The 72089-nt window shown below is 35.8% G+C and overlaps 2 pseudogenes; one reads left to right on the top strand and one right to left on the bottom strand.

Annotated features, from left to right (window-relative positions):
• The first annotated feature begins 39285 nt into the window (after positions 1 to 39285).
• Positions 39286 to 40729, top strand: LOC101703130 (E3 ubiquitin-protein ligase makorin-1 pseudogene; annotated as a pseudogene).
• Positions 40730 to 60618: 19889 nt separating this feature from the next.
• Positions 60619 to 69113, bottom strand: LOC101703476 (nibrin pseudogene; annotated as a pseudogene).
• Positions 69114 to 72089: the final 2976 nt, after the last annotated feature.

The raw sequence follows: 72089 nt of genomic DNA, 5'->3' as shown, positions 1-72089 counted from the left end.
TCTTTTCCCAGAGGCTTTCAATTTACATGGCCTAGATTCATTTAAGGAACCACTATCTATAGACACTATATCTTACAATTTATTTTGTTTGCACTGAAGATTGAACATGGATCCTTCACACTGCTACATTCCTACTCCATTCCTATTTTATATTTTGAGATAGGCTCTCGCTAAATTGTTAAATGGCTAAGATGGGCACAAAATTCCAATCCTCTTGCCTCAGCTTCCCAGAGTACTGGGATTATAAGCATCTGTCCTGATGCTCAGCTCAAGATGAGCTTTTTAAATAATATGACTAGAAAGTCAAAACTGTTCCTTGGTCTATGAGTTGCAGAACAGATGTTATGAAAACATCAAAACTAAGCTCTTAAGTGGTTTTCTTTTATACTTGTTGTCACTGAAAGGTAACATGATATTCCTTAAGCAGTGGATCTCAACAGTGGTCTTAAAATATTCATTAAGCTGTTTTAAGCAGATGTTTTGTAAGTCAGATTTGCTATTCCATTTATAGAATACAGGCAGAGTAGAATTAGCAGAACTTTTAAGATCCCTAGAAATTTTCAAATGGGACATGAGCATTGTCTTCAAGTCGCCAGCTAACAAGAGTGACACCCTGTCGCTTGGAGTTCTGAAACCAGACACTGAATTGTCCTCTCTTGCTAGGAAAATCCAGGTGGCATCTTCCTCCAGTAAAAAAACAGCTTCAGCTACATTGAAAATCCTGTTTATTGTAGTCACTTTCTACAATTACCTTAGTTAGATCTTGTGGACAACTTGCTGCAGCTTCTACATCACCACTTGTTGGTTCATTTTGCATTTCTTTTGACATGGCTTTTTCTCTAATGCCTCATTAACCACCTTTGCCAGGTTTCAACTTTTCTCCCGCAGATTTTTCAGTTCTTTCAGAATGAAAATATTCAATTTGTGAAACATACAATAACTGCGAACAAAAAGGAAAGTGAAGTGAAATAAAATGAGATGTATATCAATTCAGCCTTTTACATCTGCAGATTCCTTGTCTGTCAGTTCAGTGAACCATGGATTGAAAATATTCAGAAAAAATTGGGTCTGTCCTGAACATGTACAGATTCTTTCCCTTTTTCCCTGTTTACAGTGCAGAATAACAACTATTTACATAATATTTACTTTGCATTTTGAATTATAAATAATCTAGAGATGATTTAAGCTATATGGGGGGATGTTCATAGATTATATGAAAATATTATGACATTTTTATATAAGAGGCACGAAATTCCATAAAATCTCATGGGTGAAAGTGTCCAGGAACCAATGACACCCACACCATGGGTAGAAGTTTGGATGGAAGTGTCCAGGAACCAATTTCCATGGACAATGAAGAATGACTAATATAAATATAAATTTACATTATTTCTCCATAATAATATATATTTAAAAACCACAAAACCTAACATTTGTGTCACTGTGGGGGTAAACTTTCCTAAATACATAAACAGTTGAGAAGTATAAAGTATTGTACAAACTTTAGCTTAATTTGCGATCCTGCTACTTTTGTGTAGCCTTGAACATTATTCTATTTGACATACATTTTCACCCTACAGAATATTATTAATTTTGTTATAACATTAAAATATTTATTCATAGATTTATCTTTTGCAGGAACCTTCATTCTTTTCCAAATGTTCTTACTCCTGTCTTTCTGCCAATTGCAGTAGTTGACTTACAACAATCATTTTCTTATGCTCGTGTTTTGCATGTCAACTTGATTGTGACCTGGATCAGCTGATGACCACACTCTCTCATATTTTTGTTGTATACTGATTGCAGCATTATCTGAAATACCCTGATTCACATACTAGGTAGCTGGCAGACTCATCAGTCTAGGTAATATTTCATTTAGGAAGGCTCAGATGAGACATTTTTCCCATGTAGTATTTCATCCTCCACTATTTATCCTGCTGTTTTTCTAATGTTGATTTTGAGAATCTAAAGAATGACAAATAAACAATTACCACTGTGTAAGCCTTTTATCAAGCTTCTCACTGTGTCGTGTTTGACAATTTTACTGGTCCAAAGTAATACACCTGTGCATTAGTTTGCTAGGTCCGCTATAAAAAGTACCACAGACTGGGTAGCTTATGCAACAGAAATGTATTTTCTTTACAGGAGGCTAGATGTCAAAAACCATGGTATTTTTAGGACTTATTCTTTCTGGAATGTGTGAGAAAAGAATCTATTTCCTTGCTATCTTCTTAGTTTGTGGATAACAATCTTCTCTGATGTCTCATTACATCACCTTCACTCTGTGCACCTATCTTTGTGTCTGAATTTCTCTTTTTAAGGATACTAGTCATATTACATTACCACCTAATGATCTCAATTTAACTTGGTGACATATATAAAAACCCTATCCACAAAAAAGGTCACATTCTGAGATATTATGGATAGGACTTCAACATATAAATTTTGTGGTACACAGTTCCCTGTATAGTAAGCTGGCAAACAGACTCAGCTGGTGGCAACATTGACTTGACTGCAAACTAATGGGAAAATCTGCAACAATACATTCCAAGGAGGTGAATGAAGGGAGGGCTACTTTTAGCTACTTCTATAATGCGCAGCAATCTAGTTTCATCTTTTTCTAAAAAATTTTTTCTATTGTGACATTTTTAATAACAATTTTTTTCTGAAAATATCTTTATTTCATTTCACTTTGAAGCTTATGTTCAAGTATAGAATTCTAGCTTTCCTGTTCTTTTAGCACCTAAAAGATGGCACTGTGGAGTGAAGCTTGGCCAGTCCCAGCACCCGGAAGGAAGCTCCCTGCCTCCATTCCAGGCTCCTAGGGCAGTGAATCTCAGCTGGTCCCAGCACCTGGAAGGAAGTTCCCTGCCTCCATCCCAGGCTCCTAGGGCAGAGAAGCTGAGCCAGTCCCAGCACATGGAAGGAAGCTCGCCGCTTCCATCCCAGGCTCATAGGGCAAAGAACGTGAGCCGGTCCCAGAACCCGGAAGGAAGCTCCCCTGCTGCCATCCCAAGCTCCTAGGGCAGAGAAGGTGAGCTGCGTGGGCACAAGAAGCACCCCCACACACACCCTGTGGAAATGAGAAGACACATAAACAAGCCTCAAAAATAGACGTCCAGATCACCTACAGCAACCCCAAAGGGAAATGAGATGGAACAATCTGATACTCAACCACCTGGACTCTCTGAACTGGCAACAAGAGAGGATCTGGGAAAAATGAAATCAGGAATAATTACTCAGATAACAGCAAAGATTTTGCTCATGGTGCAAGACATGATTAATAAATCTAGAGAGGACACAGATAAAAAAAATAGAGGATCTGAGGAACATGATGGAATCCCAACAGAGGAAACAAATGGAATCCATAAAACAGATACAAACAGATTTCCAAGAGATTAAAAACTCCATTGAAAGTCTGCACAGCAGAATGAACCAGTGCGAGGATAGAATTTCACATATAGAAGATAAGATTGCAATTAGTGAGGAGGAAAAGAAAAATTGCTTTAAAATTGTAAGGGAACATGAGAAATCAATCCAGCAGCTGCTAGACAATGCAAAGAATAACCTAAGACTGATTGGAGTCAATGAAGAAACAGGAGAGAGTGCAGATGACATAAAAAAACTGTTCACAGAAGTGATGGCAGAAAACTTCCCAAGCAGAGGAAAAGAACTTGACATACAGATATGTGAGGCATATAGGACTCCAGCTAACCTTAATAAAAAAAAATCTACACATAGGCATATAATAATTAGGATTCCAGAAATCCAACAAAAGAATAAAATTCTACAAGCAGTGAGAGAAAAGAAACAAATCACATACAAAGGAAAGCCCATCAGAATCACAGCAGACTTCTCAATGCAAACCCTCAAGGCAAGAAGAGCTTGGAGTGATGTATTTCAAGCCCTGAAGGAAAACAGCCTCCAACCCAGATTGATGTACCCTGCAAAACTCTTTCAAAATTGATGGAGAAATAAGATGCTTTCATGATAAAGAGCACCTCAGGAGCTTCATGAATACCAAACCGGCACTCCAAAAAATTTTAGACAATACCCTAGAAAAAGGCAATGAGGATCACAACCCCAGGAAACCCAGCAGAATGAATCCACTGGCCATGGCAAATTAAACACATAGGGGGAGAATCCAACAAAAAGAAAAAGTCATGACAAGGCTTTTAAAACTTTTGACTTCATCTTCCTAATGAGTGTATAATTCAATCTTATTATTGTGCTGATTATTATTTTTTTGATTCTAGAATTACACACCATTCCTTGTGCTATACTGGCTATTTATCATCTTCTTATGTCTACATTTTAATTGGGTTGTCTATTAATGACCTCTAAGAATTCTTTATATATTCTGCTCATAAGTTATATGCATTGTAAATATAGTCTGTTTAAGGACTACTTTTCATTTTAATGATGTCATTTAAAGTTCTAAATTTTGATGGAATCTCATCAATTTTTTTCTTTTACACATCATGGTTTTTGTATCCTAGGTAGTTCTTGCCTACCCTGAATTCATAAACATTTTCCCTTATAATTTCTTCTTAAAGTTTTATACTTTTAGGCTTTCATATTTAGGTTCATAGATCCCTTCAAGTTATTTTTATGCATGGAAATAAAGGGTTGAGGTTAATTTTTATATACGGATACCAGGTGTTCTAGCACTGTTTCCTGAAAACACTATCTCTTCCCTGGATCTTGAGTGAGTTTATATTCTATAAAATGCTAATGTTAAATAATCTTTCAAAACTCAGTGGACCATATATGTGTGGTTCTATTTCTAGATTCTCTGTTTTATTCCAATGATCTATATGTCTTTTCTTACACCAACACTGCCTTGATTACTGTAGCTTTAGAAGAAGTCTTAAAATTGGGTACTAAACGTCTTCCAACACTGTTTTTTTTTTTTTTTAACTTTTCTAGGTCCTTTGTACTCATACATAACTTTTAAATTTCAATATCCAATTCTTCCTTTATAGCAAGCATACACAGACCTGAATTTTCATATTTGCCTTGTGTTTTCTAATCCTGCTAAATTCAAAAACAAGTTCTAGGGGCTCCTAGAGATTTCTTAGTATTTTCTCTGTAGATGATCATTTCATCTACATATAAAGATTTTGCTTCTGCTGTGCCAATCCTATCCTAGTTGTGTCATTTTATTGCCAGACTATTTTGGTTGAGTCTAGGTTTCAAAGTTTAATGGACAGATAAAGAGTAAGCATATCTGCCCTTGTTCCCCACCTTAAGGAGAAAGCATTATAACTTCTCCATTCATATAAGGCATTTTTGCTGGAAGTATGGAGTACATGTCTTTAATCTGTTGAGAAGGTTCTGTTCTACTTCTAGTCTCCTGATAGCTCTTACCATGAACAGCTGTAGAATTTAGTCCAATACTTTTTCTCCAACTAGTGACAGGATCATATGGCTTTTTCCTTTCCTCTGTTAAAACAAAGTCTTTTGGGGGTGGATCTTCCAATGCTGAACCAACACTGCCATCCCTATAACAAAACCACTTTCTACATACTGCCAGATTTGACTTCTAAGAGTTTGTTTTGTTAAACAAATTTGTATCTATGTTCATACTTTTTTCTTCTATTATCTTTATCCAGTTTTAGGATTAGCACAATGTTGAGTTCCTAAAATGAAGGGAGAAGTGTTCCTTCTTTTTTTCTGCTTCAATTGTTTGATATAATTTATCAGTTAAAATGTTTATGAGCCTGCTGTTGTCATATAGGTAGGTTTTCAAGCTAGGAATATACTTTCTTTAATAGGTGCTATTCAAATTTTATATTTCCTCCAGAGTTTGTTTCATTAATTTGTCTTCTAAATTACTTCTCAGAAGTTGTCAAATTTATTTCAAAAAAGATTTTTGTAATATGCTTTCTATATCCTTTTAAATTCTGTAAAATCTGTGGAAATGTCTCCTAGATCTTAATATTGTAATTTAAAAAATATATAACTGATATTGTGTAACAGGAAGAAAAGGTCTAAAAGAGCAGGGGAATTGGGAGGGGTAGGGGAAGGGAAAAAAGGGAAAGGAAAAAATATGAGAAGAGGAAAAAAATGGAAACAAGGTCTTTGCAAATAGGGAAGGGTGGAGGGGGTGAAGGGAGGGCAAAGGAAGGGGAAAAAAATAAGAACCAAGAGACTCATGTAGTGGTACAAGATCCCAATGATGAATGTAACTGTATTGTATACCTAAAATGTACCAATAAAGTTAATGGGGGAAAAAAAGAGACCAGCCTGCACTAAAAAAAAAAGAAAAAAAGAAAAAAGATGTCACTGTGCTCTCTGGATTCTATGGTTTTCCAGGAATAGTTATCCATTAATTTTTTTACTATTCTTTGAAGATGATGTGTCTTTTACCCTTGGTTGATTTCATAATTGTTCTTTGAGTTTGGTGTCTGGTAAATTCATTTCTAGGAAGTGAGTAAAATATGAACAGATCATCATGCCACATTTGCAGCTACATTTTAAAAAAATTTTTGTGTAAACTGATGTGTTTCTGGCTTTTCTTAATGTGTAGAGCAAAACCAAAAATAATCACAACTGAAAGTCTAGGATGCTTGCCAAGGATCCTACTATCTAGTGAGCCCTGACCTCCAACTTTTGTCTCTCCAGTGAAAGGAAACTTTTGCACTCTTTGATTAACTTTTATTCTCTAATTTATTACATGCTTCCTGAAATCTTGATAACTTGTCCCAGTAGTTGTCAGTTATATATCAGTAAATATCTCAAAGAGAAATTCCAATAATAATGTTAGGCTTATTTCTTGATAGTTTCCTTTTCTATGAGATTTTGACTTCTCAAATCATGGTTCTTTTGGCAGCGTTGAATCCCAAGTTTTGTCTACAAAGCCCAGAGAGACTGCCACAGGCTGTAAAAGGCTGTTTTCTGTCTTACATTTATGTCCAGTGTACAAAATGAGCAAATACCCGAAGAGGAAATGAAAAGTAGATTCCACCTCAACATGTTTCTGTTTCTACAGAAACTGTCCATCAAGAGCTAGTTGCTGTAATTGCTTTCTAAAATCTTTGAACAAATTTTTAACATAATTTTAATCCACCTTTTAGATTACTGTTGCTATTACTAGGATGATTAGTCTCATACACTCTATTTTGTCATATTCAGAAGTGGAAGAGCCTGTAACAAAATATAAAGGCCAAAAGGTATGTCACCATACAAGAAACACACAGAGAAACATACACACACTAACACAAACTATGCAAATTAATTATGGGCCCTATGATATCAAGGGATAGAATTCAAGACAAGTTTGTAGAAGTTTAAACAGACACATAAAATTTACATGGAAACTAATCCAAATGTACTAAGAACAATTAAAAATAGCACGTCAAAACTATCTATCCCTAGGTTCACATAGTTAGTTCTTCATGTATTGATTTCCAATGTATATCCTTATGTTCAGAAAAAAAGCTACTTGGTATGATTTTAGTCTTCTCAAATTTATCAATATTTGTTTGGTAGCTTTGCATATGGCTAATCCTGGAGAATGTTCTGTGTGCACCTAAGAAGAATTCAGCAGCGGTGGGTTGAATACATTTGCCTTTTAGGTCCATTTTTCCAACAATATACTTTAGATTTCTTTCTTTGTTGGCTTTTAGTCTGTATGATCTACGTATGGCTTATTGTGAAACTGTGAAGCCCCCAATACTGCATATATAGTCCATACTTCATATATATTCTCCATATAATATTCTCTATATAATATACTCCATATATATTCAAAATTGTTTTGTCATTTTGATGAGTTGGCCTCTTTATCTTTCTGTGATGACTTTCATTGTCTTTTTTGACTGAATGAGTAGTTTATCTGAAATGAATACACTGACTTTGGCTCTCTTGACCTTCTATTTGTTTGGAATCTTTTCTATCCCCTCATTTTAAATCTGGGAGCCAGTATAAACCTGGGCATTTTTTTATTGTTACTGTTCACATCATTTCTTTACGTCTCTTTTTATCTTCCCTTGTAGTGAAGTAATTTTCTCTAGTAGAATATTTTGCTTATTTGCTTCATTAATGATATTTATCATATGTTCTGGTTTGTGGTTACTATAAGGGCTAATAGAATATATCTTGTACTAAAGTACACTAATTTAGGCTGATAATTTTCATCACTAAAGTAGCTCCATACACTAACTCTACTCACAATTCCGTGCTGTCTTTTTTTCCCATTAAGTTTGTTAGTACATTTTAGGTATAAAATACAGTTACATTCATCATTGGGATCTTATATCTTTACATGAGTATCTTGGTTCTCATTTTTTTCCCCATTCCCCTTCCCTCCCTTCTCCCCCTCCACTCTTCCCTATTTACAAAGACTTTGTTTCCATTTTTTTCCTTTTCTCATATTTTTTGTTTTCCCTTTTTTCCTTTCCCCTCCCCTCCCACTTCCCCTGCTCTTTTAGAACTTTTCTTCCTATTACACAAAATCAATTATACATTTTTTAAATTACAATATCAAGATCTAGGAGACATTTCCACAGATTTTACAGAATTTTAAAGGATATAGAAAGCATATTACAAAAATCTTTTTGAAATAAATTTGACAATTTCTAAGAAGTACCTTGGAAGACAAATTAATGAAACAAACTCTGGAGGAAATATAAAATTTGAATAGCACCTATTAAAGAAAGTATATTCCTAGCTTGAAAACCTACCTATATGACAACAGCAGGCTCATAAACATTTTAACTGATAAATTATATCAAACAATTGAAGCAGAAAAAAAGAAGGAACACTTCTCCCTTCATTTTAGGAACTCAACATTGTGCTAATCCTAAAACTGGATAAAGATAATAGAAGAAAAAAGTATGAACATAGATACAAATTTGTTTAACAAAACAAACTCTTAGAAGTCAAATCTGGCAGTATGTAGAAAGTGGTTTTGTTATAGGGATGGCAGTGTTGGTTCAGCATTGGAAGATCCACCCCCAAAAGACTTTGTTTTAACAGAGGAAAGGAAAAAGCCATATGATCCTGTCACTAGTTGGAGAAAAAGTATTGGACTAAATTCTACAGCTGTTCATGGTAAGAGCTATCAGGAGACTAGAAGTAGAACAGAACCTTCTCAACAGATTAAAGACATGTACTCCATACTTCCAGCAAAAATGCCTTATATGAATGGAGAAGTTATAATGCTTTCTCCTTAAGGTGGGGAACAAGGGCAGATATGCTTACTCTTTATCTGTCCATTAAACTTTGAAACCTAGACTCAACCAAAATAGTCTGGCAATAAAATGACACAACTAGGATAGGATTGGCACAGCAGAAGCAAAATCTTTATATGTAGATGAAATGATCATCTACAGAGAAAATACTAAGAAATCTCTAGGAGCCCCTAGAACTTGTTTTTGAATTTAGCAGGATTAGAAAACACAAGGCAAATATGAAAATTCAGGTCTGTGTATGCTTGCTATAAAGGAAGAATTGGATATTGAAATTTAAAAGTTATGTATGAGTACAAAGGACCTAGAAAAGTTAAAAAAAAAAAAAAACAGTGTTGGAAGACGTTTAGTACCCAATTTTAAGACTTCTTCTAAAGCTACAGTAATCAAGGCAGTGTTGGTGTAAGAAAAGACATATAGATCATTGGAATAAAACAGAGAATCTAGAAATAGAACCACACATATATGGTCCACTGAGTTTTGAAAGATTATTTAACATTAGCATTTTATAGAATATAAACTCACTCAAGATCCAGGGAAGAGATAGTGTTTTCAGGAAACAGTGCTAGAACACCTGGTATCCGTATATAAAAATTAACCTCAACCCTTTATTTCCATGCATAAAAATAACTTGAAGGGATCTATGAACCTAAATATGAAAGCCTAAAAGTATAAAACTTTAAGAAGAAATTATAAGGGAAAATGTTTATGAATTCAGGGTAGGCAAGAACTACCTAGGATACAAAAACCATGATGTGTAAAAGAAAAAAATTGATGAGATTCCATCAAAATTTAGAACTTTAAATGACATCATTAAAATGAAAAGTAGTCCTTAAACAGACTATATTTACAATGCATATAACTTATGAGCAGAATATATAAAGAATTCTTAGAGGTCATTAATAGACAACCCAATTAAAATGTAGACATAAGAAGATGATAAATAGCCAGTATAGCACAAGGAATGGTGTGTAATTCTAGAATCAAAAAAATAATAATCAGCACAATAATAAGATTGAATTATACACTCATTAGGAAGATGAAGTCAAAAGTTTTAAAAGCCTTGTCATGACTTTTTCTTTTTGTTGGATTCTCCCCCATGTGTTTAATTTGCCATGGCCAGTGGATTCATTCTGCTGGGTTTCCTGGGGTTGTGATCCTCATTGCCTTTTTCTAGGGTATTGTCTAAAATTTTTTGGAGTGCCGGTTTGGTATTCATGAAGCTCCTGAGGTGCTTTTTATCATGAAAGCATCTTATTTCTCCATCAATTTTGAAAGAGTTTTGCAGGGTACATCAATCTGGGTTGGAGGCTGTTTTCCTTCAGGGCTTGAAATACATCACTCCAAGCTCTTCTTGCCTTGAGGGTTTGCATTGAGAAGTCTGCTGTGATTCTGATGGGTTTTCCTTTGTATGTGATCTGTTTCTTTTCTCTCACCACTTGTAGAATTTTGTTCTTCTGTTGGATTTCTGGAATCCTAACTATTATATGCCTATGTGTAGATTTTTTTTGATCAAGGCTGGCTGGAGTCCTATATGCCTCACATATCTGTATGTCAAGTTCTTTTCCTCTGCTTGGGAAGTTTTCTGCCATCACTTCTGTGAACAGTTTTTTTATGTCATCTGCACTCTCTCCTGTTTCTTCATTGACTCCAATCATTCTTATGTTATTCTTCTTTGCATCACCTATCAGCTGCTGGATTGATTTCTCATGTTCACTTACAAATTTAAAGCAATTTTTCTTTTCCTGGTCAATAACAGCAATCTTTTTTTTTTTCTTAAATTCTTTTATTGGTACATTTTAGGCAGAACTTGTACTTTACATGATGCATCTTGATTCTTATTTTTTCCCCATTCCAAGCCCTCCCTTCACCCCCTCCAACCGTCCCTATTTACAAAGACTTTATTTCCATTTTTTCCATTTCTCATCATTTTTCCTTTCCCTTCTTTCCTCTCCCCTGACCCTCCCACTACCCCTACCCCTTTGGAACTTTTCTTCCTATTTTGCATTGTCAATTACTCATTCTAATCCTTGGTACACTTTAGTTATACAATATAATGACATTCATCGTTGGAAATTTGCAACTTTACATAATCTCTCTTGATTCCCATCTTTCATTCTTGCCCAGCCCTCTCTTCAATCCCTCCATTCATCCCTATTTACAAAGACTTTGGTCCTAGTTTTCCATTTTCTCATATTAATTCCATTCCCTTCTTTCCTTTCCCCTAAACCTTGCACCTCCTTCACCTTTGCCCCTTGTGTTCCTATTTCACATTACCTATCATACGTTTTAGTACCCATTTACACTTTCAGTTTCTCACACCAGAGAAATTATTCGGTATTTATACATGTGTGTCCTATTTATTTCACTTAAGAGTATTGCCTCAATGTGCATCCACTTAGCTATAAATGTCTCTAATTTCTCAATTTTTATGGATGAATAAGTCTCCATATTATTAAAAAACCACATTTTCTTTATCCAGTCAACAGTTGATGGACATTTGGGCTGTTTCCAAGTTTTAGTTATCACAAGCTGTGCTGCTATGAACATGGGTGCACATATATCGCTGTGGTATGATTATTTTAATTCTTTGGGGAAGATCCCCAGCAGTGGAATAGTGGGGTCAAATGGGACTTCCAGTCCTAGGTCTTTGAGGTATCTCCATACTGATTTCCACAGTGGTTGCACCACTCTACACTCCCACCAGCAATGGAGCAGTGTTTCTCTTTCCACACAACCCCACCAGCATTTGTTATTGGTTGGTTTCATGATAGCAGCCAGTCATTCTGGAATGAGGTGGAATCTCAGCATTGTTTTCGTTTGCATCTCTCAAATGACCAGTGATGTTGAACATTTTTTTATGTATTTATTTGCTATTTCTACTTCTTTGTCTGAGAAATGTCTGTTCATTTCAGATGCCCATTTTCAGTTTGGGTCTTTAAATTTGGGAGGTTTGATCTTTTTAAATTCTTTACAGATTCAAGATAGTAGACCTTTTTTTGAGGAAAAGCAGGTGCAGATTTTTTCCCACATTGTGGATTGTCTCTTCACACTGCTGATGGTTTCTCTTGCTGTACAGAAGCTTTTTAATAAGAAGAGATACCACTTGTTGATTGTTTGTGCTAGTTCATGGGCAAATGAGGTTTTGTTCATAAAATCTTTTCCTACACCGATGGCTTCAAGAGTTCTACCTAACCTCTGTTCTAACTGGTTCAGCATTTCTATTTTAATATTTAGATTTTTAATCCATTTAGATTTTAGTTTAGTGCATGGTGAGAGATATAGGTCTAGTTTTAATCTTTGGCAAGTTGAAACCCAATTTTTCCAGCACCATTTATTAAAGAGGCTATCTTTCCTCCAGTGAGGGTGTTTGGCTCCTTTATCGAAGATAAGATGGCTGAGTGTGTCTGGCATTGTTTCTGCATCTTCTAATCTGTTCCACTGGTCCTCAGGTCTGTTTCTTTGCCAGTACCATGCTGTTTGTATCACAGTAGCTTTGTAGTAGAGTTGCAGGTTGGGGATTGTGATACCCCCTGCCATGTCTCTGTTACCTACAATTGTTTTTGCTATTCTGGGTCTCTTCTTGTTCCAAATGAATTTTTGGATTATTTTCTCAAGGTCCGTGAAATATGCTGCTGGGATCTCAATAGGAATTTCATTGAATCCATATAGCAGTTTTGGAAGTATGGCCATTTTCACTATATTAACCCTTCCTACCCAGGAGCAGGGGATGTCTGTCCATTATCTCATATCATCTTCAATCTCTCTTTTCAGAGTGCCATAGTTTTCAGAGAAGAGGTCTTTGATTTCTTTCATTAGGTTGATTCCTAGGTATTTCAGTTTTTTGGATGCTATTGTGAAAGGAATCATTTGCCTTATTTCTCTCTCAGTGAGTCTGTCATTGGTGTAGAGGAAAGCTATTGATTTTTGTGTGATGACCTTGTAACCAGCTACTTGACTGAATTTGGTTATTAAGTCTAGAAGACTTTTGGTGGAGTTCTTGGGGTCTTCTCTATAGAGTATCATGTCATCTGCAAATAATGACAATTTGACTTCTTCATTACCTATCTTTATTCCTTTTATTTCTTTCTCTTGTCTAATTGCCATGGCTAATGATGCCATAACTATATTGAAGAGGAGTGGTGATAGTGGACATCCTTGTCTTGTTTCTGATTTTAGTGTGAAGGATTTCAGTTTTTGACCATATAGTATGATATTGGCTGTTGTTTTTTCATAGATGGCTTTTATCAGTTTGAGATAGAAACCACCTATTCCAATTTTTTCTAGGGTTTTTATCATAAATGTGTGTTGGATTTTTTTCAAATGCTTTTTCTGCATCTATGGAGATAATCATATGGTTTTTGTCCTGGGCTCTATTGATATAGTGTATTACATTGATTGATTTGCATATGTTGAACCATCCCTACATCCCTGGGAGGAATGCCACTTGGTCAGGTTGTATGATCTTCTTGATGACCTTCTGCATTCTATTTGCCATTATCTTATTAAGGATTTTTGCATCTATGTTCATTAGTGAGATGGTTTATAGTTCTCCTTTTCTGTTGGGTCTTTCTCTGCTTTGGGGATCAAGGTGATGTTTGCTTCCAGGAATGAATTAGGGAGTATTGCTTCCCTTTCAATTTCATTGAAGAGTTTAAACAGTAGTGGCAGCAGTTCCTCTCTAAATGTCTTGTAGAATTCAGCAGTGAAGCCATCAGGGACCAGGCTTTTCTTAGTTGAAAAGTTTTTAATTATGTTTCCAATTTCATTGGTTGATATTCGATTGTTTAGAATTTTTAGGTCTTCTTCGTTCAACTTTGGTAATTGATAGGTATCTAGGAATCTGCCCATTTCTTCTGTGTTTTCCATCTTATTGGCATATAGTTTCTGGAAATAGGTATTGATGATCCTCTGGATTTCTGCTGGGTCTTTTGAAATTTCATCCTTTTCATTCCTAATTTCATGGATTTGGGCCTTTTCTTTCCTTTTTCTGATAAGGATGGCTAAGCGTTTGTCAATTTTGTTGATTCTTTCGAAGAACCAACTCTTGGCTTCACTGATTTTTTGTATCATTCTCTTAGTCTCCATTGCATTGATTTCTCCTCTGATCTTTATAATTTCCCCCCTTGTATGAGCTTTGGGGTTGTCCTGCTCTTCTTTTTCTAGAAGCTTGAGGTTCAGCATCAGGTTGTTTAATTGGGCTCATTCTGTTTTCCTAATATGCATATTCACTGCTATGAATTTCCCTCATAAGACTGCTTTCATTGTGTCCCATAGATTCTGATATGTTGTATTGTCATTGTCATTTAATTGAAGGAACTGTCTGATTTCTTCTTTAATTTCCTCTGTGACCCATTGGTTATTCAGAAGTGTGTTGTTCACTTTCCAAGTGTTTATGAAATTTTTTGTTTCTTTTGCTATGGATCTCCAATTTCATCCCACTATGATCTGACAATATACAGGGGATAACTTCAATTCCTTTGCACTTACTTAAACATGTTCTATGTGTGAGTATGTGGTCTATTTTGGAGAATGACCCATGTGCAGCTGAGAAGAATTTGTATTCTGATTTTGTGTTGTGGAAGACTCTGTAAACATGTTAAGTTCATTTGTTCAAGAGTTTGATTGAGTTCTAGTATTTCATTACTTATTTTTTGTGTAGTTGATCTATCTATTTGTGACAGTGGTGTATTGAGGTCCCTCACTACAATTGTATTAGTGCATACATGACTTTTCATGTCTGTTAGTATTTGTTTTAGATAGTTGGGTGCACTAGTGTTTGGGGCATAGATATTTATGATTGTCATCTCTTCCTGTTGAATTGTTCCCTTTACAAGGATGTGGTGTCTTTCTTTGTCTCTCTTAATAAGTGTTGGTTTAAAATCTACTTGATCTGCCAAGAGGATAACTACTCCTGCTTTTTTCAGGTTCCCATCACATGGAGTATTGTTTTCCACCCTTTAACTCTCAGTCTATGAGTTTCCTTTTGAATTAAGTGTGATTCTTGTATGCAGCGTATTGTGTGAATTTGGCTTCTTGACCCATTCTGCCAGTCTATTTCTTTTGATTGGTGAATTGAGACCATTAACATTGATGGTTATAACTGAAAAGTATTGACTTATCATTGCCATGACTTTTTCTTTTTGTTGGGTTCTCCCCCTTTACATTTAATTTCTTGTCATGCAAGATGGATTCATTCTGCTTTGCTTCCTGGGGTTGTGATCTTCAAAGTCTCTTCCTAGGATATTGTGTAAAATTCTTTGGAGTGCTGGTTTGATACTCACAAAGTTCCTAAAGTGCTCTTTGTCATGAAAGTATCTTATTTCTCCATCCATTTTGAAAGGTAGTTTTGCAGGGTACATCAATCTGGGTTGGAGGCTGTTTTCTTCTAGGGCTTGGAATATGTCACTCCAAGCTCTTCTTGCCTTGATGGTTTTTGTTGAGAAGTCTGCTGTGATTCTGATGGACTTTTCTTTGTATGTGATTTGTTTCTTTGCTCTAACTGCTTGTAGAACTTTGTTCTTCTGTTGAGTTTCTGGAATCTTAACAATTATATGCCTATGTGTAGGTTTTTTTTGATCAAGGCTATTTGGAGTCCTATATGCCTCACTTATCTGTATGTCAAGCTCTTTTCCCCTGCTTGGGAAGTTTTCTGCCATTACTTCTGCAAATAGTTTTTTTTTTATGTCATCTGCACCCTCTCCTGTTTCTTCATTGACTCCAATCAGCCTTATGTTATTCTTCTTTGCATCATCTAGCAGCTGCTGGATTGATTTCTCATGTTCCCTTATAATTTTGAAAGAATTTTTCTTTTCCTGGTCATTAAATATAATTTTTTCTTCTATATCTGAAATTGTCCTCACATTGACTCATTCTGCTGCATAGACTTTCAATGGAGTTTTTCATCTCCTGGAAATCTATTTGCATCTCTTTTATGGATTCTATTTGTTTCTTATGTTGGGATTCCATCATGTTCCTGAGCTCTTCTCTGGATTTATTAATCATGTCTTGCACTAGGAGCACAATTTTTCTTGTTATCTGATAAATTATTTCTGATTTCATTTTTTCCAGATCCCCTTTTGTTGCCAGTTCAGTGGGTCCAGGTGGTTGAGTATCAGAGGGTTCCATCTCATTTCCCTTTGGGGTTGCTGTAGGTGATCTGGAAGTCTGGTTTTGAGACTTATTTACTTGTTTTCTGATTTTGACTGGGGGGGGTGCTGTTTGTGCTCATGCAGCTCACCACCTCTGAGCTGGGAGAGGTGGGCCAGGCTCCAGTAGCAGTGGAAGGGATGGTGGCCCGATAGCCCCTTCCTCTGGACCAGGAGCAGTGGGAGGGTGGCTCAGAAGCCCCTACCTCTGGGCAGGAATTCTTTAAATGCTGAGAACTTGATTAGGTCCAGTACTGTGTTCTGGCGGTCCAATGTCCCCTGCATCTTTTTAGTGTGGAACCAGGTAGCTGTACAGAGAAGAGGCCAAAGGAGCGGGGGTGGGGGTGGGGAGTTCAGTGTATTGTGAACAGATTTGTTGTTTTCAGCACAACTGGTGAACTCAGGACTGTGTCCGCATACCTGCCTGTCTGTAGTGGGCTGATTCGGTGTTTTCAGCATGACTGGTGACCTCGGAACCCTGTCTGCAGACCTGCCTGTCTGCAGTGGGGTGATACTAATTGCAATTTTATCTTCTATACCTGAAATTCTATCCTCACATTGGTTCATTCCGCTGTGCAGACTTTCAGTGGAGTTTGTAATCTCCTGGAAATCTGTTTGCATCTGTTTTATGGATTCCATTTGTTTCCTATGTTGGGATTCCATCATGTTTCTCAGACCCTCTATTTTTTTATCTGTGTGTGTCCTCTCTAGATTTATTAATCATGTCTTGCACCATGAGCACAATCTTTGTTGTTAACTGAGTAATTATTTCTGATTTCATTTTTCCCAGATCCTCTTTTGTTGCCAGTTCAGAGAGTTCAAGTGGTTAAGTATCAGATTGTTCCATCTCATTTCCCTTTGGGGTTGCTGTAGGTGATCTGGAAGTCTGTTTTTGAGGCTTGTTTACATGTCTTCTCATTTCCATGATGGGGGGGGTGCTTCTGGCACCTGCATGGCTCACCTTCTCTGCACTAGGAGCATGGGATGCTGGCAGGGGAGCTTCCTTCCAGGTGCTGGGACTGGCTCACCTTCTCTGCCCTAGGAGTGTGGGATGGCTGCAGGGAAGCTTCCTTCCAGGTCCTGGGACCGACTCACCTTCTCTCCCCATGCTAAGTCTTGATGTCATGCCTTGTGTCTTCTTATATTGTATGTCCATTAAGAAATTATTATCATTGGTAGTGTTTACTTGCATCACTTAACTTTTGCACCAAAACATAATTAATTTACATGCCAGTATTCTATTTTTAGAGTATTCTTTCTTTACTTTTACCAATGAGTTTTATACTTTCAGTTATTTTTGTGCCACTCATTACCATTCTTTTATTTTAGCTTGAAGAATTCTCTCTAGCATTCCTTGTGAGATCCAGTGATGATGAGTTCCCTCTGCTTTTGTTTGTGTGAGAAAATCTTATCTTTCTTCATTTCTGAAGAACAGCTTTTCTGGGTACAATAATTTTGATGGACTCTTTTTTGTGGGTTTTTTATTTTTTTTCATAACAACTTTGAGTATATCAACCCACTGTCTCCTGTCTTGCAGGGTTTCTGCTGAGAAACTCACAGAAAGCCACATTGGGATTCCTTTGAGTGTGATTTATCTCATTTCTTGCTGCTTTCAGTATTCTCTCCTTCTCTTTGATTTTTGGTAATTTTTTTTTATATACTTTAATGAACACCCTTTTGGGTTGAATTCAGTTGGTTACCTCTGATCATTTCTAATGAGATGTTGTCATCTTGTCCCAAAGGATAAAAATCCTCTTGGAGGATTTTCATCCATTATTTCTTTAATGTGTTTTCTGGTCTTTTCCATTCTTTCCCTTTCAGAAACACTATTATGCAAAGCTCAGGTTGCTTAATAGTCTTCCACAAGTCCCACAATGTTTCTTCACTTTTTCTTTTTTTTGGTATTGGGGATCAAACTTGGGTCCTTGTGCTTGCAGGCTAGGTGGCAGTAGCACTGAGCTAAATCCCCGGGCTCACTTCACTTACTTTTGTTTGTGCCTCTGAAGCGATAATTTCACATGCCCTGTCTTCTCAATCACTCATTCTTTCATTTGCATTATTAAGACTGCTGTCGAAGCATTCTATGTCTTCACATCAATTATTGTATTCTTTATTTCAAGGGTTTCTATTGGGTTTTTGAATTTGTATTTCTAGATCAAATTTATTTTAATCCTGGATTGTCTTCCAAATTCTATTCAATTTTTATCTGTATTTACTTATAATTTCTTGAACTTCATTAAGCGCATTATTCTGAATCCCTTCTTCAGGCATTTCATAAATCTCCCCATTTTCTAGGGACATTATTAAGACTTTATTGGTTTTTTTAGGCAATGCCATATTTCCCTGATTTCTCATAACCTCTACATCTCACACTGATATCCAAGCATGTGAGGAGATAGTCAACTCAGCTTACACAGGTGTTTCTCCTGTGTAGTGGCTCCACTAGCAGGAATTTGCAACTACCAAGATCTATGTTCTGGTTGCTCCTGCTCTTTACCTCTATTTTAACTTTAGCCTTGCCAACTCTCAGGATACTTCCTATGGAATAAGATTGGGTGTTCCAAAAAGATTCCTGGTTGAATGAGGAAGAAAAATGTGTACTTTTAATTCCCTTTCCCAAATGTAAAATCCATATTTCCACATGAGTTATGTGTGTGTGTGGCATGGTGCCTGCTGGGAAAGGAAAAGGAGAGAGTGCCATAAGCAAAGAGAACTTTACCTCTTGCTATTTAATCTGTCATAGATTCCCATAGTTATATCACCCAAGGCAGTGTCTCAGCCTCTCCCAGTTTCTTGGGTTTCAGAATGTCACTCATCTTTGAATTGATGCTGGTTAGACTTCAGGGTTCAAAGTGGTTTGAAACCAAGAAACTTTTATTCCACCATCATATTTACATGAATAATCTCTATTTTCTCAAGATTATTTATAATCATCTTACCAGGGATGCCTTTCCTAAACACTCTAAAATTTTCACTCACCCTTGACAATGCACAGTGCTCTTTCTTCTTTATAAATTTATGATCTATAAACTAAATTTATATTCTTAAAATTTTGGAAGTCAGAAGTCTGATAGGGATCCAGCATGGTTGTGTTTTGATATGGATCTCTTTCTGGCTTGCAGATGACTACCTTCTCATTGTGTGCTTATTTGAACTTCCCTAGTACATGTAAGTGCTCAGAGCTCTCTTGTTTCCTACTCCTATAAAGCCACCAGTCCTGCATGATTATGTCTGCCCTTGTGACTCTATTTAACCTTGATTATTTCCTAAAACTCTTTTCTCCAAATACAGTTCCACTGGGGTTTGGGAGGATTCAACATATGAATTTGTAGAATGGGAAGTCACAGTTCAGTCCATACTAATGATATAATGTGAGTATAAATGAGTTTTATTTGTCTTAGTTATTTTTGTCTTCTGTCTGTAATGTAAGCATCACCATGTCCAACATGTGTGCATGTTAATTCATCAGTGTATGCTCATTGATAAAAATGGACATAGCACACAGAGTTCAAACATACATATACAAATGCAAACTGATACCAAATTATCAGAAGACAGTTTGGTAATGTGCATCCAAATCACAAAATGACCATATTTTCTTTTGATAATTTCAGTGTCAGGAATTGATAATATGGAAATAACCTTGTGCTTAAATCCAGGATTATTTATAAGAACCAAGATTGAAAACAGTCCTGCTAAGCAAAGTTGATGGATAAGTTAAATAAATTATAACAATATATAGTAGAATACTAAGTGTCAAAAAGATCATGGCATATACTTAAAATTTTTATATGAGAATCAAAATAGAATAAAATATTAGAATAAAATTGAATTAGGATTATTTGTACTGGGAAGAACTTAACTAAAACTAAAATCCAAAAATATTTTAGGAGTAAAAATTTAAAAATTACTTTTATGAATAAGAAAATCTAAGCATATCTTCACAGAAAACAGTTCTGGTATTCTGATAAACTGTTACATTGATCTATGTTGTTTAAAAACACTTACCAAATGTCCTTCATTTGAAAGGAGATTACAAAATCCTGCTGCATACAGAATCTGAACAAAACTGAAAAGAGCAACTGAAGAAGGATTGTATTTTGGGATAATAAAAGTTTATTCAAACATTCAAATCTACAGATGTGATAGTTTGGGTATTTTGACAAAAGCAGATTGCCAACATTTTAGGTCATCCTGACACACTCTTCACAGCATCAGTTTATGCAGATATTCCATGCTTTCTTACCTATACTTGAACTGAATACCAAATCAGCTAAAAATTTCCATGACAATATTTAACATATGAGTAAATAAAATGGATGTCATGTCCTTGGAGGAGAAGACTCAATAAAGATGCCATTTTTCCCAAATTAATATACAAATTCAAAGAAAATAGATAAATGTCTTGTTTTCTCTTTTGTAGTTGTGCTCATTTTACTACTTGATACACTGATTTTCAGAATTTCATCTCATAGATTAAATGTGTGAAATAACTAAGGAAATAGTGAAGGAAAAAGAAGAATGGAAGAAGTCTTTCTCTATAAACCTTTATTAATGGAAATCATGGTGTGGATAGAAGAAAAGGTAAATACATCAATCTAAAGAACACAGAATATCATATATGAGAGTGTACTGAGTAATAAAGGTGACATTTTAAATCAATGAAGCAGGATTTGATTATTCATGATGCAGATTTCTCTTTGGCTTCAGGAAGGGCAGCATGGAAGAGGAGCATGGCAGAGTATTGCTGCTCAAATCACGGTGGCCAGGAAGCAGAGAGAAGCAAAAAGCCAGGGTGGGTGAAAAGTCCCCAGTCTGTCACCTCTTCAGGTTGGGCTCCCCTTCTACAAGCCCCCAGGTTTGTTCATGAGGCTGTTGGTGACATTTTCAGATCTAAATCATAACAATGATATATCTATACATCCTTTATCAGTTATATGATTTTAAAATATTTTCTCCTATTGAGGCTTGTCTTTCCATATTTTGAAAAAGAATCCTTAACAGAGAAAATATGTTTAATTTGGATACACTCCAACTGTCATTTTTTTCTGTTATGAATGTCTTTTTGTTGTTGTTATTGTATGTGACAACTCAGCCTAAAATAAGATCATTCAGATATGCCACAATTTCTTTGAGAAGCTTTATAGTTTATGAACCATTTTTAATTTAAGCCTGAGACCCACCTGAAGTTTAGAAATCAAAAGGTACATTTGACTGTTTTGCTTTGCTTAAGGATACATCTTCTGTCAGGACTCATGAAACTGACAGACAAACCTATTGGCCTATGAGTAGAGTAAAATCTTAAATCCTCATCATTTTTTGGAAATAAAAAGCTTTTGTGCCTTGGGCTGACTACTGACTATCCCTCTTCTTTTGCACTGCTTTCCTTACGAGGGATTGAGCTGGTCCAATTAATTGAACTGGGTTTTAGGTTTGCTGGTGCTATGGTTAGTTTCAAAATATCACAGGCTGTAAATTCCTTTAGAGATACTTTGTTTAGTTTGGGAGTTGATTTACCAGACTTTGTTCCATCTTCTTTTCACTTTAGCTTTAGGTCTTCCTTTAGTGCTGCACCTCAGAGAGGGTCTGTTTTTTGCAAATAACTCCTCCTTTATGGGACACTTTTAACCTCGTTGTAGAGTTTCAAGCATTATATGTTGTGCTAATTAAGTTCAAATTTTAAGTGGTAGTTGTCGTCCCTGGCTCTCTGAGATATACCCCCTTTATGTTCCTCCCATTCTAGTGGTTTTGAGACTAACACTTAATTCCAGGAGTTAAGGGTTCATGGCTTACCCCTTTTTCACAGGTGCAATTGGTTTCTGACATGTCTAAAGAGAACTTGTATTTATTTCCCAAATTCTAACTTATATTCCTTAGGGTCTCCATCAGCATGCTAATCATCTTATCCAGACTATTCAGGTTACCCAGTGCTCAAGTTTTGTCTCATACATGCAGGTACCTGACTTTCCTTAGATTGGGGTCTGACGGGTTTAAAACAGGATTTCTATTGGGGACTAGGCTACATAACTCAGCTCCCAGAGTCTCAAGATCAGTGTTATTTTGCTTCAGGAACAGGTAAGTATGCAGAAGGCCACATGCTCCCTGCCTATGGGCAGAATGCTGATAATCCAGCACTCATGCAAGACAGCATTTCTGAGGACAGTTGTTGAAATACATGCATTTGGGTGTAGAGAAAATTTGGTTCCTCATTAACTAATCCTTACCATCCCATTCTCTATAGTTGTTGTTCCATAAAATGCATACACCTCCCCCTGTGCTTCTCACTGGCTAATAAAAGTGGGTCAACCACTAAATTTTTATTGGAATCTGTCCACTAGAGTTATCTCTCCCCCATACTCCCTTCTGTATCGGCAAAATTGTCTCTGTCTCTTTCTTTCTATTCCTCACCACTCCCCCGAAAAGGTAGCTGAGGGTTTGATGAGACTTCAGTAGATTTCTTGAGTGCCTTATCTATGTTGCTCTTGTGTTAAGTTTGAGAAAGACAATATTTCCAGTTCTACATACCAGGGAGCAGAAATTGAGAGTCAATTGAATTCTTTTAGAAAACTTATGTTCAAAAGCAACTAACTGAAAATTTGCAGCACTTTTTACTTTGAGAGACTCTCAACAATAATATAAACCTCCAAAATATAATAATTTTCCTTAATAATTCCATAATTATCTGTGACTCTGCAGATTCAAACACACAAGTGAATTCATGAGCCCTAACTACTTACTTGGACATCACAGCCTTGAATAAATTCCTTAATAATTCTGTGAACTATGACTGACTTAGTAAAGTAATAATAACAAATTTTATATTTTGCTCCATCAGTAAGATGAAGACTTAAGAGCTAAAAATCCCCTGATATTTTGCAAATTCATATACAATTGGTTTTACTTGCTATTAACTACATTGCCATGGAAACATGATTTAGTATAAATAATGTCATGACTGTAAACTAAACAGAAAACTTGAGGAAAAAGAAAAGCTTCTATCCAACAAGCTACATAAAATAACAGCATTTAAAAATTAAAGTTGCTGCACTTGAAAAAGTTCATTATTTCTAACCATAAAAGTACTATTTGTGTTTGAAAAAATACTAAACCTGTTCTACAATTAGAAAGAAGTAGCTCTAAATAAGAAATATAAACTATAAGCAATAAAAAATTGGGAGAGTACGTTTGTGGTATAAAATGACTATATTCTTATGGGGATTTGGTATATGTATGAAACACATCTTAATTTTTAAAAAATCCCATTTCCTACCCTTCTTCTCCCTCCCTCCATGTATCGGTTCCCTTCCCTTTTGCATAAAGCTGTCTTCTTCTTTCCTATTATTCATTTTTATTTTGCTCCTTATTTTGGGTTTTTCATATGTATTGCAAATAGGTACTAATAAAAATAAAAATTTTTAAAGGGAAAGGTATATATATACATATATATATGCATACGTATATACATATGTGTATATATATATATATGTATATATATATACCTTCCTCTCTGAGCAAGCAGGAGGTCTTAGGTTCAATTCCCCAGGTGCTTTTCCACATGATGTCATTCATTGTGGCTTCTTTAATGCTATTTTTTTTTCTTACAGAAAAGGGCACTTTCATCCCTAAATGCTAGAGTTAACTATGCCTTTTGTTTTCATTCAAACAAAATTTTTAAATTAAAATTTAAAAAGGGCATCTGCACTGGAGCAACCACTGTGGAAATCAATATGGAGAGACCTCAAAAAACTAGGATTAGTGGCCCCATTTGACCCAGCTATTCCCCTGCTGGGTATCTTCCCAAAAGAATTAAAAGAATCAAAATCCCCCTACCACAGTTAAAGACTACAAGGAACTGAGCAAAAGAGAATAAAGAAAATGCTGTGAGACAGTGGGAGACAGGGAAGAGAACCGGTGGGGAGAGCAAGCTAAGCAACAGAGAGACCTGTAAGACTCAGAACATCGTTGCTCCCACAATGACTGCACCAGAAATAGAAAAGAGCCAACCTAATAGTCCAAGAAATTAATTTTGGTAGCTGCTTGAATACATATTAAACTTTGCAAAGCCATTTTTGCCTCTGTAAATGAATAGGATTTGAACTCAGTACAGAACCAAGTTGTTTTGCTCTGGATAAAAAGTGAGTGATGCCAGAAATTGCATTATTAGTTTAATTTGGCATACATCTGGTGAACATTAACACACCTAAAGCAAATCAAAAGTCATGAGAAAATCACTAGGATAATCCAACACCTCAATATCAGAAGTCTTGATCACATTGTGTCAACGATAAGCTATGCTAATTTTAATTTAGAATATTATGCTTTTTGAAAAATTCTTCTTAAAAAGACCAGCATTTAGTGAAACAATAGTTTGATTATGACACCTACTAAGTAAACTTTTGCCAAATTCTAGGCACTCCATAAAATCCATGATACTATGAAATTAATAGAATACTCAATTTTATGTAAATGAGTAGAAAAATATTCTTGGTAAATAATTTTCTGAAATTAAAATTTGTTCTTACATTATAAGGAAAAAAAAAAAAAGAATCATACCACAGTGATATATGTGCACCCAAGTTTATAGTAGCACAGTTTGTAATAGCCAAAACAAGGAAACAGCCCAATTGCCCATCAACTGAAGACTGAATAAAGAAAATGTGGGATTTTTTTATACCTAAAATAGAGTACTACTCATCCATAAAGCATGAGAAACTGGGGCCAGGTATTTAGCTCAGTAGCTCCGTTGCCTGCCTCGCAAGCACAAGGTCCTGAGTTTGATCCTCGGTACCAAAAAAAAAAAAAAAAAAAAAAAAAAAAGAAGAATGAGAAACTAGAGACATTTATAGCTAAATGGATGCACATTGAGGCCATTCTCTTCAGTGAAATAAATAGGACACACATGTGTAAATACCAAATAGTTTCTCTAGTGTGAGAAACTGAAAGTGTAAACAAGGATCAAAATGTGTAATTGATAATGTGAAATAGGAAGAAAAGGTCTAAAAGAGTAGGGGAAGTGGGAGGGGTAGGGGAAAAGAAAGGGAAAAGAAAAAATATGAGAAAAGGAAAAAATGGAAACAAAGTCTTTGTAAATAGGGAGGGGTGGAGGGGGTGAAGGGAGGGCAGGGGAATGGGGAGAAAATAAGAACCAAGATACATCATGTAATGGTACAAGATCCCAATGATGAATGTAACTGTACTGTATACCTAAAATGTACCAATAAACTTAATGAAAATAAAGGCATCTGCAAGAATAAACAAAATTTGGAGAGGTTATGTATACCTTAAAATATGTTTGGTGGATTGTCAAAGGGAAAACACAAAAAATTTCCTTTTCTTCAACCCTTGAATATTCACTTAACAGACCCATCCTTGCCAGAACATTAGTAACAATTATAACATAAAGTAAAAAAACTTATAGTTATAAGGAAGCCAACTGAACAAAAAATTTGAAACTGCTTGCCAGCAAGGGATAAGAAGGCTTAAGTGGTCATTAGAAAGGAGACTTATGGATAAGTGGAAGGATAATAATAATTACAATTTAATCCTGGAAAATAACTCAAAGGTCAGAAGTCATCCACAGTGACTTGTAGTACATTATTTTAATGTTTTATTACTGTGAAGGAAAGGATCTGACATGAAGACTGACTGGAAATAGGTCTCTCATCAGCTCTGCAAAGTGGATAAATTTCTTTGGGCAGGGCTGGCTGCAGCTAGCCTCAGACTGACAGGTGGAAGAACTGTCCTACACCAGATGTGTTCAGTTCTGTTTACTACTGTGACCTCACAAAACATTAACTTTGAAAACAAGAATTTATATGACACAAGGAACCATTATGTTGAAATACCCAAGGCCTAGAATATTCAAACCTGTAAATAGACTTAATAAGAATTACTATAATAGAGTATGAAAACTAATGTGCTTCCCATAACTGAAGCAATATATTATTTTTATGAATTAAGGCTAATGATCTTTATTTATTTTCTAATTGTGAAGAAATTTTGTTTAGAAAACATTTAAATAGCTAAAGCTATTTTATCCTGTGGAATATTATCTCAATCCTCATGTTCCAGATGTGCAAAAACTCTGGGTCCACAGTTTCTCTATATTCAATTTCACCAGATATTCTTCAACAAAAGCCTACTGCAGATAAATCTAGATACTAGTCATTAGTCATCCTTTATGCCTTAGTTATATAAAATAGGATATGAATAAATAAATAGACTAAGAATAATAGTTTGTTTAAAATAACATGCAGCAGTTTCTGTTATAATTTGTTACCATTCAAATCAACATTAACCTAAGAACTTTGGATTGTTTCTTAGGATGTTTAGCACTAATTTATTATACAACAGCTTTGATTTTTTTATTCTAACAAGCCAGCTATTGACTGTTAATGGTTCAACTCTTAAGCACTTCAGCCTCTCTTCTCCCAATATTCCTAATATGTTAAATCAGATTTAGAAGTTAAATTATAAGTTAATATAGAAGTGTTTACTTACTGTGATAATATTGCTTACTTCTGCTAAGCTCATAATAATGAAAATTATTATTTTCATTTTCTTATTTTTATCAGTTTTGTCTCCCAACCTTTAATAAAGTTTCTAATTATCATTGTTATTATCATGACTTTGCTCTTGCCATTGTTTACAATGCTTCTGTTGTTTAATGAAAAATTATCGGTGGAGAAACTAGATATCTCAATTCTCAATATCAGAAAAGCATAAACCATTCTTTGGCTCTACTCTTCATTCAGTATTTAAAATAACTGACATTATTTATTACTTCTCTATAGTTTATTATTATTAGACAAATGAAATAATTTTTAAAAAGTAAATGGAAAATGGAGTAAACTTTTACACATGTTCAAGAAACTAAAAGGAATTTTGCATATTGGGTTTAGAAAACAGTTTAATTCCAGTGCTTCCCTATGCAGCTGTTAATGAAGAAATGAGGTGGAAGGATTCTTCATATTATGCTTTTCTACCCTGTATTATTTATTTTGGCTTTTTTAGTGCTACTAATTTTTTCTTACAGAAATGAGTACTTTCATTGCTTACTACTGGAGTTAACTATCCATTTTGTTTTCACTCAAAGACCCATTAAGTTTTCAGAGGCCAAAGTTTTTTTTTTATGAAGGGCTACATGTCAATAAAATATTCCCTTTTTAACACTAGATATGTTCCCAATGTAAAAAGTAGAATCAGTCCATATCAGATTAAATAGTGGCCTTCATATTGCCATATTTTAATTACATGCTAAAGTCGTGCAAGCAATATTATAAAGCCTATCTTAATTATATAGAGTTGGTTTGATTTGAGAGGCTTGTTATACATCTAAAATCTATGTTGGTCTCCAATAATATTGATGTTTTCATTATTTTCCATGTATCTAGATTTCACTAATTAATAGTAAATTTGTGAAAAGTAATACAGAAATGCAAATTTTCTGTATATATGTATTTTATATGTGTGTCTATTATTTCATAGGTTAAAGATGTTGAACTCTTGTAACCCAGTAGACACTAACTCATATAATAATGGCCTCACCAACCCTGTAAATGGGACTATATAATTTAATACTCATACCAGGAAAATTTGGGGAATGAAAAGAAGCACTGTTAATATTACTCTGGAAGAGCAATAGAGCAAAAAACAGTATAAAAAGTCATCACACTGTAGGGTAAAAGTCTTCTAGACTAACTAATCCCAAAATGATTTCTGGTTTCCCTAAATTACCCCAGTAAAGTGAGGAAAACAAAGTTTAGAAAAACAAATAAAATTTACCTACACCACTCATCTATCAAACATATTAGATGAAATTGAAATTTAGAAAATATAGTAAGGGAAACTATTGTCATAAGTAAACATCCACAGTTTAGAATAAAAATCAACACATATAAATGTACAAATATTTTAAATGTTTGAAATAGATATACATATATCTATATATCTACAGATACACACACATATGGATAAGCAAGCAAACTGCTCTCTGAGTTCACTGAGGGGAAAAGGTGATTGGAAGCAAGCTCTTCTATTATGTACATATTTCTCTATTGTCGATTACCACATAGTCCATCCCATTACTCCATCAATTTCTTATCCAGCCATGAGCATGGCTTGTTTTATTTAAAGAAAATATTTTATCATTCTTTGTACTTAAACTTTTTTGAAAAAAGTAAAACAAAAATAAATTACATCAATAGTATTACAGGCTAAAAATAATTTGAATATACAAATGCCCTCCTCCTTTGAAAGTATTAAGAAAGATTACATAGATTTCAAGTTTACCATAACTGGAACCAATATTTTGAATTTTAAATAAAAAACTTGAAAAAGTTTTAATTTTATAATTAAAGCATTGAAAGTGTATTCCTATATTGCCAGGGATAAAATACAGGTTACAATAAATTTTTAATGCAATTAAATAATAGATTTGCTTTCCAAACCTAATTGAGATTTTATCTATTATTTTCTTGCTTTAGTAAGCTTTTCATTTAGATAAATGACATGATTAGTTTAATAAATTATTAAGCTTATATGTTTGTAAGGAAACAAAATGTTCACAGCAATAAGAGCTTATATTACTGTAACTAAAGTGAACTAAAGTTGGTCTTGGATTTCATAAATTCTATACCTTAGAGACTCACCTAAATTATGAATAACTCCTTATTACATGTATGCTGAATAGTTTATAATACTGGAAGACAAGATTATGGGCTTAAATAAAATCTACATAAAAATTTTTATCTCCCACATTATCCTTTCCACAAAGCACAAATTCAAGATTATTGAAGCAACCACAATTTTAACTTGCATTTCCAGGCCAGGAGAAAAATGAAACCTAAGATGGAAAATTGCTTGAAAAGAACCATTTGTAACTCAACTAGAGTTATAACTACTTGTAGCTTTCTGTAGAATAAATATCAGTTAATATTTTCCTACCACTCAGTATCTTTGCAGTGAAGAGTTTATAACTGGATGCTATCGACCTGGAAGTGAGGAATTGATAGAAATTGTATGTGTGGAACAGCTGATAAAAATTTTTTCCCATATTGTGGGTTGTCTCTTCACACTGTTGGTGGTTACTCTTGCTGTGCAGAAGCTTTTTTTTTTGGTATTGGGGATCGAACTCAGGACCTTGCTCTTGTGAGGCAGGCGCCGGAACCACTGAGCTAAATCCCCAGCCCCAGAAGCTTTTTTAATAAGAAGAGATTCCTCTTGTTGATTGTTTGTGCTAGTTCATGAGCTACTGGGGTTTTGTTCATGAAATCTTTCCCGACACCAACGCCTCCAAGAGTCCTACCTAACCACTCTCCCAGATGGGTTAGTGTTTCTGTTTTAATATTTAGAGCTTTAATCCCTTTAAATTTTAGTTTAGAACTTAAAATAATCAGACCTCCTAAATTTAAAGACCCAATCCAAAAATGGGCATCTATAATGAACAGGCATTTATCAAATAAAGATGTAGAAATAGAAAATAAACATACAAAAAAATGTTCAACTTCACTGGTCATTCAAGAGATGCAGATGAAAAAAACACAGAGATTCTACCTCACCCCAGAAAGAATGGCTGCTATCAAATCAACCAAAAACAAATGCTGGAGGGGTTGTGGGGGAAAAAGGAACACTTCTCCACTGTTGGTGGGAGTGTAGACTCAAGCAACCATTGTGGAAATCTGTCAGGAGATAGCTCAGAAAACTAAGATTAGAGATCCTATTTGACCCAGCTATTCCCCTGCTGGGTATCTTCCCAAAAGAATTAAAAGAATCATACCACAACGATATATGTGTGCTCATGTTCATAGAGGCAGTTTATAAAGCTAAAAGCTGGAAACAGTCTAATTGCAACAGTCAACTGGAGACTGGATAATGAAGATTTTTTTTATATATAATAGAGTACTACTCAGCCATTAAGAATGAGAAACTAGAGACATTTATAGCTAAATGGATGCACATTGAGGCCATACTTTTTAACTGAAATAAACAGGACATACATGTGTAAATACTGAATAGTATCTCTGGTGTGAGAAACTGAAAGTGTAAATAAGGATCAAAATGTATAACTGATAAAGTAAAATAGAAATAAAAGGTCTAAAGAGTAGGGGAAGTTGGAGAGGGACGGAAAAGAAAAGAAGGTAAAGGAATAAATATAAGAAAAGGAAGAAATGGAAACAAAGTCTTTGTAAATAAGGAGGGGTGGAGGGGGTGAAGGGAGGGCAGGGGAATGGAGAAAAAATAACCAAGATATATTATGTAAAGGCACATATTCCCAATAATGAATGTCAGCATATTGTTTACCTAGAATGTTTCAATAAATTTAATGAATTACAAAAAAGGAAATTGGGGGGCCAGTGATAGAGTTCAGTGGCACCACACCTGCCTGGCGAGCACAACATCCTGAATTTGATCCCCAGTACAGGAAAATAAAATAAAATAAATGAAATTGTATCTGTGTTAGCAACTTATATGTATGGGATAGGAGAACTGTTTTGTAAAGATCATTTTGTAAAGATGACCTTTACTCTGTTCACTTGGCTCCAATTAAGACTGACGGACCAGGGAATTCACTCTTCAAGAAAGATGGATTACATTTTGCAATTGTACATTAATTCAAGGAAAACTGCAGTTTTGAATGGTAATTGAAAAATTAAAATATTGCATTAATTAATAACAATGAATAAACATTTGTAATCCTAATTTAAAAGATTTAAAGTATAATATAAAATAAATAAACAGCATAATTCTATTTTTTTTACATTGGCAAATAGCAATGTATATGCATATCATGTACAACATAATGAAAATTATCTAAATAACTGATATATGACTTTAAATAGTTACATTTTTTTGTGGCAAGAATATTTAACATCCACTCTCCTACCATTTTCCATGAACACAGCTAGCTATAGTTACCTACTGTACAAATTCCTTGAACTTACTCATGCTATCTCATTGTAAATATGTAACCTCCAACTAAAGTCTTTACAGCTCACCTGATTAACATCTCCCCAGCCTCTAGTAACCACTATTCCACCCTCTACCTTTGTCCGAACAACTGTTCTACTTTCATAGGTGACTGAAATTAGGCAGAATTTACTTTTCTATGCCTAGCTTATTTTTCTCAACATACTGTCCTCCAGTTTGATCCCTGTGATCACAGAGGGCAGAGTTTCTTTTATTTTATATGGTTGAATACTACTCACTTGCGTAATAATACATTTTTTATCCCTTCATCTATTGATGGACACTTAAGTTGTTTCCATTTCTTAGCTATTCTAAGTAATGCTGCAAAAAATACAGGGGTACAGATATTTTTTGACATATGGATGTTATTGCCTTTGGTTATATCCCCAATAGTGGAATTAGTGGATCTTATGGCACTTCTTGTTTTAATGGTCTAAGGAATCTCCATACTATTTTTTTCAACAATGGGTGCAATAATTTACATTCCCAACAACAGTGTACTAATTTACATTCTCATCAAAATTTTATTTCTTGAAATAGTTGTGCTGTGCTAAGTTGCTATCTCTTTGTCCTTTTAATATGAATTTTTCTAATGATTAGTAATGATAAGCATTTTTTTTATGTACTTGTTGACTATTTGTATGGTTTTGGGAAATGCCGATCCAGGTCTTGTGAACTTTTAAAAAAATTGTGTTGCTTCTGTTACTTAGTTGCCTGAGTTTTTCATATACATTGTATATTAAGCCCTAATCAGATATATAATTTGTAACTATGTTCTTCCAACCTATAGGTGTCTCATTCTATTTATTGTTTCTATTTCTGTGCAGAAGCTGCTAAGTTTGATGTACTTCCACTTATAATCCCATGACTAATTTTTGTTGTTGGGATTTTCAGGTGTTTTCAGACCAGCAAATAATTCCCTTATATTTTCTTCCAGTAGTTTCAGTTTCTGGACATACATTCACATCTTTAGTCCACTTTATGTTGATTTTTGTATATGGTGAAACATAAGGCTATAATTACATTCTTCAGTTTTCTCAACACCATTTGCTGAAGAAACTATTCATTCATCCAATGTGTGATCTTCCCATCTACATTAAAAAAAATAGTCGATTATATATGCGTGGAGTTATTTTGGAGCTTTCTATTATTTTTCAGTGGTCTATACTTCTATTTTTATGCGCTATCACGTTGTTTGGGTTTTCTCCAGCTTTGGAGAACACTTTGAAGACAGGTAATGTTAACTAATCAGCTTTTTCTCTGTTTTTATTTTAAGATAACTTTGTCTATGTGCGGTCTTTTTGTGATTCAATATGAAGGTTTTGGATTTTTTTCTATTTCTGGGAAGAATGTAATTGGTATTTTATGAGGAATTCCACTGAATAGGTAGATCATTTTTGGTAGTATGGATATTTCAACAATACTTATACTTATTCTTATGAGAACTTGGATATGTTCTCATTTATTTGTGTCTTCTTCAATTTTTATCAGTTTTAATTTTCACTGGAGAGATCTTTCTCCAGCTTGGTTAAATTTATACTTAGACCTTCTTTCTATTATAAAATGGATTGTTTCATTAATTTCTGTTATCTCATCATTCATTATTAGCATGTATAGTAATTGCTTTTGATTTTTATATGTTGATTTGTATCATTAAAATACTACTTTGATTATTAGTTCTAAAAGTTTACTTTTAGAGACTTTTAGTTTTTCTAATATAAGATCATGTCACCTGCAAACAGGTGCAATTTAACTTCTTTTTCCATTTGGGAGCCTTTTTCTTCTTTCTCTTACCTAATTGCTTTGGTTACTTCCAGTAATATGCTCAATATAATTGTGAAAATGCACATAATTTTTTTCCACATTACCATTGGCCTATCATTTTCTTCTCTATTGTGACATTATCTAGTTTGAGTGTCAGGGAAATAGTGTCCTCCAAGAATGATTTTGGAAGAATTCCTTCCTCTTCAATTGTTTTGGAAACAGTTCTAGAATATTAATTTAAAGAACAGTAGTTTTTTAAATGCTTTGTAGACCTCAGTAGTGAAGCCATCAGGTCCAAGAGTTTTCTTTGAAGGAAGACATATTTTATTATTTCAATGTAATTAGTTACTATTAACCTGTTCAGATTTTGCATTTCTTCATAATTAAATCTTAGTAGATTGTATATGCCCTTCAATTTATCCATTCTACAGAATTTTAAAAGTTTGAGTACATAATTAGTCATGATATTCCCTTGTGATCCTTTGTATTTACATGGTATCGGTTTTATTTCTCCTTTTTCTGATTTTAGTTATTTGGGCCTTTTCTCCTTTTGCTTAGTTAATCTAGCTAAAGATTTATTGGAGGTTTTTTTTAACCTTATAAGAAACTAATTCTGTTTCTTTGATCTTTTCATTGAGATTTTTAATTACTGTTTTGTTTTCCTCTCATCTTTATTCTTTCTTTACACTAATTTTAAGTGAAATGCCTTCATGGTTTACTGATTCCTTGATTGCAACATTAAGTTGTTTATTTGGTAATTTCCTTTTTTTATGATATATGTGTTTATTATTATACTTTCCCAATTAGAACTCCTTTTGTTTTATCCCATAGGATTTGGTGTGCAGTAATTCCATTTTTATTTGCCCCAAGGAATTTCTTATTCCTCTTGTTCTGGACCAGCTTGCTTAATTTCAATGATTTGTAAACATCATTTTATAACATTGTGGTCCCTAAGATGGTTGGTATGACTTTAATGTTTATAAATTTATTTTTTATTAAAATTTGATTTTTATTTTGACATGTTTGTACTACATGAAGTTTACATTCCCTGTGGGGAGTTGGTTAAGATGTACATAACACATCTTAACTCTATTTTCACCTGTTTTTGACCCTATAACTTAGAAGATCTATGCAGAAAAAAAGGATTTCCAAGAATATCACAAAACAAGGGAAGGAAGTTTTATTTTCCCTCAAAATAGAGCCAAGAAAAAGTGTGATCAGACAGTAAACAGAACCATTCTCAGACTGTGTTGCCTTTTCCCCAAACTACTTGTGAAACATTCTGCTGGAATTCTTCCAAACTCATTCTATGAGGATAACATTGCCCTCATATCAAACCAGGCAATGGCACAACAGCAAAGAAAGCTATCCTTGATCAACATAGGTACAAATCTCCTCAGCAAAATATTAGCCAACTGAATTCAACAGCGAACTGAAAAGATCATTCACCATGATCAAGTGGGTTTCATCCTGGCTGTTAGGATTAATCTACAAATGCAAAACAGCAGCTATTTCTACAGTAGAAAAACAGAATTGAAGGTAGTCATGTGAATTCCCCACCATTTAAAAATTCTTTGCATGAGGTTGCCTTTGGCCATCTCTCTAGGGAAGCATTTTGAGTGCCAGCAGGCTGGCCTACCAAACAGAGCTAGAAACAGAACCAGAGCAGGAGCAGGGCTTATAGGAGCCAATTTGTGAACTTCACTGCCAGCTTAGTGTACTTCTCCAGCAGTGCAAAATCTGTAGCTTAACAGGTTAAGCACATGGACACTTTGCTCAGAATTTCTGGACAAGCCTAGCAGAGAAGGACAATCAAAACCAGAGCTAATGTCAGAGACTGTAACAAATGTCTACATATTCAATGTGTAGATATTGAGGCCCAATCGATATCAGAACAATTAGGAAACAACATCAAATCGACAAAATGAGGTGTCAGTAACTGACACTACAGAGGTGGAGATATATGATCCCCTGATGTGAATTCTAAATAGTTATTTTAAGGAGGTATGGTGAAATTTTAAAAAATACAGAGATAAGTTTCAGGTCACTGGAACTTAAGAAGTATTAGGAAAAGAATGAATACACAGCTCACTTAAATAATGACAAAAACTCTCCAAACCTGAAGAAAGACATAATACTCATGAGTCAAAATTTAGACACTTTCACTCAACTTCTTCCCAAAAGTACTTGAATTGCATTTGTGTAACTATTTGTTCCTGCCAAATAAAGATACCCATGTCACTCTTAGTTCCAAATTACTCAACTTACTAAGAGACATTTTCCTATTTTTCTTTGTGTAAAGCTGCAAGAAGTTTTCTGTGTATACTTCACTTACTTCCAAGAATCCTGAGGTTCCACAGATGAAAGTAATTTGCTTCTGTAGGAGCCATTGTCAGAAGTGTGGTCCAGCACCTCTTCTTGCACTCTTGGCTTAATTTCTGCAGTTATTTGCTCCACAGACAAAGTGAGGTTGGGCTGCAATATCCATTCAAACTCTAAACCCTAACAAGAGCAGTCAGGGTATCTGTGTCATAAATCTTTCCTTCTCCACAGTAAACCTCTCATGAGCTCATCAGTCAACTCTGGAAACTCCCATATTTGTTCCTCTCTTCTGCCAAGACATAAGCTTCCTTTGCCTTTTCTTTTCCTCTGAGGGAAACTTCTGTTCCTTGTCTTGTTGCCTTTTGGGGTTTTTACAGCAAAAATCCTACTTCTCAATGTGTAAAATCTCTTAATCATTTCTTGATTCCTCTTTCTCATGTCTGAAGGCTTTCCTTTTCCTAGGACTAGGAACTTCCATTATTTGGAGTACCTTTTCTTTTTAGTTGACATTTGTTCTTCCAATATCTAATGGGACAATGTACAAAGAACTGAATGGAATAGAACCCAGATACTAAGGCAGAGGAGAACTATATATAAGAGAGGCAAGGGTTAGAGGGGATCAAATGTATTCACCTATAAAATAAGAACACTATATTTTGTATCCTCCCTAAACAAAATAGGAAAGTATAAAAACAAGAAATCCAAGTCACTCCCTTGTAGGCATTCTATAGTAAGTCATTTCCATTTTTGCCTTTATAGGTACCTTCTCCACTTCCTTCTTCTTCCCTAATATTATTTATCCCTGAGTAAATGTAGATGCTATTGTCACCCTAAGGCTGAAAGTCTACTTAGAAAGAAGTCAGATTTGTAAAAATGGGAAAAGAGAATTGGGAGGGGGTAGAACAGAAGTATCTTCATCACATTTTGGATCCATATAAACTCTTAGACTGAAGAATAGAATAACATGAGGAAAAATACTCACTATAATAAATTTGCTGAAGCAGTGCCACAGATAAATACAATCATGGTTTGGATATAGAAGCTAACCCCTCCAAACACAACTCATGAGCAAATATGTACTGGAATCAACAACTTTCTTCAATTCAAAGTAACCTAAGCTTATAAACAAAGGGGAAGCTTGGTATTCTATAAAACATTAGTGAGAAGAGAAACTTATTTTGAGAAAAAAGCTAAATGAAATGAAGATTCTATAGTTGTATAAAAAACCCAAATGACTGGATATCTACATTCTATGGTATGAAAATGTCCTCTCTAAAGTTCAGGTGATGAAATTTAAGGTCAATGTGAGAGTACTAAGATGGAATCTGTAAGAGTTCATTAGGCTATGGTGGCTCCTCCTTCATAAGTGGGATCAAGGGGCTGGAGCCACACTCTCAGCACAGAGGAGAAGGCTTCCTGGCCCCTGTAAAACAGCTCCCAGTGCAGAGGAGGTGAGCTGCACAGGCGCCAATAGCAGCCACCCCCCCGCCCTGCTTCGAAATGAGAAGACACATAAACAAGCCTCAAAACCAGACTTCCAGATCACCTACAGCAACCCAAAAGGGAAATGAGATGGAACACTCTGATACTCAACCACCTGGACTCCCTGACCTGGCAACAAAAGAGGACCTGGAAAAAATGAAATCAGAAATAATTTCTGAGATAACAGCAGAGATTGTGCCCATAGTGCAAGACATGATTAATAAATCTAGAGCAGACATAGATAAAAAAAATAGAGGAGCTGAGGAACATGATGGAATCTCAACATAGGAAACAAGTGGAATCCATAAAACAGATGCAAACAGATTTTCAGATTAAAAACTCCATTGAAAGTCTGTGCAACAGAATGAGACAATGTGAGGACAGAATTTCAGATACAGAAGATAAGATTGTAATTAAGGGCCAGGAAAGAAAAATTGCTTTAAAATTGTAAGGGATGAGAAGAAATCAATCCAGCAGCTGCTAGATGATGCAAAGAAGAATAACATAAGACTGAGCACAGTCAATGAAGAAACAGGAGAGGATGCAGATGACATTAAAAAAACTTTTCACAAAAGTGATGGCAGAAAACCTCCCAAGCAGGGTAAAAGAATTTGACATACAGATAAGTGAGGACTCTAACTAGCCATGATCAAAAAAAATTCTACACATAGGCATATAATTGTTAAGATTCCAGAACCCAACAGAAGAACAACATTCTACAACCAGTTAGAGAAAAGAAACAAATCTGATAGGAAAGCCATCAGAATCACACCAGACTTCTCAGTGCAAATCCTCAAGGCAAGAAGAGCTTGGAGAGATGTATTCCAAGCCCTAAAGGAAAACAGCCTCCAACCTAGATTGATGTATCCTGTGAAACTATCTTTCAAAATTGCTGGAGAAATAAGATACTTTCACGACAAAGAGCACCTTAGGAACTTCATGAATACAAAACCAACATTACAAAAAATTTTAGACAGTATCCTAGGAAAAGACAATGAGGATCACAACACCATGAAACACCAAAGATTGAATCCATTGGACATGACAAGATATTAAATGGAAAGGGGGAGATTCCAACAAAAAGAAAAAGTCATGCCAAGGATAAGTCAATACATATCAGTTATAACTGTCAATGTTAATGGTCTCAATTCACCAATCAAAAGAAATAGACTGGCAGAATGGGTGAAGAAGCAAGAGCCAACAATATGTTCCATACAAGAAACACAGTTCAAAAAGAAACTCATAGACTGAAAGTTAAATTGTGGAAAACAATGCTCCATGTGACAGGAACGCAAGAGATAAAAAAAAAAAAAAAGCAGGCATAGCTACCCACCTTGCAGATCAAGTGGATTTCAAACCAACACTGATTAAGAGACAAAGAAAGACACTACATCCTTGTAAAGGGAACAATCCAAGAGGAAGAGAAGACAATCATAAATATTTATGCACCAAACACTAGTGTGCCAAATTTATAAAACGAATACTAGAAGCAGTCGGTTGTGGATCTCACAAGTGCCTAGCATCAAGGGATTTCTTCTCTCAGATAGCGATTCTGATGGTGGAGAAAGCAAGTTGCTCCAGAACAACCTGGGAAGAAGCAAGAGGCCAGTGAGACTTTTAAGGGCTCCGTAGTCTCCTGAGCGGAGCAGCAGCAGCAGCACGTTCCCAAGTAGGGAAGCGAGCTGGACAGGAACTCTGTGATCCCGGAAGTTCCGGGGCCACTGCTGTGTGGGATAAAAAGTAATGGCGGAGCAGCAGCTGCCTCCCTCACCCCTCTACCCACCTTCTGGGCCTGTCGCCAGGGTCGGGGCGGGGGGGGGGAGGAGTGGCAGGGACAGCAGCAGGTGTAAGACCGAGGGCCTTACCAAAAGCTCCGAGGAGCTGACTATAGTGAAGCACACCCAGGGATCCCAGCGGTGCCTCCAGAATGTAAGGCCAAGGGCCTTACCAAATGCTCCAAGGAGCTGAAGTGGAGCACACCCGGGGATCCCAGGGGTGCCTCCAGAATGTAAGACCAAGGCCTTACCAAACGCTCCAAGGAGCTGACTACAGCGAGGACCACCCGGGAAGGAACACACCGGCCATGGTGGGAAAACAGACCTTTATTAGTCTGGCCAGACAGCACTCCCAAAGCAAAATAGCTTAGAGAGGCCCCTGGCTCAGAGTCCGAGGTTGTTTTATAGGGGGTTAAGGGGGCGTTTAACATGTGGATTCACAGAAAAAAAAAGAACAAAGGTTAATGGCTCACTGTCACATGCTGATGGTCAGTAGACATCCTGACTGACAGTTATGACCACCCTGTTTACAGATTGTCCTATAGATACTGGGCCCCGGGACATTTGGATTTAGGGCAAACAGATGGCTGAGTAATCTCGCCCTATTACTGATTGTCTATTGTCTGGAGGCAAACACACTCCAACCATCAAATTTACAACAGAACCTAGGGGAGTAATTAACTTTTGAATCACACAGTCCCACACAGGGGCCGCAGCTGGACCAAGCAGGTCACTGGCAGGTATTTAATGCATGGGGTTTTTAAGGAAGGATATAATTGTCGCTACTCCCATGACCTCTCCGACAGTCCTTATGGTGTAGTGTGCAAGTATTTCCAGCCAGGGTACTGTGTGTGGAGACCGCTGCAGATATGAGCACAGCAAGCCATTGAAACAGGAAGAAGCAGGTGCTACAGATCTACCTGCAAAACCATCCCTTGCTGCCACCTCAAGGCTCCCATGGAGATTAAAATGGGCGAGGCCGAGTCCAGAAATGCGCACTTCCAGGACCTAGGCGCAGGGTCTGAGGACTGGGTGAATGCCATGGAGTTTATGCCTGGGCAGCCCTACTGCTGCCCCACTGCCCCTGCCTGCACAGAGGCTCCGGTGCAGGGCTCCGTGCCCAAGGCAGAGTCTGAGAAGGAGCCGGCTGCAGTGGAGACCAAGAAGCAGCTCTGCTCCTATGCCCCTGTGGGAGAGTACTACTACAAGGAGAATTGTGTGTACCTGCATGGTGATGCCTGTGACATGTGTGGGCTGCAGTCCTGCATGGGTGGATACAGCCCAGAGGTCCCAGCATATAAAATCTTGCATTGAGGCCCACAAGAAGGACATGGAGCTGTCCTTTGCCATGTAGTACAGCAAGGACATGGTGTGTGGCATCTGCATGGAGGTGGTGTACGAGAAAGCCAACCCCAGCCAGTGCCACCTCGGCATCCTCTCCAACTGCAACCACACCTACTATCTCAAGTGTATTCTCAAGTGGAGGAATGCTAAGCAGTTTGAAAGCAAAATCATAAAGTCCTGCCCCAAATGCCAGATCACATCTAACTTTGTCATTCCAAGTGAGTACTGGATGGAGGAGAAAGAAGAGAAGCAGAAATTCATTCAGAAATACAAGGAGGCCATGAGCAACAAGGCATGCTTTTGATGAAGGCTGTGGGAGCTGACCATTTGGAGGGAACAGCTTTTATAAGCATCCGTACCCTGATGCCCATAGAGAGGAGCCACAGAGACAGAAAGTGGGAACATCAAACAGATACCAGGCCCAATGGAGGAACCACTTCTGGGAGCTCATAGAGGAAAGAGAAAACAGCAGCTCCTTTGACAATAATGAAGAGGAGGTTGTCACCTTTGACCTGGGCGAGATGTTGCTTATGTTTTTGGCTGGAGGTGGGGATGATGAGCTGACTGACTCTGAGGATGAGTGGAACTTGTTTCATGATGAGCTGGAAGATTTTTATGACTTGGAACTATAGCAGCTTTGCGTGGCATGGGAATGGCCTGCCAAGCCTCAGATAGTAGCTGTCCCCTGTGCTGTGTGGCAGTGATTGCCCTCCTAGTCAGGCCTCAACTCCAGGTGCTGTCATGATCAATTACTGGGGCCTGCTTCCACCCTACTTCCCCAAGAGTGTGTCATTTTCTCTGTTTCAAAAAGTTACAAAAATAAATCTTCAAGTTAGAAAAACAGAACAAAACAACAACAACCAAAAAACAAATACGAAAGAACATGAAAAATCATATAAGGACTAATACAATAGTAGTGGGGGACCTCAATACCCTACTGTCAGAAATAGATCAACTAGACAAAAAATAAACAGCAAAATACTAGAACTCAATCAAACTCTTGAACAAATGAACTTAAAGGATGTTTACAGTGTTCCATGCCACAAAATCAAAATACACATTCTTTTCAGCTGCACATGGGTCATTCTCCAAAATTGACCACATACTCGCTCATAGAACATGTTTAAATAAGTGCAAAGGAATTGAAGTTATCCCCTGTATATTATCAGACCATAGTGTGATGGCAATGAAATTGGAGATCAATAGCAAAAGAAACCACAAGAATTTCATAAATACTTGGAAATTGAACAACACACTTTTGAATAACCAATGGGTCACAGAGGAAATTAAAGAAGAAATCAGACAGTGACTACAATTAAATGACAATGACAATGCATTTTGAAATCTATTGGACCCAATGAAAGCAGTCTTACAAGGGAAATTCATAGCAGTGAATACTCATAGTAGGAAAACCCAGTGAGCCCAATTAAACAACCTGATGCTGAACCTTAAGCCTCTACAACAAGAAGAGCAGGACAAACCCCAAGTTCATACAAGGGAGGAAATTATAAAGATCAGGGCAAAAATCAATGCAATGGAGACTAACAGAATGATACAAAAAAAAAAATCAATGAAGCCAAGAGTGGGTTTTTGGAAAGAATAAACAAAATTGACAAATCCTTAGCTAACCTTATGAGGAAAAGGAAAGAAAAGGCCCAAATCCATGCAGTTAGGAATGAAAAGTATGAAATTACAATGGACCCAGCAGAAGTCCATAGGATCATCAATACCTACTTGGAGAACCTATATGCCAATAAGATGGAAAACAAAGAAGAAATGGACAGATTTCTAGATATGTATGAATTACCAAAGTTGAATGAAGAAGACATAAAAATTCTAAACCACCCAATATCAATCAATGAAATTAAAAATGTAATTAAAAACTTACCAAATAAGTTGGTAACAGACATTTTTCAAACAAAGAAGTAAAAGCAGCAAAGAAACATATGAAAAAATGTTCAACATCACTGGTCATTCGAGAGATGCAGATGAAAACAACACTGAGATTCCATTTCACCCCAGAAAGAATGGTTGCTATTAAGAAATCAACCAATAACAAATGCTGGCCAGGGGTATGGGGAGAAAGGAACCCTTCTCCATTGTTGGGGGGAGGGCAGACTGGTGCAACCACTGTGGAAATCAGTATGGAGATCCCTCAAAGAACTAGGGATACAGGTCCCATTTGATCCAGCTATTCCCCTGCTGGGTATCTTCCCAAAAGAATTAAAAGAATCATACCACAGAGATATACGTGCCCTCATGTTTATAGCGGTACAGTTTCTAATAGGTAAAGCTTGCAAACAGCCCAAGTGCCCATCAACTGGAGACTGGATGAAGAAGATGTGTTTTTTTAATAAAATGGAGTACTACTCAGCCATAAAGAACGAAAAACTAGAGACATTGATAGCTAAATGGATGCACATTGAGGCCATACTCTTAAGTGAAATAAATAGAACCCGTATGTGTAAATACCAAATAGTTTCTCTAGTGTGAGAAGCTGAAAGTGTAATTAAGGATATGCATGGATGAAATGGCCTAATAACATATTTCTTGGATTGTGTTTCCATTGCATGTCATATGACTGTATAGAAATTTAAACTAGGGAGAAGCTTGGCTTATGTGGATTCTGCTAACTGGAGTTTTTTTCCAGACCACTATTTGTTCAATGTTGGTTTTCGGGATCTTTCTGAAATAAATCACAACCTCTGGTGTCTTGGTGTTTGAGATTTTTTTTAAGTTATATGGAAAAATGGTTAAGTGCTTTTCAGTTTCGTTTTCATTGAATTCTACTGTATTTTAATATTATTCCAGTTTTTTTCCCCTTTGCATTGTTCTTCTTTGAATGGTTTTAATTTTTGTATGTGTGTGTGTTTGACAATAAAGTTATTTAAAAAAATAACTTACCAACTAAGAAAAGCCTGGGTCCTGATAGCTTCACTGCTGAATTCTACAAGACATATAGAGAGGAACTACAGCCACTACTGTTTAAACTCTTCAATGAAATAGAAAGGGAAGCAATACCCCCAATTTCATTCCTGGAAGCAAGCATCACCTAGATCCCCAAAGCAGAGAAAGACCCAGCTGAAAAAAAGAGAACTATAGGGTAATCTCACTAATGAACATAGATGCAAAAATCCTTAATAAGATAATGGCAAATAGAATGCAGAAGATCATACACCCTCACCAAGTGGGATTCATCCCAGGTATGCAGGGATGGTTCAACAAATGCAAATCAATCAATGTAAAACACTATATCAATAGAGCAAAGAACAAAAACCATATGATCATCTCAATAGATGCAGAAAAAGCATTTGACAAAATCGAACATGCATTTATGATAAAACCCTACAAAAAATTGGAATAGATTGTCTCTACCTCAATCTGATAAAAGCCAACTACAAAAAACCAACAGCCAATATCATACTAAATGGTCAAAAACTGAAATCCTTCACACTAAAATCAGGAACAAGACAAGGATGTACACCATCACCACTCCTGTTCAATATAGTTTTGGAAACATTAGCCACAGCAATTAGACAAGAGAAAGAAATAAAAGGAATAAAGATAGGAAATGAAGAAGTCAAATTGTCATTATTTGCAGATGACATGATACTCTATTTAGAAGACCCCAAGAACTCAACACCAAAAGTCTTCTAGACTTAATCACCAAATTCAGTATAGTAGCTGGATACAAGGTCAACATACAAAAATCAATAGCTTTCCTTTACACATACAACAGACTCACTGAGAGAGAATTAGGGCAAACAATTCCTTTCACAACAGCGACCAAAAAATTGAAATACTTAGGAATCAACCTAACAAAAGAAATCAAAGACCTCTTCTCTGAAAACTATAACACTCTGAAAAAGAGACATTGAGGATGATATTAGAAAATAGAAAACATCCCCTGCTCCTGGGTAGAAAAGGTCAACATAGCGAAGATGGCTATCCTTCCAAAACTGCTATATAGATTCAATGCAATCTCAATTGAAATCCCAGAAGCATACTTCATGGACCTTGAGAAAACAATCCAAACATTCATTTGGAACAAGAAGAGACCCAGAATAGCAAAAGCAATTCTAGGTAAAAGAGATATGGCAGGGGATATCACAACCCCCAACTTGAAACTATACTACAAAGCCACTGTGATTAAAAACAGCATGGTACTAGCAAAGAAACAGACAGGAGGACCAGTGGAACAAATTAAAAGATGCAGAAACAACTCCAGGCACACTCAGCCACCTCTTCTTCAACAAAGGGGACAAACACCTTCACTGGAGGAAAGTTAGCCTCTTTAATAAATGGTGCTGGAAAAACTGGGATTCAACTTGCCAAAGATTAAAACTAGACCTATATCTCTCAACATGCACTAAACTAAAATCAAAATGGATTAAAGATCTAAATATTAAAACAGAAACACTAAAGCAGCTGGAACAGAGGTTAGGTAGAATTCTCAAAGACATTGGTGTAGGAAAAGATTTTATGAACAAAACCCCAGTTGCCCATGAACTAGCACAATCAGCAAGTGGGATCTCTTCCTATTAAATAGCTTCTGCACAGCAAGAAAAACCACCAGCAATGTGAAGAGACAATCCACAATGTGGCAAAAATTTTCACCTGCTGTTCCTCAGACAACGATCTACTGTCCAGAATCTATAAAGAACTTAAAAAACATCAAACTTCCGAAATTTAAGGACCCAATCCAAAAATGGGCATCTGAAATGAACAGACGTTTCTCATACAAAGTAGTAGAAATAGCAAATAAACATATGAAAAAATGTTCAACATCACTGGTCTTTTGAGAGAGGCAAAAGAACACAATGCTGAGATTCCACCTCAACCCAGAAAGAATGGCTGCTATCATAAAATCAACCAATAACAAATGCTGGCAAGGCTGTTGGGAAAAAGGAACACTGTTCCAATGCTGGTGGGAGTGTAGACTGGTGCAACCACTCTGGAAATCAGTATGGAGACACCTCAAAGAACTAGAACTAGAAGTCCCATTTGACCCAGCTATTCCCCTGCTGGGTATCTTCCCAAAGAATTAAAAGAATCATACCATAGTGATACATATGCATCCATGTTCATAGCAGCACAATTTGTGATACCTAAAACTTGGAAACAACCCAATTGCCCATCAACTGGAGAGTGGATAAAGAAAATTTTTTTATAAAGTGGAGTACTACACAGCCACAAAAAAGGAGAAATCAGAGATATTTATAGCTAAATGGATGTACATTGAGGCCATACTCATTAACTGAAATAAATAGGACACACATGTGTAAATACTGAATTGTTTTTCTAGTGTGAGAAATTGAAAGTGTAAATAAGGACTAAAAGGTATAATACATAATATGAAATAGGAAGAAAAGGGGCAAAGGGGAAGGGAAATGGGAGGGGTAGGGAAAATGAAAGAAGGGAATGGAATTGATATGAGAAAATGAAAATCTGGTAACAAAGTCTTTGTAAATAGGGAGGAATGGAGGGTTTGAAGGGTAGGCAGGAAAACAGGGAAAAAATAAGAACCAAGAGCCAGGGATTTAGCTCAGTGGTTCTGGTGCCTGCCTCACAAGCACAAGGACCTAAGTTCAATCCCTGGTACCAAAAAAAAAAAAAAAAAGAAAAAAAGAACCAAGAGAGATTATGTAAAGGTATGGATTTCCAATGATGAATGGCATAATATTGCATAGCTAAAATGTACCAATTTAATTAAATTAAAGGAAAATAAATAAGTGGGTTCCAGGCCTATACAAAAGAGAATTCATATAGCACTGCTCTCCTGTCCTTCCCGTGCTGCCATGTGAGGACCCTGAATCCCTGCACTGGAGGATGGGGCGCTCAGTAGATACCTGATCCTGTGACACAGTGATCTGGGTCTTCTCAGCCTTCAGAACCTGACTAAATTTCTGTTCTTTATGAATTACTGAGTTTTAGGTATAGAAGAATGGATAGACTGTTCAGCAACTATTACTCAATTATCCAACTCAGGATAAATAGAATTTTCCACAGTATCAAATGCCAGATCTATTATTAAAAATAACTAACTTGAATTGATTTGTTCCATGTACTAACCACTGAAATACTAACCTTACATAGATGATCTTATATCATCCGTGTTAGAGTCCTATGCATAAATGAAATTTTGTACCCCTCGTCCAATATCTCCCCATTTAAATTTTCAGTTATATAGAATGATAAGTTCTAGAGATGGAACATACAGTATGATGTTTATAATTAATAAAAGTTTATTATATACCTGGCATACATCAAGAATATATCAGAAATGTTCTTACCACACAGAAAAAACAGTAACTAATATAAAGTGGTGAATATATTGACTTTCTTGATTATGGTAATCAATGAATAAGCAGATCAAAACTCACATAGTGTATTTTAAATACATACAAATTTTATCTGTCATTTATTAATAAATCTGGGGGGACCTTCTGTACTATGTATTATTACAGCCACATTTCATCCAGGAAGTCCAGTACCATAGGCTTGGAAGTCTGTGATTTGCCTTTGACCACACAATATGGACCCAGTGAAGCTAGGATCCCAGCCCAGATCTAGAGCTCTCTCTCTGTCTGTCTCTGTCTCTGTTTCTTTCTCTCTCTCTCTCTCTCTCTATATATATATATATATAAAATGATATAAATATAGTTAAAACTGGGATGAAACAAATATTCACTGTCCGATGTGCTATAAAGATTGTCCAATACAAATAGTATGCTATGTAGATTTTTCCAATACAAAATTTAGGAAAATTGAAGCCTATAAAAACCCACAGAAAAATTCATGAAACAAAAAGACAAAAAAAATGCAGATTTGATTTTTTATTTCCACAATGCCAAATACAAAATATATAGTTATTTAAAATGTATAGTAAATAACAAACCATTCAGAAAATGTTCTTTTAAAATCCACTTAAATTGCAATGATTGTTCCAGAAGTTTTGGTACACACAGTGATGATTTTTTTTCTCATAAATCTTCTTAGTCCCTAAGCAAATATGCATCTTGAGACCAGGGAAACTGATTGCCAAACAAATCCACTTTTATGGAATTCTCTTCGGACTTATGCTGAGACTTTTGCTATTCTCTTTTCTCCAAATTTTTGCAACTTCCTGCCAACTGACAAGTTCTTGCAAATGTCTTTCCCCATTCCCACAATTTCCCTTTTTATTGATACACAGATAGTCTTCTAAATTTCTAAGCCCATATGGGTAAATTTCTTTGATCTGGTTCCAAAAAATAATTCCACAATAATCAATGTCATAGTCCTGTGTTTGTGAGTCCTTTCCATTCATCCCAAGAACATTAAGGTGACCTTATTTCTAATCAACATTCTATAAAAACTGAAAACTAGCAGAAGCCCAGTAATGATTCCTGAGTAATCAGGGAGAAGAGGGGAAAAGGAATTGATGCTACTCCTTTATAGGACAGACTTTATTTTCCAAAAGTCACTAAAAAACAAAAATAGAACAAAACCCCTATATTTATTATAATTTATATGCATCATAAATACTTTTTTTTCTGAGAGGATATATGATGTTAAAAATAAGTTAAATTTAGCCTTAAAATATTAACCTTATTTCTATGTTTGCTAAAATTATCATAATCTTTGATATTAATCAGTATTCTTAGAAGAGTTTTGAAAATAGTAATTTCTTCTGTAGAGGTAATATAAAAAGAAATTGTTACAAGTTTAAGATTGAGATGCAGTACAATAACCGTACATAAAGTTAGAAACTGCTACCATGTATAAATGAAAATTACAAAATGGCAGCATCAAAGAGATACATGAAATAAGTTTTATAGCAAATTGTATATTTAGATACAGTTTATTAAATATAGGCAAATGCCTTCTTGATGTTATAGAAAGTAGCCACCCTAAATTTAAACTTCATAAAGCAGGTGATACAAATATATGGATGCTGAGCTACATATTGTGAAGTAGATAAGATATAAAGGTGTTTTTCCAGCACCCTCTTAGTTAAGAGTGACCTGTGCATATGAATGCACAATGGGATAGGAATGATTCTCCATACTTTGTCTTGAGAGGAAGAGAAGTATTCAAACATTTTACCCTCTTTCCAAGCAACTTGATTCTCATTTGAAGTCAAAAGGTGGGGAAAAGTTATCATAGACAATAAGCAGGTATTTCCCTGAATTAATGTTTATGCACTGTCTTGTGAAATTTGATTGGCCTCATTAACTTACCCCACTAATCTTTCAAGACAATTAATAAAAGAAAATTTCCAGATACACAAGATCAGAATCAATTCTCCAGAGAGAGGTACCTGAGATATTCAAACAGAACATATTAACTCACAAAGTCATGAAGTTCAGGAGATTTTTAACCCAAATTTTATAATAGAAATTGCTACATATACATCATAACATAAATCATGTTATCCAATTTACAAAATGAATCCAGGGCTTTTTGCTTTTACTGTTGGAAGAGATATAAAAGAAAAAAATGAGTTAAAATTACTTTCATTTTTTAAATTTTTCTAAGACATATGACTTGTTTTTTTGGTGGGTTTTTTTGGTACCAGCTATTGAACTCGAGTCCTTGCACTTGCAAGGCAGGCGGCAGGACCACTGAGCTAAATCTCTGGCCCCGACATATATAACTTTTTAGCATTGCAACTTTAATACTATGAACCTGTTACATTCAGGATATAGGAATTAGGACCTAAATTTATGCAAACAATTTAATTCTTCCTACTGACTTTATAAACAGTTACAGATGGAAATGCTTTTTGCTATTTATCTAATACTAATTCAAGTGCAAAATATAAACAGTATTTTTGTCACTTAATAGGCAATCTGACTATATTGCCAATTAAATTATGAATCTAAGTACCAACTGACAGTCAATTTCTGATCAAACATTATAGTTAAATCATTTGAGAACATGAAAGTTAATTGCATGCAAAAAATAATAAAATTACATAAATGTGTAAATACTACAAATCTCAGGGAAGTTCTATTAACTACTCCTTTTTCAATAAAAATACAGGCTTTGATACATTTTTGAAAGTGACATTAAAGAAAATCTGCTTTAGGAGTACTTTTTAAAAATCAAATTCTTATGTCTCCAAAGTAGTAAAATTTTTCATAATCACTTAATTTTTACTTAGAAAAGTAGGCCTCTGTGTAGACAAAGTTGATGTAGATACTCAAACACATTTCTTTTAAATTGAAGTGTCATTTGCATAGGATTTTAAATTTTATATACATGGAAAAACTTTCTGCCAAAATATTCATTTTTTAAAACTGAAGTAAGCTATCTTTTATTTGATTGGCATTAGATATGTTGACAAAGTTGAGCCAACATTTTCCAATTGGGAAATGAAAAAGGTTAAGTTATTAAATAGCCAGAGAAGCAGATTAGACCTTTCTCTAGACAATTTTGTCAGTAAGTCGCAATTGATGATGCACACCTAAGTGTCTTTTGTTTTGCCTTGTTAATTCCACATTTACAGAATACACTTTGATGATTCCCTCCCACTAGACTATTTAAAGACATGGAACAGCAAACAAAGGAGTTTGTGTTATTGTTCTCAATGGATTCCAAACCAAAGCTTCATTACATGGGAACATTTCCTACTAGCTGGCTCCTCATCCCCATGGTAGCCAGGAAGCCCAATGTGCTTGATTACCCAGTGACTAGGAAAAGTGATGATGCTCTCTCTGCAGTATTTCAGAAATTATTTTACATGAAGAGCAAAAGCAAGGAGATTTCCACTATCTATGAAGGACAGCTTTCTATTTTTTCTAGTCCAATGCAAATTCCTGACACATCAATCAATCTCAAGCATTCTATTCAAAATAATCATTAAGTGGTGTAATCAGATTGTGAAGAAAGTTATGAATTTTACTTTGATGTAAGTGATCACACATGAAAGTGAGACCAAGTATTGTTATCTCAATACTGGTTCTGATCTTTAATTCCATTTTTTCTCAAATTTATTTGTTTGCTACATATGTTTCTTTTTTAAAAACCTGTATAGCCAGGGATTTAGCTCAGTGATGCCACTGCCTGCCTCCCAAGTGCAAGGACATGAGCTCGATCCCCAGTACAAAAAACAAACAAACAAAAAGCAAACCAAATAATACAAACAAAAAACAACTGTGCATACGTGTGTATAATATGTGATCAAAATATAAGGTGTTTAAGTTTTAAAAAGTTACAGTAAAAGACACATTGCTAGTAATTCCCCTCAAAATACTCCCTTTCCCTTCAAACATACTTATTCCAGCATTCTTCTCATTTGCAGAAACAGTTCTGGAAGTCTTCTTTCCTGAGTCATCAAAAAACAGTGATTTTTTTTTCCATCTATGTTCATTAGTGAGATTGGCCTGTAGTTCTCTTTTTCAGTTGGGTCTTTCTCTGCTTTGGGGATCAAGGTGATGCTTGCTTCTAGGAATGAATTTGGGAGTATTGCTTCCCTTTCAATTTCACTGAAGAGTTTAAACAGTAGTGGCAGTAGTTCCTCTCTAAATGTCTTGTAGAATTCAGCAGTGAAGTCATCAGGGACCAGGCTTTTCTTAGTTGATAAGTTTTTAATTACATTTTCAATTTCATTGGTTGATATAGGGTTGTTCAGAATTTTTAGGTCTTCTTCGTTCAACTTTGGTAATTCATATGTGTCTAGGAATCTGTCCATTTATTCTGTGTTGTCCATCTTATTGGCGTATAGGTTCTGGAAGTAGGTATTGATGATCCTCTGGATTTCTGCTGGGTCTATTGTAATTTCATCCTTTTCATTCCTAATTGCATGGATTTGGGCCTTTTTTTTCCTTTTTCTGATAAGGTTGGCTAAAGGTTTGTCAATTTTGTTGATTCTTTCGAAGAATCAACTCTTGGCTTCATTGATTTTTTGTATTGTTCTCTTAGTCTCCATTTCATTGATATCTCCTCTGATCTTTATAATTTCCTCCCTTGTATGAGCTTTGGGGTTGTCCTGCTCTTCTTTTTCTAGAAGCTTGAGGTTCAGCATCAGGTTGTTTAATTGGGCTCGTTCTGTTTTCTAATATGTGTATTCACTGCTAAGAATTTCCCTCATAAGACAGCTTTCATTGTGTTCCATAAATTCCAATATGTTGTATTGTCATTGTCATTTAAAGATAGGTAATGAAGAAGTCAAATTGTCATTATTTGCAGATGACATTATACTCTATATAGAAGACCCCAAGAACTCCACCAAAAGTCTTCTAGACTTAATAACCAAATTCAGTCAAGTAGCTGGTTACAAAATCATCACACAAAAATCAATAGCTTTCCTCTACACCAATGACAGACTCACTGAGAGAGAAATAGGGCAAATAATTCCTTTCACAATAGCATCCAAAAAACTGAAATACCTAGGAATCATCCTAAGGAAAGAAATCAAAGAGCTCTTCTCTGAAAACTATAGCACTCTGAAAAGAGAGATTGAAGATGATATGAGATAATGGACAGACATCCCCTGCTCCTGGGTAGGAAGGATTAATATAGTGAACATGGCCATACTTCCAAAACTGCTATATAGATTCAAAGCAATTCCTATTGAGATCCCAGCAGCATACTTCATGGACCTTGAGAAAACAATCCAAAAATTCATTTGGAACAAGAAGAGGCCCAGAATAGCAAAAGCAATTCTAGGTAACAGAGACATGGCAGGGGGTATCACAATCCCCAACCTGCAACTCTACTACAAAGCTACTGTGATACAAACAGCATGGTACTGGCAAAGAAACAGACCTGAGGACCAGTGGAACAGATTAGAAGATGCAGAAACAATGCCAGACACACTCAGCCATCTCATCTTTGACAAAGGAGCCAAACACCCTCACTGGAGGAAAGATAGCCTCTTTAATAAATGGTGCTGGAAAAATTGGGTTTCAACTTGCCAAAGATTAAAACTAGACTTGTATCTCTCACCATGCACTAACCTAAAATCTAAATGGATTAAAGATCTATATATTAAAATAGAAATGCTGAACCAGTTGGAACAGAGGTTAGGTAGAACCCTTGAAGACATCGGTGTAGGAAAAGATTTTATGAACAAAACCTCAGTTGCCCGAGAACTAGCACAAACAATCAACAAATGGGATCTCTTCTTATTAAAAGGCTTCTGCACAGCAAGAGAAACCACCAGCAGTGTGAAGAGACAACCCACAATGTGGGAAAAAATCTTCACCTGCTCTTCCTCAGACAAAAGTCTACTGTCTCGAATCTATAAAGAACTTAAAAAGATCAGACCTCCCAAATTAAAGACCTAATCGAAAAATGGGCAGCTGAAATGAACAGACATTTCTCAGATAAAGAAGTAGAAATAGCAAATAAATACATGAAAAAATGTTCAACATCACTGGTCCTTCGAGAGATGCAAATGAAAACAATGCTGAGATTCCACTTCACTCCAGAAAGAATGGCTGCTATCATGAAATCAACCAATAACCAATGCTGGCAGGGCTGTGGGGAAAGAGGAACCCTGCTCCACTGCTGGTGGGAGTGTAGACTGGTGCAACCACTGTGGAAATCAGTATGGAGATATGTCAAAGAACTAGGACTGGAAGTCCCATTTGACCCTGCTATTCCACTTCTGGGAATCTTCCCCAAAGAATTAAAAGAATCATACCACAGTGATATATGTGTGCCCATGTTCATAGCAGTGCAGTTTGTAATAGCTAAAACTTGGAAACAGCCCAAATGTCCATCAACTGGGGACTGGATAAAGAAAATGTGGTTTTTTAATAAAATAGAGTACTACTCAGTCATAAAAAATGAGAAATTAGAGACATTTATAGCTAAGTGGATGCACATTGAGGCAATACTCTTAAGTGAAATAAATAGGACACACATGTGTAAATGCTGAATAGTTTCTCTGGTGTGAGAAACTGAAAGTGTAAATAAGGACTAAATATGTAATAGGTAATGTGAAATAGGAAGAAAAGGGCCAAAGGGGAAGGAAGTGGTAGGGCTAGGGGAAAGGATAGAAGGGAATGGGATTAATATGAGAAAATGGAAAACTAGGAACAAAATCTTTGTAAATATAAAGGACTGGAGGTGTTGAAGGGAGGGCTGGGCAAGGGTGAAAAATAAGAACCAAGAGAGAATATGTAAAGGTGCAAATTTCCAATGATGAATGTCATTATATTGTATACCTAAAATGTACCAGTGATTAGAATGAATAATCGATAATGTAAAATAAGAAGAAAAGGTCCAAATGGGTAGGGGTAGTAGGAGGGGTAGGGAAAAGGAAAGAAGGGAAAGGAAAAATGCTGAGAAATGGAAAAAATGGAAATAAAGTCTTTGTAAATAAGGAAGGGTGGAGGGCATGAAGGGAGGGCTAGGAATGGGGAAAAAATAAGAACAAAGATGCATTATGTAAAGGTACAATTCCCAATGAGAAATGTAATTGTGTTGTGTACCTACAATGTACCAGTAAAAGAATTTAATACAAACCCCCCCCCCCCAAAACAGTGAGTGCTGCTTGCAAGCGCCACCCAGTGGAGAGGCAGGCTTACAACGACACAAGGGTGTGTCTTCCTCCACCTCACTCACTGGATCTCGGGCCAAGCATCTTCAGGCTTTTGCCTAATGTGGAAATGAGCACAAAGCTAAAGGGTTTGAATCCGTTTAGGGTACGGAGGTGGCCACATGGCGCAACTAAAGACACTCACGAAAGAGGAATTCCAGAATTGTGTCAGAAAGTGGCAAGAAAAATGGGAGATGTGTTTGAAGAAAGTGGAAGTATTTTGAGGGGGATTCATGGCTATGTGTCTTTTACTGTAATACGTACTTCATTTAAATATTTATTGTATTTTTCTATCACAACTCATATATTAAATTCAAACCACAATGTTGTTTCTTTGTTCTGTTTCATTTTTGTTTGTTTGTGTTTGTTTGTTTTGAAGACAGCACCCTACTGTGTGTCCCAGACTGACCTGAAACTCCTTTGAACTTCCTTTCTCAGCATCCCAAGTTTTGGGATTACAAGCATGTAATCACTACTCTTAACCTACATATATTTATTTTTCTTGCCTTTATTTTTTTTTTTTCTGGAACTGGGAGTTGAACTCAACACCTTGTGCTTGCCAGGCAGGCATGGCACCACTGAGCTAAATCCCCAGCCCCAAATATTATTTTTTATATTTTCAAATTGAATGTTTATTTTCTATGTCATAATATATATTTTTAGTATATATTTCCTTTTTTTCTTTACAATTTCTCTTCACAGATCATCTTTTTTAGTTTTTCCTTCTTAATTTTGTATTCTGTCTCCTTTCTAAATTATAGTGACCATTTTAATATTATGGGTGAGTCCTAAAGATGAAAAGACTATGTCATAAGTAGAGCCATTGTGAAAGATAATTTTATTAGTCAACATACTACAATAACAGAAGTTGAACAAATGCTTTTTTGAACATTTTACAATTTGAACAAATTACTTTTAATAATTTTTTTAAATTTAATTTTTCAAAATCAGAAATATAAAGTATGCTTTACTCTGTACATAAATATTAGAAGTTTGAGTAATTATGTATTTTTTCAACATTTTTAATTGGACTGTTTTGCATAATTGATTTTTCTTTTTACTTATTGACCAGGAAAAAATAATTATTTTGCTCTAAATGGTAATCAGTTCTAACAAAGATTATATTAATGCATAAAACTCATTTTACATCTTACAGTATAAATTGTGTTTTATCCAAATAGTCAAAACTTCCTACAAAACTGAATATTCGACACATAACATTAAGTTAAGAAAAGCAGACACACAGTTGAAAAATCTCAAGATTTCTCCTATATGAGAAACCTAAATTATAAATAAAGACCAAAAAATAGATATTAGGGAATAAAGAGATAGACCTCTTGCAAATGGGAAGAAGACCAACAGTGGAGGAAGAGAGGAAAGAGGGCAAGAGAAGGGGATGAAAAAGAACTGAGATGTACAAAGTATGAGCACCAATCCACACAAGCAATGTAAACATATGCTGCAAGCCCACACTAATCTACAGTAATTATATTATTAATATTATTTCATTTTAAAATATTTTATTTTTCTATTAGGAAGCTGGGAGGTATGAACTGCATTGGTACATCAAACTGAAGCCAGTACTTTAACCATAAAAAATATAGAACTTTAGATTCAAATTCAAAAGGACAGTTATGTCAAAATAGAGCCCACAAGTAAAGAATTTAAAAGAAATATTTTTATGAAATCTTTCCTTGGGGGAAATCAGTGACCTATCTTTTCAAAGATGCTGCTCTAGATGACAATCAATACTTGTGCCTGAATGTACAGGTGAAAACTGAAATACGTTCAGCAGTTTTTCTGAATGATAAATGTGAGAAGCCAGCTGTCAAGGAATTGCTGCCCATGACCTTATGCATAGATATATTACTTGCCAAAATGTATTGTGTAGACACAACATCATACATTTAAAAGTTAGACTCTATCTGTAGCTTAAACTTTTATATTTGGAATAATATGAAAATTTTCCTCTAACACATATTTTATTCTTTTTTGACAGCTCAGCAAGTGACATGGTCAATTTCCTAAATAATTACAAGTAATATAATGTAGAGCATTTTTATTATATGGCTTATTTGATCACCTCTTAAAGTTCACATATAAATTGCCCATTAAATTTAGTGTTCAAGGTCATATTATTTAACATTATATCTATGTACTATAAAGGTGGTCACCTCACCTAATTAAAGAAAATACATGTTGTAACATAACAAATAAGGTTTTAGTATTCAACTAGAATTGCAGCAATGGCCATGGGTTTATATGGAGTCTTTTACTTTATACAATGTATAAGAAATATACTTTTGTTTTCACCACAATATCTTCCAAAATTCACCTACTCTTAAAGTTTAGATCTAGGATATCCTCCAAAAGTCTCATATAGTTCAGACATGGGGCTTTTGGAAGGTGATTGGATCATGGGACTGCTGTTAAAAGATAATGTTCAGTTAAAGATAAATGTTAAATGTTCTGTTAACAGTTGGGGTCTGGTTGGAAGAGGTGTGATTACTGGAGGTGTGACCTCTAAAAGCTTATCTCCCTGGCTGGCTTCTCTCTCTCTCTCTCTCTCTCTCTCTCCTTCCTGGATGCCATGATATGAGCAGCGTTGCTCCACCAAGCCCTTCCACCATGGCATTTTTGCTTGTATTCAGCAGACCCTGGACTGAAAATATGAGCCAAAATAAAGCGCTCCGCCTATAAGTTGTGGGTGTTGGGTATTTTCCCCCAGGAAAGAGAAACTGACTGGCATATTTTGGTACTAGAGAAGTGGGATCTTTGATGTGACTATACCTGAATGTGTGGTTCAGAGGTTTTTGGAAGTGGTTCACAGGAGGAATTTGGAAAGGCATGGAGATGCCAACTAGAGAAGCCCTAAAATTCTGTAAGCTGAGCTTGATGAGTTCTGACTGGAGCCCAGAAGACCAGAATGGAGCTACAGAATTTAATATTTGCCTGTGTGTTTTGGTCCTGTTCCAGAATCATTAAAGGAAATGCACAGAGACACAGAAGTTGAGTGAAAAAACACAGCATTTACTTGCTAGCAAGCAGGGATGCCAGAAACTGCTCCGGTCAGAGTCCGTGCCCTGTGTTCTTTGTCCATCACCTTTTATACTTTTGTCAGTCATTATCTCATCCCTAGTCATCTTTGTTAAGTAAATAAAGTTCCAATTCCTGCTTAATGGTTAGACACAGGTTGTTTCTGTCATTGATTACAGTCCTGAACACATGACAGTTAAGGCACATACATCACATTTGTTCAAGGATTCCCACTTTGTTCTTCAGAGTTAGGATGTTATCTACAGTGGAGCTACAGATCAAAGGAGCTATATAACCTTCACTTTAAACAACAAAAGCAAAGGACTAAGGCAAGCTTTTAAAGTGATACACTACCTATTTTCTTTTACAACTACTTCAATAGCTAATCTACTAAACTTACTTTAAAACTTTTCCCTATCAGTCCTGTTTTGGTCTGATTTCTTCCTATCCTCCTATCTCTCCGTTTTGGAATGGGAATGATTAACTTGTGTCATTGTATGTTGGTAGTGTTTAACTTTTGTAAAAAATAGATACAGCTAACAGCTTGCCTTGAGTCTCAGAGGAAACATTGGACTTGGAATTTTCAGCTTGTGGAACTGTTATGATTGACAATTCTTAGGAATGAACTAAGTAAATTTTGCATAAAGAGTTGAAAACAAGTCTTAAAATGTTATGGTTTAGATCTAGTATATCCCCCAAAATGCTTATATTTTTAGAGGCTGGGCTTTTGGAAGATGTTGGAACATGGGATACTATACTCATCAATGGATTGATCCACTGAAAAATTCATAGCTAAATGTGCTGAGGTCAAGTTAGAAGTAGTGGGTCACTGGGGGCATAATGTAGAAGGGTCTGTCTCCATCCCTAACTCCTGTCTTCCCTCTCTGTTTCCTGACCACCATGAGGTGTGCAATTATTCTCTGCCAAACCTGGATACCATGTCTTTCTTACCTTGGAACTCTCTGATGATAGACTGAAATCTTCCAAAGAAATGTTACCCAAAATTAACTTCTCTAAAGTTGTGGTTGCCAGGTAGTGTGTCTAGCAATGAGAAAATGACTAAGACACCTAATTAATATAAAGAATGTAAAAATGTATGTAACATATATGATTTTATAGACTATGTATGTATAAATCAAATCATTACCAAAATAACTTGCATATTGAGAATTTGTGAAAACTAAATATACAGCCAATATTATTTTTCTGCCATACAGATGATATACAAATCGATGATTTGCCTGCCTGAATGTATATCACAAGGGGTATTTCAAATAATAAAATAAATATAAAGTAAGTCTAAGACTTGAGATTTATAAAAGAAATTTGAAGTTAGCTTACTCTGAGAAGTATTATAAAACATAAATAATAGGAACAAGTCTTTCACATTTACAAAAGACATTTCCTTGAATCAATAGTGGTATTATTATTCAAAATTTCAAAAAGCTTATTAAAAAATAAAATCCTTTTAAAAATCCCATTGCTCTCTAAATCTGACAATATTTTCATAATGAATGAGGTATGGTTCAAATCAAATGTTTACCTTGCTACATTTTTTGCAAATATCTGATTTTCTTGAAGTGGGTACCAGATGAATTTGTACACAAAACCGACATAACTATTTTTCAGGGGTTTTTTAAGCATACACTTTTCAATTACTTGGACAATAACAATGAATTTCTAATATAAAGTATAATCTATTTTATATTTGGTAGCTAAAACCTTTGTGGGACAGATAGAAAAATATGGGGGCCTACTAAATTCTTTACTTCTTATTTCTCTTTTATAAAAAGTTTGTTTGGATGTATATTCAGAACATTCCAAACAAATTTATGAAATGAGACAAATGTATTTAGGGCAACTTTTATCCTTCTAGATATGTTGCTTTTATGACTCTCAGCATAATAGTAATGATTGCACTAAAATGTGCTTACTCATTTATTTATTATTTATTTATTCAATAATTAAAAACAAACACACCCATAGGTATCAAGGGCTTTATGTGACAGATGTGCAAGTTGGTGGCAAAGCATAGAGCATTATATTTCCATGCATGGTCTTTTGCAAATCTTACTCTTTAGTATAAATGCCATCCAGGAAACTTTTTGGAAGGAGCTTTGAAGATAGAAATGTCTTCTTCAAAAGAATAAAGGGAATATTTTGGGATATGAGGAGTTTTCCTATTTTTTTAGTGACTACCTGGTCAACTTGTTAATATTAAATCTACACAGAGTCTGCTGAAAGAAATCTGCAGGCTAAAATCATTTTGAGTTGTGGAATATATCAAAACTCTAATAGATTAGCATCTACATCTATTAATACTAGTGATAATAAAGAAGATATTTCAAATATTTTTCTAGTGTAATCTATACTGTTCACATTAAATTAGCTCACTATCATCTGGGTTTGACCATTTCAAGTCAAATTTGACAAACAGAGAAGGGCAAGAAAGACCCTTAATACCCTGTGTATTTTTGTTATAAGAAAGTATTTGTTTGAATATAGGATATATTTTTAAATACATATTAAATATTCTCTCTATAGAACTGTTTTTGCAAATTGCTAAGCAGCATTACAATAGCACCATTCAGTTGAACAAAAGGAGAAAGGGCCAAGATAGCAAAGAAAAAGTGAAGAATGGAAAAGACTAAAACTGAAATAAAAGCCAGATTCACTTATAAAGCTCATGTATAAATCACATTTTTTTGTTTCTACTTTTAGTATGGAAAAACATTTAATTTCAATGAATTAAACTTGTCTTTCAGTTTATTAAATAGTCCTTAAAGTAAACAAACCACATAAACTTCTAAGGTGGAAGTGGGTGTAGTTAAAAATTTGGTCCCTCTATTTGTACATTTGAAATACCACTAAATGAATCAAGCATCCAAATAAAATCTAAATTTACATCATCATATAATAGTGACAAGTAAAACAAGAAGCAAGATGAATTCTATGTATTCTAACTTTAAGGAAAGGTTTTGAAAATATTTTTAATATACTATTAAGTGTTTCTATTTGACTCAGTTCAACAAAGTTTTTTAGCAACCTTCAAAGTTCTGAGCTAAGCATGATAATGAAGATATTCAATTGACCAGTTCACCCATTTCTTCACATTTTATCTGAGATTTTTCTGCATTTATGTGTCAAGCAGTTTCAATGAAAACTTCCATGCATCAGGTATAGGGAAACTACCACGTAGCAAAAGATTAATTTGTATAAATTTCCCAAACTATATTACAAAATAAAAACAACAAAATCTCCCAAAAAAGATTGTATAAAGGCAATCTAACATGCAAGAAAAGTATGGAGAAGATAGCTATTATAAGAAATAAACAGTTAGGTACAGAGAGAAAATAAAACAAAACATGGCCCAGGATGGGCCAGCAAGGACTGTTGTGTGACCATGTTCCCCATGGCTGCCATTTAACTGGGGGTGGCAGTGGGACAGGAAAGGAGACACTTTGGGGAAGGAAAGAGTCCCTCAACCAGGGCAGAGGAGTCAGTAATGTGATGTTTTGAAAAGATTAGTAAACTATCTATGAAATGTAATTCTAAAGTTCCCCAAATACTCTTTGCTTATACATTCTCAAAGGTGAGGGGTTTCTTTTGAGAATTGAAATTTTCTCTTATCCATACATGCAGGTGGTGCATTGCACTCGCTCTTTCCTTCAGCTTTCTCACATCTGTGGAAGTCCACATGGAGGAGGGTGGTATGTAAATATGCCCACAGGCCTCCTGTATCTCCTTCACATTTTCAGATGAAATTTTGAATGTTATTTTATTTTTTTAGAGTTTTGTGCATTTTATTTAAAAAATTTGGGCCACAAAAACTTAAATCTCTTCCATACACTGTATTCATGTATCTCAGCCTAAAGTAAATGCTTTCTGGGAAGCTTGTTTTCATAAATTCCTTTTCTTTTTCTTTTCTTTCTTTTCTTTTTTTTTTTTTTTTTTTTTTTTTTTTTTTTTTTTTTTTGGTACCAGGGATCGAACTTGGGACCTTGTGCTTGTGAGGCAGGCAATGGCTCATAATTTATTTTTAAAGTTCTCAATTATCTTCTCCTTTTAACATTAAGATTATACCTAAAGAGATCATCAGCAAGAGGCTCTTCTTTTGCATATTGCTTTTGTACCTCCATTTCCTGCCTCAAACAGTTTTCTAATTCTGCATTCTTTCAACCAAGTTGAGCTATTAGATCTGATCCTCCAATGATGTGCAGAAATTTACCCGCTCCAGGAAAGGTGACCTTTTTGAATTTCTTGAAATTCTTTAGTTGATGATATGATCATTATTTATCCCACACAGATTTCTGTAAGTGGAGTTATTAACCATCAGTGATCTAAATTCAGTCATTAATGACTTTTTTCCTGAAGTTCATCATTATTAGAGATTTCCTTAGTTGACCGTAGTGATTCTTTCTTGAGCTCACATTTGTTCCTAACTTCACTTTCTTGAGGTATTTTGTCACTTTTGGGTATATTTTATCATCAAAACTGTTGTTTGTCTCTATATCCAATCTTGGCTTTTTTCTAATGTTGAGATCTTCTTCTTGTCTATCAACTTTCACTTCAATTTCTAACTGTGGCCTTGTGTTCTTGAATAACTGCTCCAATAGTTCATCTTCTATGGCCAAATCAATTTCTTTTCTTTCTTTTTTTGATTTTAGACTTTCTGTAGAAACAGATTTACTGTCAGGGTTTTTCACACTGGATTTTAAATCTTCATTATCTGTAAATAAGTTTTCTGGTTTTGTGTCCATAGGTTCACTCTAAGACAGATTTTGCTCTTTGTTTTTCCATAGTGAGGTTACAGCAGGTTGTGTTTGTTCTAAAAGAGAACAAGACATTTCTATTCTTGCTGATTTGGATGAAGACATTTCTTGGTTTTCTTCATCCCTTTACCTTTTTTTGGGGAGATGACTGAAAGTAGTTTCTAATGGTATTTGTCTGTTGCTGAGAAGTGCGATCTCTACTTTTATTTATACTTGGGAATTTTTTTTCTTAAATTCTTTTATTGGTACATTTTAGGTATACAATACATTTAGATTTATCTTTGGGTGCTTGTACCTGTACATGATATATCTTGGTTCTTATTTTTTCCCCATTACCTGTGCGCCTTTCACCCCTAAACCCTTCCCTATTTACATACTTTGTTTCCATTTCTTTTTCTTTTCTCATAATTTTTCCTTTCCATTCTTTCCTTTTCCCTTCCCCTCCCACCACCCCTACCCCTTTGGACCTTTTCCTATTTCAAAGTATCAATTTTTAGTTATTAATCCTTTTAGTCCTTATTTACACTCTCAGTTTCTCACACTAGAGAAACTATTCAGTATTCACACATTTGAGTCTTATTTATTTCACTTAAGAGTATGGCCTCGATATGCATCCATTCAGCTATAAACGACTCCAATTTCTCATTCTTTATGGCTGAGTAGTACTCCATTTTATAAAAAAAAACACATCTTCTTTATCCAGTTTCCAGTTGATGGGCACTTGGGCTGTTTCCAAGCTTTAGCTATTAAAAACTGTGTCGCAATAAACATAGGTGCACATATATCTCTGTGGTATGATTCTTTTAATTCTTTTGGGAAAATACCCAGCAGGGAAATAGCTGGGTCAAGTGGGACCTCCAGCCCTAGTGTTTTGAGGTATCTCCACACTGATTTCCATACCAGTCTGCACTCCCACCAAGAATGCAGAAGGGTTCCTTTCTCTCCACACTCCCGCTAGCATTTGTTATTGGTTGATTTCTTGATAGCAGCCACTCTTTCTGGGGTGAGGTTAAATCTCAGTGTTGTTTTTATCTGCATCTCTCAAATGACCAGTGATGTTGAACATTTTTTCATATGTTTATTTGCTGTTTTTACTTCTTTGTTTGAGAAATGTCTGTTCATTTCAGATGCCCATTTTTGAATTGGGTCTTTGAATTTGGAGGGTCTGATTTTTTTTCAGTTCTTTATATATTCTAAATAGTAGCCCTTTGTCTGAGCTACAGCTGCTAAAATTTTTTTCCCACATTGTCCGTTGTCTCTTAGCTCTGTTGGTGGTTTCTCTTGCAGTGCAGAAGCTTTTCAATAAGATGAAATCCCAGTTGTTGATTCTTTCTGCCAGTTCCCATGTTACTGAAATTTTGTTCATAAAGTCTTTTCCTATGCCAATATGTTCAAGAGTTCTACCTAACTTATCTTCCAGCAAGTTTAGTGTCTCTGTCTTAATATTTAGATCTTTAATCCACTTCAATCTTAGTTTAGGCATGGTGATAGATATGGGTCTAGTTTTAATCTCTGACAGGTTGAAATCCAGTTTTTCCAACACCATTTATTAAATAGGCTATCTTTCCTCCAATGAGGGTGGTTGGCTCCTTTGTCAAAGATGAGGTGGCTGAGTATGTCTGAAGTTCTTTCTGCATCTTCTAATCTATTCCACTGATCCTCAGGTCTGTTTCTTTGCCAGTACCATGCTGTTTTTATCACAGCAATTTTGTAGTATAGCTTCAATTTGGGGATTTTGATACCCTCAGCCATGTCTCTGTAGCCCAGAATTGCTTTTGGTATTCTAGGTCTCTTCTGGTTCCAAATGAATTTTTGGATTGTTTTCTCTAGCTCTCTGAAGTATATTGTTGGAATTTCAATAGGCATTGCATTAAATCTATATAGCAGTTTGGAAGTATGGCCATTTTCACTATATTGATTCTTCCTACCCAGGAATGAGGGATTCTTTCCATTTTCTTATATCCTCCTCAATCTCCTTTTTCAGGGTGCTGCAGTTTTCAGCATAGAGGTCTTCTGATTCCTTTGTTAGATTGATTCCTAGATATTTCATTTTTTGGATGCTATTGTAAAAGGAATTGTTTCCCCAATTTCTCTCTCAATGAGTCTATTTGTATATAAGAAGACTATTGTCTTTTGAGTGTTGACCTTGTATCCAGCTACTCTACTGAATCTGTCAATTAAGTCCAGAAGTCTTTTGGTAGAGGTTTTTGGGTGTTCTATATAAAGTATCATATCATCAGCAAATAAGGACAGTTTAATTTCTTCCTTTCCTATCTTTATTCCTTTTATTTCTTTCTCTTTTCTAATTGCTGTGGCTAATCTTTCCACAACTATATTGAACAGAAGTGGTGATAGTGGGCATCCTTGTCTTGTTCTTGATTTTAGCGTGAAAGTTTTCGATTTTTGACCATTCAGTATGATGTTGGCTGTTGGTTTTTCACAGATAACCTTAATCAGGTTGAGGTAATGACCTTCTATTCCAATTTTCTGTAGGGTTTTTATCATGAATCAGTGTTGGATTTTGTTGAATGCCTTTTCTGCATCTATTGAGATGATCATATGGTTTTTGTCCTTGACTCTGTTAATATAATGTATTACATTTATTGATTTATGAATGTTGAACCATCCTTGCATCCCTGGGATAAATCTGATGTGGTCAGGGTGTATGATCTTCTTGATGCCCCTCTGTATTCTGTTTGCCAGTATCTTGTTGAGGAGTTTTGCATCTATGTTCACTAGGGAGATTGGCCTGTAGTTCTCTTTATGGGTTGGGTCTTTCCCTGGTTTTGGAATCAAAGTCACACTTGCTTCCAGGAATGAATTTGGAAGCCTTGCTTCCCTTTCAATTTCCTTGATAAGTTTAAAGAGTAATGGCATTAGTCCTTCTTTAAATGTCTTGTAGAATTCAGCAGTGAAGCCATTAGGACCTGGGCTTTTCTTTGTTGGTAAATTTTTCTATTACATTTTCAATTTCACTCATTGTAATTGGGGTGTTTAGAATTTCTTTATCTTCTTCATTTAACTTTGGCAATTCATATGTATCTAGGAATCTGTCCATTTCTTCTGGGTTTTCAATATTTTTAGAGTACAGGTTCTCGAAGTAGGTATTGATGATACTCTGGATTTCTGCTGGTTCTGTTGTGACTTTCCCTTTTTTGTTGCTAATTGAATGCATTTGAGTCTTTTCTTTCCTTTTTTGATAAGGTTGGCTAAAGGTTTATCGATTTTATTTATTCTTTCAAAAAAACCAACTCTTTGATTCATTGATTTTTTGGTATAATTCTCTTCATCTCCATTGCATTGATTTCTGCTCTGATTTTTATAATTTCCTCTCTTGTGTGGGTTTTAGGTTTTTTATTCTCTTCTTTTTCTAGGAGCTTGAGATTCTGCATTAGGTTATTTATCTGAGATCTCTCCTTTTTCCTAATATGGGCATTCACTGTTATGAATTTCCCACATTGAACTGCTTTCATTGTGTCCTATAGATTCCTGTATGTTGTACTGGCATTATCATTTACTTGTAGAAACTGACTAATTTCTTCTGTGACCCATTGGTTGTTCAGGAGGGTGTTATTCAGTTTCCATGTGTTTGTGGGTGTTTTGTGGTTTCTTTTGTTATTGATCTCCAATTTTATTGCACTAAGGTCTGATGATATACAGGGGGTAATTTCATTTCTTTTACATTGACTTCAACATGTCCTGTGAGCTAGCATGTGGTCTATTTTGGAGAATGACCTGTGTGCAGCTGAAAAGAATGTGTATTCTGATTTTGTGGGGTGGAACACTCTGTAAATATCTATTAAGTCCATTTGTTCAACAGCTTGGTTCAGTTCTAGAATTTCATTGTTAATTTTTTGTCTAGATGATCTGTCTATTTGTGATAGTGGGGTATTGAGGTTCCCCACTACAATTGTGTTAGTGCTTATTTGGTTTTTTATGTCCATTAATATTTGTTTTGTATAGTTGGGGACATTCATATTTGGTGCATATATATTTAGGATTGTCATCTCTTCCTCTTGGATTGTTCCCTTCACAAGGATGTAGTGACCATCTTTGTCTCTCTTAATTAGTTTTTGTTTGAAATCTACTCTGTCTGCAAATAAGATTGATATGCCTGATTTTTTCTGGGTTCCTCTCTTGTGGAGAGCCATTTTCCATCCTTTTAATTTCAGTCTATGAATTTCTTTTTGAGTTAGGTATGTTTCCTATATACAGCGTATTGCTGGATTTTGCTTCTTAATCCATTCTGTCAGTCTGTTTCTTTTGATTGGTGAACTGAGTCCATTAACATTGATAGTTATAATTGAGAGATATTGATTCATCCCTGTCATGATGTTTTACTGTGGTTGGTTTTTATTTATTTTTTCCCCTTTCCCTTTAGTTTCTTACTTTATCTGGTGGCTACCCTCTGTTGAGCCTCATGGAGTTGTGACCTTCATTGCCTTTTTCTAGGATATTGCTTAGAATTGTTTGGAGTGCTAGTTTGGTGTTTATGAAATTTCTCAGGTGTTCTTTTTCATGGATGTATCTAATTTCCCCACCAATTTTGAAAGATAATTTTGCAGGATACAACAGTCTAGGTTGGAAGTTATTTTCTTTTAGGGCTTGAAATACTTCATTCCAGGCTCTCCTTGATTTGAGGGTTTGTGTTGAGAAGTGTGCCATGATTCTGATGGGCTTTCCTTTATAGGTGATTTGTTTCTTTTCTCTGCCTGTAGGATTTTGTTCTTCTGTTGGGTTTCTGGGATCTTGACTATTATATGTCTAGGTGTAGATTTTTTTTGATCATGTCTGGGTGGAGTTCTATATTCCTCACTTACCTGTATTTCCAGTTCTCTTCCTCTGTCTGGGAAGTTTTCTACTATTACTTCTGTGAACAGTTTTATTATGTCAATTGTACTTTCTCCTGGTTTTTTGTGGACTCCTATCAGTTTTATGTTGTTCTTCTTTGCATCATCTAGCAGCTGTTGAATTGATTTCTCATGGTTCCTTACTATTTTTTAGAAATCTCTGTTTTCATGGTCCTTCACTGCAATCCTGTCTTCTATATCTGATATTCTATCTTCAGATTCTCTTAATCTGCTCTGCATGCTTTCAATGGAGTTTTTGATCTCCTGAATATCTGTTTGAATCTGTTTCATGGATTCCATTTCTTTCTTATGTTGGGCGATCATGGTTTCCATTTCTTTCTTATGCTGGGTATTCCTGGCTTCCAGCATGTTTCTGAGCTCATCTATTTTTTTTTATCAGTTTCTGTTCTAGAGCCTCTAATCTTGTCTTTCACTCTGCTCACGATCTCTGTAGTTATCTGGGAGATTATTTCTGCTTTGAATTTTTCTAGAGCCTCATTCATCTGTTTTGTTACTTCCTGTGCTATCAGTTCAGGGTGTCCAGGTGGTTGATTATCAGACTTTTGCACCTCATTTACCCCAGAAATTGCCTTTTGTGGGGTGGAAGTCTGGGTTTGAGACTTGCTTAAATGCCTTCTCATTTTTGTTTTTGGTACTGTCCCTGGTTCAGTTCCTGAGTTGATATTATGAAGTTGTTTATTGTAAGTATCTTTGTTAGTCTATTTAAAACCCTTATAGAATGATTGCTTCTCAGAGGTGTATTCCAGGTATAGCCAGTCTTTAGGTTTTGAGTCTCTAATGACCCTAAGGCTATCTCATTTTCATTATACCAGGAAGGAAAACTGTTTAGATCAATCATGACACCTTAGCCCAAGTCATACAATCAGCAACACCATAGCATCAAATACCTCTTAAACAATGACACTTTGTGGTAGTTATTAATTTATCACCTTTAAAAAATAAAGGGCCTCCTTCAAGGTGTGTCTCTGCTGTCACAATAGACAACGTGGGCAGCAGTGGGCAGTTATAAGTCAATGAGTCTCAGTACACTAGTCCCAGACCTGTGAGATTCAGGCAGATTTCTGGTTGCAAGTCCCAAGTTGAGCTCCCTGTCCTCTTGCAGGGTTGCACTCTGCAAGTTTCTACTGCAGGTTTCAGCTGCTTTTCCCCTGAAGAAAGTCCAGTTTCCGATGGGAGCTGATAATCCCTCCAATTTAGCAGTCATGGTGGTCTGGGGTGCCTTTATTGCAGAGATTCCCTTCACTTTTCCAGTGGGCTTGTTTTCATCAGGGAGCCTGAGACAGACACTCTCTCTGTTGTTCACTTCTGGAGCCCAGGATAATGGCTTTTGTCCCCTGTGCCTCTTGCACACCCAAAAGGCCAGAGGCTGGGGGGTGGGGTGAGTATTGTTGGAGGCGCCCACACAGCCAAGCTGTCAGCTGGTGGGCCTGCCTGGGGGGAGTCCTCCTCACCCTGTCCTGGTGGCTGGTGGAAAGCTTGTCCTGGTGGCTGGTGGAAAGCTGGTGGAGAAAGCCAGAACAAGCAGGTCCCTGTCAGCCTGCAACTGCTCAGCCCCACTGGGCCCCGCTGGCTCTGTTCAGCCCAGCCATCAGCTGGTGGGCCTGCCTGAGGAGGTCCTCTACATTTGGGTATTTAGTTAGTGAAAGCTGATAGCTTGGGATATTTGCTGCCATAACCAGAGTATTTGATGCTATGTTATTATTGGAGCTTGTTTGGGGGGCTTCTTTTATAATGGGTATTTCTTGTGAAGATGATCCACATTTTTGTTGTTTTGGAGATTTTTATTTCTTTTGACTTTTCACTCAAATACATACATATATGTGCCTGGTCTGATTCTGTGTCAGCTACATATGTTGCAGTGTTCTCAGGAGCACTTGACATGAGTTTTTCACTGACTGACCAGTCTTGTGAAAGGCTTGGCCCTGGAGTCTTTGTCTTTAATCTTGTGCTTGACTGGCCCTGAGGATCACAATAATTCTCTGTAGTCATGAAAATAACTGCCAATCCAATTTCTGCTACAGGATTAGGTCTAAGACCCTGCCTTTGGAGTATATCCATAATTGAGTGAATCCATTTTTTTCTGGGAGTCGGGAATTAAGATCTGTGTATTTGTTATTCCTATGTCAACAACACAAGTTCCAGGGGCTGAAAAAAACCTATCTTCTTCTTCATTTTCTTCGGTTATCAACCTAGCTTCTCCACCTCCAAAAACAACTGCTAAACTTAATTTCTTATGCTGTTTGGCATTTAAAAATACAAATGTTTTTCCTTTGAAGATTTATTTTCTTTTCCTGTCATCCTGACAGATCAATACTTTTACTTCCAATGGCTGGTTCATCAACAGGTGGGTAAAAACTTTCAATTTGTGGTGGCTGTTTCTTGGACTGAACTGCTTTAAGAAATTCAGTAAAATATTCTGGCTTTACAATCAGATGTTCACAAATGAGTGCACAGATTATTTTAATGGTAACTTTAACTGATACCATAACAAGGTGAGCACATTCTTCTGTCCAGTTGTTTACTGTAAGTCCTCCAAGTTGTAATATAGCTTGACTTAAAGCAATTTTCCCAGAGACATCTAAACAAGAGGAGCACACAACCAAAGGCTCATATTCTACTCTGAATTTACTTTCAAACACTCCAAAGGTAACTCTATCCTCTGTCTTCAAAGTTCAAGAAAGGCCATTCTGCAGTTTTTTCCTCATTAACAAAGGTACCATACTTAGAACTATCTTTGATTGTCAAAGTAGGAATTTCACCTGTTTGCAAGGTAGTTACAGAAAAGTAAGCAGTTAACACAGCATGATTACGACTGATGGACTGATCATTGTCAATTAAAATGGCACAGTTTTTTCTTCCAACCCCAGTCAAAAGTCGATATGGTTCTCCTTGAGCAGGTCCCATGACAGGTAGCAGCTTCCACCTTGAATACTATTTTAAGTGCCTACTTATTGGAGCTATTTGAAGCCATCAAACCATTTAAGTCTTAGTATTATACTTCTACAAGGGAGTCTTTAAAGTGCCTGACCTGACCCAAGTTTAACCCAAAACTGTGTTATATTAAAGAGGAAAAATGGAAACTCTAATGTAATATAATTTTAATGTTTTAAAAGTATGAAGGAAGAATATAAAAACTAAGCTTTATAGATACAAACATTTAATAAGTTTTGAATTCTATATTAGAATGAAAATCTGTAAAATAATAAGTAATTACTGGCCAATGAAAATGGAAGCCATTTTTAACTATAGTATTTTTTAAAAAATAATTTTGTCATGACTCTCATATAATTCTAAAATGAACATCTGTCAAAAGTTGTATTTAACTATTAATAATACAATAAGTAAATTTTAAGAACCAAAGAGTATTCAAAGGGTTTTATAGGCAATGTTAGAAAAACAAATATGATTCAAGTCCAACAGTGGCATTAGTCTTTTTAATCTTCATGGTTTCTTTTGCCTTGCACAGAAATTTTCTTCTTCAGTGGGTATAAAATTTTAGCTATGGAAGGTTAGTGTGTTCTACCAATCTGTTGAAAATAGAATTTAACAATACTATAATGTCCACTCAAAACTATTTTTTGAGCATAGATCTCATGTTAATTGTTCTTACCTTAGGGGAAAAAAAGAAAGACAAACTAAGCACTGAATTGACCAAATGCCTAGGAGCTCTGCTTGCTTCCAAGTTTGGGGACACTTTCTGTGATGCTAACGAAGTATAAATGCAGTGAAGAACTTTTTGAAGTTCAGTGGGGCTTTACCTCAAATAGGCACATTTTAAAAAATCTGGTCATGATATTATGATACATATTTAGAATTTACAAAACACAATGGAACTTATAAATATTTTATTCCATAAAAATATTAATTAAGCTATTTTCTTCTACAGTCCTATTTAAATGTTCAATTTTAATAAACAGTAGTAGTTGATGAGTCTAAAATAGGGAGAATTTTGTAAAAGGTTACTTATTTTCTCTGCAATTCCTAGAAATAGCAAGAACAACTGTCACTACTCTCTTCATGATTATTTGATTTTTCTTCCCTTGATGAGCTCCTCATATGACAAGTCATGGAAAGTTTTTGTGACACATTTATGTAGCTCAATATAAATTTGAAGTCTGATTTGAGTTTTATTACTTTCTTTGGTGACTGAGGAGAGTTATCTTCAATGTGAAATCATAAAGCCATATGAGGTGAGAAATAAAAATGATTGGTTTCATTAGCATATTTTTTGTCAGTCCAGTACCCAGTGCTCCCTATTTTTTGCAGGCACAGTCTGATTTCCCTTTCAGCATTCACCCCTCTGCACCTGTGAGTGTTTTGCATGGGACATCTCCATCTACACCCTGACCTGGGTTGGCTTTGAGGCCCAGACCAGCCTCTCTGAGTTATTCCATGTGGTGTAGTAATAGTCATTTGAAATATCAACTCATCCGGAATTAATGTAATAAATACAAGAGGTCGCTGCTGCTGCCGCTGCTGCTTGAACTCTATCACAATATAATAATGCAGCTCATACTGGCTTCTTTGTAGTCATATTCTTTGTAAGAGAGAAACCTATAAACAGGAAGTCACCCCACAGAAAGGAATGTCACTTTGCTGGTGAGAGCATTTTAACACTCAGATTCTTAAACACAAATCTGTTAGTAGTCTTTGCGTTGTTTGAGCCAGGAAGTCATCTTGACTTTTTTTTCTTCTGAAGCAGACAATTTGATGTGTTTTCTGTCATTTAAATAAATGACCATATGCCCAAAATTAAAAATTAAAAAACTTCCAAGGAAACAGTTAAAAATATAAGGTTCCAAACCCAAACAAGATTCCAGAGGAGGACATTTAAATTTGAGGGTTAGACATGATAGTGTTGAAGATGTGAAAAAATAAGATAGAATTTTGCCTGAAGTCCAGAGCCCACTCATTCAAATCTCACTAGGTTGTAAATTATAGGAATCAACTCTGGCTGACTGAAGAAAAAACATTTCTGAACCAGTAATTTATTGGCACCATGACAGCTCACTTGGGAGAAACATTCACAGCATCACTTGGGATAAGGAGCCAGTGCAGAGTCCTCCTACTTTCCTTACCTTCACCACTGCACCTTCCTAAATTTGTATAGTTAAACATGTTTTAAAAAACAGGAAATTTGAGGTCTGCCCACACCCTACCGAGGTCCCCAGTCACACGGAACACACTCTGAATCAGCCCGCTGCAGACAGGCAGGTCTGCCCATGCCCTACCTAGGTCCTGAGTTGCACAGAACACACTGAATCAGCCCACTGTAGACAGGCAGCCACCTGATTCCACACTACAAAGATGCAGAGGACACCAGACCACCAGACCAAGGTACTGAATCCCACTGTTCCCGGCCCAGAGGTAGGGGCTTCTGAGCTGTCGTCCCACTGCTCCTGGTCCAGAGGAAGGGGCTTCCCAGTCACCATCCCTCCCGCTGCTCCCAGCCAAGAGGAAAGGGCTTTGGGGCCACCTTCTGTCCCACTGCTCCTGGTACAGAGGAAGGGGCTTCCAGCCACCATCCCTCTGGCTGCTCCCAGCCCACAGGAAACGGCTTTTGGGTCACCATCCCTACCGCTGCTCCCGGCCCCTGTCTCACCCCACCCAGCTCAGAGGAGGTAATCCATGCAGGCGCTAACAGGCCCCCACCCCAGTTGAAATGAGAAAACACATAAATAAGTCTCAAAACCAGACTTCCAGATCACCTACAGCAACTCCAAAGGGAAATGAGATGGAACACTCTGATACTCAACCACCTGGACCCACTGAACTGGCAACAAAAGGGGATCTGGAAAAAATGAAATCAGAAATAATTTCTCAGATAACAGGAGAAATTGTGCCCCTAGTGCAAGACATGATTAATAAATCTAGAGAGGA

Source organism: Heterocephalus glaber, unplaced genomic scaffold (genome assembly GCF_053883595.1).
Source record: "Heterocephalus glaber isolate CG9 unplaced genomic scaffold, H.glaber_assembly_v1.0 deba00001454, whole genome shotgun sequence".
Lineage (NCBI taxonomy): Eukaryota > Metazoa > Chordata > Mammalia > Rodentia > Bathyergidae > Heterocephalus > Heterocephalus glaber.
The sequence above is the reverse complement of the archived record's forward strand: the minus strand, read 5'-3'. Positions and strand labels throughout refer to the sequence as shown.